Below are 72,089 nucleotides of genomic sequence, written 5' to 3'. Positions count from 1 at the left end.
TCCAGTCATCAACAGTCCAATGTTGGTGCTGACCGGCCCAGGCAAGGCACAAAGCTTTGTGTCGTGCTGTCATCAAGTGCACACAAGTGAGCCTTTAGCTCCGAAAGCCTATATCAATGACATTTCATTGAACCGCTTGCATGCTGACACTTGTTGATGGCCCGGCACTGAGATCTGCTGCAATTTGTGGAAGGGTTGCACTTCTGTTATGTTGAACAATTCTCTTCAGCTGTCATTGGTCCCATTCTTGCAGGATTGTTTTATGGCCATAGTGATGTCGGAGATTTGCTGTTTTGCCAGATTCCTGATATTCATGGTACATTCATGAAATGGTTGTACAGGAAAATCCCCACTTCATCACTACGCTGTGTCCCATGGCTCGTGCGGCAACTGTAACACCATGTTTAAACTCTCTTAAATCTTGATTACCTGCCATTTACCAAGCATATGTGAGTGAGGATGCATGGCAAGATAAAGCACATAGACTGTTCACTTAGAGTGTACATAAGGAAAGGAAAGGCCATCAGTAGAAAATAGGTGTGAAACTGTGGAACAATAATGCATGGAAATACTTGTATGATGGTATATTTATTCCTCATTCTCTTAGCAGGGTTGCCTTGTTTCCAAGTGGTTCCAACTGGCTTTTTTAGGGTTACTGTAACCTGTGCTAATGCTAAGAAATGTTTTGATTTACAGCTTTTAAATGGTGCACTTTTCCTACTTAAAAAAAAAAAGTTCTCATTTTACTTTTGCATTTGTCTATGATCTTTAAAAATCACTCACTCCAACATAATTTCACAACATACACATATTTGCATTGCTATTTATGAGGTCACTCTGGAAATTCTGAGAATGACTGGGTACTGATCCATCGTTGCCCTTCCAGAAAAGGGCTCACCTAGCTACATCCACTGTTGAAAGTCTTAATATGTCCAGAAACTCCTCTGCATTTCCTAGGAAAATGACATTATTTTAGGCATCCAGCAACATACACTACCAAAGAAGTCACATCTTAAATTGACAGAATGATTATAAGGGATTTCCAGTACACTGACTAACATGTTCAGTATAACATACAACTTTTAGATTTTACATGACGACTCTCAATGTCAGGAAGATATGAAATCGTTGGATACGATATGGTTTAAACCAGAAAAAGAAACACCTGCATTTTAATAGATGAATTACAGGTTCCATTCTGGTGGAATTATATATATACCTTAGGGGGAAAAAAGGACGGGTATACACTCGCACACAATCCGCTCCCGGGATTGGAATGACTCCTTACCTTCTCCCTTAAAACCCACTTACTTTAGTCTTTCCCTCTCCTTCCCTCTTTCCTGACGAAGCAACCATTTGTTGCAAAAGCTAGAATTTTGTGTGTATGTTTGTGTGTCTATCGACCTGCCAGCGCTTTCGTTCGGTAAGTCGCATCATCTTTATTTTTAGATATATTTTTCCCACGTGGAATGTTTCCCTCTATTATATTGATATCATTAATTTGAACCCAACAATTACGTTTGTTATTGTCACTGTTGCATTTCGAAATCTTTTCTGTCGTCTTATTTTCTCTTTCTGTTTTGCCAGTAGTTTCACTTTGTATTCACCTTCTCCTTTTTAAATCCACTCCCGGGATTGGAATGACTCCTTACCCTCTCCCTTAAAACCCACTTCCTTTAGTCTTTCCCTCTCCTTCCCTCTTTCCTGACGAAGCAACCGTTTGTTGCGAAAGCTAGAATTTTGTGTGTATGGAATGTCCCCCCCCCCCCTCTCTCTCTCTCTCTCTATGTCACACATGCAGATTTTCCTAATGATTATTGTCCAACAAAAGAGGATAAGTATTATGATGAAATACGAACAATAAAGGGGACCACTTTTTTAACTGCAGTTACAGTTGAAGAAAGGAAAACACAGTCACAGCCTGGTATGCTGGAGTATGTCACCTTCATTTTTTCAGAAGAACCTTGGAGAATCAACTGATGTCAGGACCTTGCAAATTTTCCCCCACAACATTGTGTCACCACTCAGAGCAGGAAATGTATAGGATGTTTCAGAATTACTATTACAAGCTTCGAATAGTTGTACAGGTGACTTAGCAGATAAAGCTTGGTTAAGGAGCCCATGTCTGAAAATGTACTGTTTGGATTTAAAATAATTTTGAAGAATGGATCACTTTCAAATCTCGTGATTCACAGTACGCACACAAATTGAGAGGAGGGTGTTGTCGACAGTCCCATTCATACATCATTTTCGTCCAACTAGCTATAAGAAACTGGTAGGTTTGGAACTAGGAGGATTGGTTGTGGTGCTACATCGACGCACTGCATTCTCGGCTTTGAAGACGACGTGTTTGATCACAATGAAGAGAACTTGATGACGAGTGCTCAAAACAATGCCCACACCATGGGTTTGGGTGATGCGCACAGGTCAGAGTTCATTGTCTCACTTGTGTTTATGCTGTGACATGGGAGATGTGCAAGTAATCTAAATTTCCAAACTTATTTTACATACAAATGGTACATTTCTGGACATGGTTTCCTATCAAAATTTTGTCTACTAATTCACTTGTATAGCCCCTAGAAGCCTGTAACAAAAATTGTATATCACCTTGCATATCTGTATATGTATTTCTTTAACTAACTTGAATCTGTTGAATCTGGTCATCTCCCCCACCCCACACACCTTATTTCTTTTTTTTCTACTTCTTCTTCCCACAAACAAAATACGCCATTCATGGGCACCATTTGGTGTCCTCAAAGCATCTGTGCCTGCCTATGAAGCTATTCTGGTACCTCCCCAAGGATGCATATTATGCAGTTATGTGGACTGAGAAGATGCACCAATGTACACAGCTTGAAGGATTGTGCAATTTATACAGGAGATCTGTGAAGGTAACATCATTCCTGTACCCAGAATTTCATAGTGACTCTCACATACAGTGAAATACAAAACATCAGCCTAAAGAACTGACATTACTTGAAAAATCCACAAAAACAGTACTTCTAAAACTTAGCCACAGAAAATATTTACTATAATATCTCAAGGAGAAAAAATACCTGTCAGTATTCACATACAGGATGCGAAATTCTTAATACTGCTGGCAGATACACACAAAGTACAAAAAATTATACAAGTTTCTGAAACTGTTACGTTTTTTCCTCAGGAAGGAAAGAGGCTTTTCCTCACATCAGGTGGAGGCCTCTAAACCTGGGGTCTTAGTGATCTTCCTTTCTAATCTCTGCAAAGTTGGGAAAGTTGCTTCTAATTTTACATGTGTTTATTGGCAGTACTACAAATTGTGCCTAATGAAAGTAGGAATTTGCCAGTCATTCTGTCTTCTTGAAATTTTGTAGTTTTTTATAAGTGAATTTTCCTTTTGATACAATAATGTCTCATCCACAAGTCAATATGTCAGTCTTAATGGTGAGAAACTGTCAGATGTGAAAGGAGCTTTGGTCACATCGCACGCAAGTGTTACTATTTGCAACATGTATAAATTACCTGGTGGATAATATCAGAAGGTTCATTAGGCTGGTCATGACTGATGCTGTAATATGTAAGGAAGCTTCAATGCCAGAAAACAGTAGTATAATGTGTGGGAGACATGCAGAAGTTTAATTGTTAACACAGGGACTGGAAGATGGCTAGCTATACAAATGTGCTATATAGCACATAAATAGGTAGAAAGCCTAATTATAGTTTAATTACACAATTGGTAACAATGACTAGAAACAGTCACACTTATTAAATAACTATAGGTATGCACCCAAATCAATTTTGATGTCAAACAACCACCCATAATTACAGTCACAGACAAATCACTGCCTCTCTCAAACAGTATTTGCATGTGGAACAGGAAAGGAGGGAAATGGTAGCAGTAGTCAAAATCCTCTTCACAACAGAACATAAAGGGCTAGTCGAGTGCATATGGCGATAATATAGTAACACTTACATTGTTTTCATACTGTGGTGTTAGTGGTGGTGCTTTATCATTGTTTTACATGGATCAATCTGTAACACCACAAAGTCTATTCCTCTTAGAAAATTCTGAGGACAGCCACAAATTTGAAGTCCTGTTGTGCAAATGGGTTGCTAAAGGCAAGTGTACTTGCCTTCATGCCACAAAACACTTCTGAGAGGTTGAGAATTTAATGTAGAACACTCAGGTTCAGCTTTGTGGTCAGGGCTTCAAGTACATCATCTCTTCTCACCACTTAAGCAAGCAAGTGGTTACAAAGGCATAAATACATGAATGCTGGTGTTGAGAATTTATTTCATCGCTGAGAATCAAAGCTATTCTCTCTAGGTCAAGTATAACTGCTATTCGGTATTAAAGACATGGTATAACATATCTTTTTTTATAAGATGTGTTATAAGATGTGTAATAAGATGTTCACAGTGCTTCTGTAAGAAAATATTAATCTCAATTTAAATATACAATAAGGAAAAGACAGTCAGTTGGAGAGATTAAACTTTGTGGAAACTACACAAATTTAATATTTTTTGTGTATTCTCACAGTGATGTTAATACAGACATTCCTTACTTTTATGCAAATACTTTCAGAATGATCTGACACATATGTTAGCAGAAAGCATAATGTAAGTGTGCTTTATATATTGTAAAAACTATTTTTTAAATAAAACATTTGTTGAATTTTTGTATCTACAGTATATTAAAAAGTTAAACATTATCTTCGCTCTAAGACTGAATGTTCGTGTATTGCTTAAAAGTTGCTTTCAGGAATGAAATAGGTACTAAAAAATACTGCATCACTACAAAATCTCTAAAAACATACACAATACTTGTAGTATTAATACAAATCAAGAACTGTGTAAAATACACAGAGAAACAAAATGCACAAAGGAAAAAGAAAAATCTGCAAGATAACACGAATAGAAGGAACTTATCGTCTCACGACGCCAATCTGATATGTATGTGTACAAAATCTACATAAAAACAGAACTGTCATGCTGTAATACCACTATTGTCATAAGCTGCATTTGTGTGTGCACCATTTCTTCTAACATACCGCATATCTTATATTTACATTATCACTAAAAGCAGCTACAGTAATAAAACTTATTGTACATGTTGCACTCCAAAGTCAAATATAACACTAAATACTAAGTAGTCTATACATTAAAGTGTATACTGTAGCTGTATTCAGACAATAGGTATCCGTAATACTACAATTTCATCACAATTTACTGGGTGGGCAATTCACAGTCATTTCCCTACTTCTGCACTAGTTCTCATGGAAATGAAAACTACAAGAAAATTTAGTATAATTACTTCATACATTATTGAGATTTATCATTCTTTTCAGATTTTCTATTTAGTTAATTAAACATAACTGGTATACAACTTTGCCGTAAACTTTCAGAGGGCACACAAATTTGTTACATTTTCAACTCAGACACCCACAGAATACTTTGTACTATTATTTATTAAGATCATTTTTAAAGGAACTAATGACTGAAAAACAGTTCCCTTTCTCTTTCTGGAATGAGATACAATGAGATATATTCAAATAGTCAGCAGAGTACCCAGACTTAACCATTTTCTGAAACAAATGGTTTTAGTCTTCTCTATGCACCAGTTTCCAAAGTTTAAGAGACATGTCAACACATACAATTATTATACAAAATGTAATGATTTAGAATGGAAACTGTTCACTTTTGTATTTCTGTACCCCCCCCCCCCCCCCCCCCCCCACACACACACACAAAAAGAGCTTCACTTCTTCTTTCTCTCTTTTCCTTTCCTCTTCCTACAACATATTTTTCATGTATTAAATGCTAATGCATTCCTTCACTACAACAATTTAATAAAACACCCCATTAAATTCACTAACATGTCAGATAAGCAAACAAAATGTACAGTGAAACTTGCACTTTCGTCACTGTCATCCTCATCTGTGCCAACACTTCTGTGTTCCTCTGGTTTATATCAACCCTCATCAAGTTAAATCAGAAATATTTGTCATTAATACATTCATGGTGAAACGGTGATAAAAATGTCCCATTATAATGCATTATTACTCAGTAATACTGCGGTGTAATTCAATTACAGTTGCTGAAATATTTACAGCATTATCCTTAATGCCCATATATCTCATAAAATGACTGCTCACAGAGTTGCTGCCAGGTTGAAGATGAAGAAGCAACAGGGTGCCTTGTTATCATTATTACTAGATACAAGTAAATAACAGAATAAATTTAATGAATATTAAATTTCAGCCTTGCCAATGGAAAGCTCATATATCGAAACAGTCACAAAGAATTCTTCTGTCACAAAGCAATCATATATATGATATAGAAAATGAATCATTCAAAGCCTACAAATCAAAAAACTTCTGAAGATATGGCTGAAAGAGAGTAAAGAACACAGAAATTGTAGATGAAACACTATTGCATTTGTCAATCTGACTATTTGTTCCTCTGCTAACAAATTATCAACACAGTAAAGACGATTACTGGGACACATGGAAAGTGACGAGGTTACAATGCTATTTCAGTTTTCAAAGGAAACTGATGAACAATATCACAAAGAAATTAAAACATGAAATGACAGCTACATGGTTTCAGATAGTTCAAGCATTCCTTCACCAAGTTTCTCAATTCAAAGAACAGCAGATTCAAAACCATTTCTTATGTTCAGGGGTGTCTTCATGAAAAGGCATCAAATTATTTTTTTGTTTAACTCTCATATACATTCTGAAGTCCTTTTAGACTTGATGTATGGTGAAGAATTAGTATGTAAAATATGAAGTGGAAAATAGCAGTGCACTCAACTCACAATATCAGAAATTCAGTTAACGAATAATGTGGTCAAAATATTGCATATAGTAAGCTTAACTTCCTTTTCAAAGTAGATATAAACTCACTCTCCTCCCCATCAATCCCCTAAACTACATTACGCACAAACATGAAAGAGAAACAAAAGTACCTTAGAAAAATAAAAGAAATTATGAAAATATGTATGAATGTTCTGGTAGAATGTAAATAATTCAGGAGTACAGAAGACAGCTCACAGAACAGCAGAAGCTTTTGAGTCATCAACAGGCACACACAAAAGAGAAAGAAAACTCGCTAGCATCAAAATCAATCCTTTGAGACAAGCTGGAGTACAAGTACATACATAAAACACACACAAACACTGCCAACCGGCAATCACGGCATCTGTGTGTGTGTGTGTGTGTAGTATTGATTCCAAATGCTAGCAAGTTTTCTCTCTCTTTCGTGTGTGCCTGTTGATGACTCAACATTCCTGCTATTTGGTGAGTGGTGTCTTTACTCCTAAATCATTTATATTACAAAAACAGATACTTGAGAAAATATATGCTGTAATATGTGTGAACATTTCTGATCATTTATGTCTTGATTTAATACTATGTATTTATACTATTTACATAATAATTGAACAATTTTGCTCTCTTCCTGGTGTTTGTACAACAAAACAAACATTATCATGAATATTATTAATGGATGTCTAAAAACTTGTCACTTAACTGAATTAGAAGCAGATGAATAAGCTTTTCCAATCATAACACAACACATGAAATATTATACACCTGAATTTTATGATTTTCCACAAAACTAAAAAATATAATTTGACTACAATACTGATGAAGTTGCATTTAATATATGGAGAGAGATTCAATTAAACAAGAGGGAAAACATTAAAAATACATTCAATTTTGATTATTAAGTTATGCCAATAGGCTATGATTATTGCATCAATAAACTTTCTGCCATCTCATTTATGTTACTTTGATTTAGGAAAGTCCACTGATGGAACACTCTCTCTTCTAACATTATTAGTGGCCATTCATGAGATAATGCTTCTAATTTTAAGAGCTATGTGATAAACAGGTGAATGCTGAAGAAAGCCATGACTATTACTGTCAGCATGAAATTCTAAACTGACTAGCACTTGGATCCTCCCTTCAATATCTCTCTGTTCATTCCAAAACCTATACTTCAGTCCTAGAAGTTCCACATTAGGCAGGTTTCCTGCTGTAGCTCATCACAGTTATCTAATAAATGACAACATATTATGTGCAAAAATACAGCTCATTTTGTGGCTATATGGATCCATAGTAAACAGTAAAGGTCAACCAAGAGTACTACATGAACAATGAGATAATGCGATCCCGTTGCATTATTTTGTAATTTTAGTAACACATACCACTCAGTCATGCCAATGCATTTACACAATTCACTCACATAATTCATAACTTCACATACATACATACAACAAAGTTAAGTTTCTAACCTTCCCATTTGCTTCTAATACAGAAAACATCCACATACATAAAAAAAATTAAAAAAGACAATATCTGCATTTTCTAATCTACTGGTTCTCTGGCATCTTTAATGGACACAATCTTAAAGTGATGAATAGAATAAGCACAACATTTAACATTGAGTACAAAAAGTCAAATAAAATGTAAGTTCCAACCAGAAAAATGAAAAAGGTGTACTCAGAAAAACAGGGAACAGTAGCTGTCACTGATAACGAAAAATAATAAGAAAGTTAAAGCCTTAAGGCAATTTCTACATCAAGAGTTAAGACATCTGAGGGAAGCGTTCAAGCTTCACCTTTGGCTTTCAGATTCAAGCCGAAAGTGAGGCTTGAATGCTTGAGATATCTTATAGATTATTTTATGTCACTTCCATGACAGCCTGGAAAATGCAACTTTTTCAATTTTTCGTTATTAATCACACTGTAAAGTCAGTGCATGAACCCAAAAGAAAATGCTTAACAATAATTTACTGACCTCATCTTTGCAAAACCTAACCAACTCATTTGGGGTAACTGCAGCATACATTTACTCAAAAATTTCATATAAAAGTAATCATGAAGACATTCCTAAAGTATTCAAATCAGAACAGCTAAAATTCTGTGCATCTACAACAAAAGAATAATATTACGGATAAGGTTTATATTCCTGTAATACATTTCAAATAATTGGAAATATAAGAACATTCCAGCTTATTAATAGTAATATCTGCACATCACATGCAACAGTTCCGGAGTTATATAATTACATGCCGATATAGTATTGTAAAGACAAGTAGAAATTTTCATAAGCCATTAACTGTGAATCATTTACACAAATGGTTATATTTTGATATGAAATGAATGGGTTTCATCTGTGTATTACTTGCCTGAAAAATTGTTGTACAGGGTTTTCAAAAAGAATTTTTTTTCTTTTTGTTGCAAGTCTGGTTCTCACTTAACTGAGGAAGAAATGGTTCATTTGTTACAGAAGGAAGTATTCATCAGTACCCAGTACATTAGATGTGCAAAAATACGGAATGCCTTCACAAAAAAGGTTGATGAGGAGCCACTAACAAGGCTACCATTAAACAGCTATATGACAAGTTCTAGTAGATAGCAAACATAGCAGATGCTGCCAAAATAAGTAAACTGTTAGTGCTAACACTACAAAATTTGATCAACATACCATCTGCATGTTATATGAATACTGAGAAGTTTGTGTGATGCCTATCCAGCCAGTTTGCTCTCTCCACAACGCACTGTGCAAGCGTTTAAAGATGCATTTGTATAGTAATTTAAAGCCATATTGACACATGTTGTTCATGAGTTGTTACATGAAGATATTGGAAAATATGTAGTTTTCTAGTCAGTGGTTCATGTCATCTGCAATGCCACATGGAAAAGAACTCAATGGTGAGTATTGGTCTGACTAGGCACAATTCCCCTTTGAAAGATATATGAACGCATAAAATTTCAAGTTGCAGACAGGCATGATTAAAAGACACTCACATACAGCTGTTGGCCACAGCCTCCGTTGGTAAAGAGAGAGACACACACAACTTTTACATGCACACACACAAGCCAGCACAAGTCACGCACACACGACAGCCAATTCCAGCATCTCGGCCAGCTAAATGAGAGTGTCTATTAATCATGCCTGTCTGCAATTTGACATGTCTTCTTTATGGTAAGTAACAATCTGTCTTTCCTACATTGTTGATATTCCTACCTGGAGTTCCCATTGTTTGAATGAAAAAAAAAAAAAAAACATTCATTTGGGCTACTGAATATCTACATTAACACTACAGACCATACAGTGAAGAGAAAAGCCTTGACACTTACAGTAGACTTTGCATGTCTGCCACAACCAATTACATAACAAACTTTTGTTTACATATCTACAGTTGTATATGTCTGTTGCTTCAAGCTAGTCATGACAGCAGCCTTTTGCACTTTGTACTTAAAAGCCGACAAAAGTAATGCCAGCTATCAAGCCTCTGTGCCCCTCCTGATACACAGAGTTGGTCATCTCTACACGTGGGAGTTTGATGTGTAGTGTAAACTAGGTGAATCATCATCACCACCATCATGTTCTTCATTGCACAGTGAACAATCTGCACTACATATATAGAGCACAATAATTTGTAAACACTTCAGCTGAAGACCAGGTATGTCATAAGTGATATGAACAGGACAAGCTACTGCTCAGACAGCTGACAACAAAAGATCAATATTTTCATGGACAAGTGATATCAAAGGGATTGTGATTGCCTCGGCCTCCTGGTTTATCTCCAAATAACTTTTTCCTGTGGGATTACCTTACGGAATGCTTCCTACAAGACTCATTTTAACACCATTCTCAAATTTTAGAAAGAACTTGAATGTGTTGCTGCAGTTTCTCAACAAACAGTACAGCATGTGCTTAAGAACATGCAACATCATATTCACTTATGTGAATTATATAATAGAAGCTACTTTCAACAATGGTTGCAATTCAGATATTTTGCCATTAAGCTAGTTACTTTTTGGACACCTTCTACATGGCAGTAACAATAGCTAACAACACTGGGCAGCATGTACTGCAGGGCTTAGTATGACACATCTGAATTTATTATTCACTAGAAGACTTTCATTTACTTCAGAATTTTGGCTGTGTGTGGTGTTTGTACAGAAAGATTACTCACAAACATAAACTGCTCGTATGGACTTAACAAAAACAAAACATAAGAAATTCTGATGTCAACAAATACCAGTGCCTGACTGTTCAAGTATGAAAGTTTTTTCATGATTGTACTGGGTGTAACAAAGGGTGTACCAATTCAAGCATAACAGAGAAAGGAAAGTCAGATAATGTATGTCACCAGGAAGTAACACAGCAATTTAGCTTGATTACTGCATCAGTGACTCGTCCCTGGAGTAAGATTAACTTAATCAAAAATTCTGAAAGTATATGACAGTACATGGAAGTGAACGAACATAAACAGTTGATTGGAAAGAATATAACAGATAAACCAAGCTTCAACAGAGAAACTGTGGTGTTTTTTGAAGATACAAATCAAACTTAAGCCAGTTCCTTAGTATGCTTAGGGTTTTAGAATAGATATGTTTAGATTTAGGTCATCAGTTCCATCAATACAATGATATAAAAGAGGTACTCTCTATTTTAAATGATTAACAAAATTTCAAGAACAAGTATTTGAACAATATTCTACAGAGCAATGGAAGGATAATAAGACATGAAGCTGACTAAATCTCACCTCAGTCATCCATTCATTTTTCTTTGTGAGTTTTGCCACAGAAGGGGTGATACGATGAAGATCAGGAGTAAAGTCTGTGTGGAGACATATATCCGAACATTTCACCTCCCTCTATGTGTTAATGGAACTAAATGACACATACAGTGAGTGTCTTTTGTCACTGCTGAATAGAAGCTTATGGAGTGTAAAAGCAGCATTAAATATATCCTTGCTAAAAGCACCTAACACTTTAGCCAGAAGTATGATGACAGTATTAAGACGTATTATCAGATCACTGTACTTTTTATTTCACACTAAGTTACATCTTTCTCATACACTAATTTCTGTTTAAGACAGTGCACAGGAACTGTACCAGGAACATGCCTAGTGTATCTATGGTGTTCGAATCAATCTTTGGTAAATGACTCCTTTACTGCCATAACTGCATTTCAATTATGGTCTTCATGTAAGTGATTATATGTAGTAATAATGTAAACTATAAACAGAAAACAAACCAAAATATCAGATCTTGGATCATATTTTTTTTCTGATATAGAAACTTTTGAATTAGGAGTAATTTATTACAGCTTTAACTATTCCAGCAGAGTATGTAGGAGAATTTCTGTGAAATGCAGAAAGTAAGAGAAAGATAGTAGAATAACTGAAATTGTGAGAGTGGGCTCAGAGTTATGGGTGAATAGTTGGTTGGTTAGACACAACAGTTAGGGGTAGCATCTCTGGCTCGTAATCGAAACATCATGGGACTTTTGTTCAATCCCAGCCACTGCTTAAACTTGGAATACAAAAATATCAGCAATCAAACAATGGAAAATCCAGGATGGAATGTAACAATACGAGAGAAGGAAAGTTGCTACTCGCCATATAGCAGAGATGCTGCAGTGTAGTTTCAGCTCTCTGAGACTGCAGACATGTGTGCAAGTTGCGCGTGCTGCTGACAAAGGCCTTAATGGCCGAAAGCTATGATTGTGTGAATCTTTTTATTGTGCCTATCGCGACTCAGCATCTCAGCTATATGGTGAGTAGCAACTTTACTTCTCTCGTAAAATATCAGCAATGGCGGCCATTTGGCAAAAGTAGTCACCCTCGTTCTGCCAACGGTCTTTTCAAGGAGGGCAGAGGAGTGGTAAAACACTCAGGGAACTCTCCTGCCCTTCACCTGAGAAACTGCCCATAAAACATGGAAGAATCAGTAATGATCATCATGAGGATGCAGATGGTACAGGAAGTCACTGCATTAAAAACACACAATGCATATCCATAGGACACATGCCTATAATTGAAAAAGTGTCATAATGCTCTCTCCATTGACAAAAGGCTCCATGTAAATCCATCATTCTGATCTCCACAAGGGGACTGCTAAGGGCGGTCATGAGAAAAAGACTGAATAATGAACGAGAGGGCAAAATTTTATGAATGTCAGAAGTTTGAATGTGATAGGGAAGCTAGAAAAGCAAAATGCAAAGGCTCAATCTAAATATAGTGGGTATTTGTGAAGTGAAATGAGAAGAAGATAAGGATTTCTGGTCAGACGAATATAGGGTAATTTCCACAGCAGCAGAAAATGGTACAGTTGGAGTAGGTAGGATTCATTATGAATAGGAAGGTAGACCAGATAGTGAGTTACTTCAAACAATTAAGTGATAGGATTATTCTGATCAGAACTGACAGCAAATCAATGCCAAGAATGACAGTTCAGGTATACTCATCGAAATCTCAAGCAGATGACAAAGAGAAAGTATATGAGGATACTGAAAATGTAGATCAGTATGTAAAGGGAGAAGCAATCTAATAACCAGTAGATGAAATCTAATAATCATGAGTGTCTGGAATGCAGTAGTAGGGGAAGGAGTAGAAGGCAAGATTACGGCAGAATACTGGCTTGGTAGTAGGAACAAGAAAGGAGAATGACTAATAGAGCTCTGCAATTATCTTCAACTGGTAATAGCAAATACTCTGTTCAAAACTCACAAGAGGAAAATGCCTGGAGGTGCAGAAAGATTCCATCCGGATTACATCATAGTCCGACCAAGATTCTGAAATCAGATATTGGATTGTGAGGCATGCACAGGAGTAGGTATAGACTCAGATCACAATCGATGAGAAGGCTGAAGTTTAAGATGATCAGAGAAAGAACCAATGAGGAAAGAAGTGAAATACTGACATACAGAGGAATGGTGGTGTATGTTTGTAGTTTTTTGAGGCTTCAGATACTGCAATAATGAATACCAAAGAAGGCATTTCAGTTGAAGAGGAATGGACAGCTCTGAAAAAAGGGCAATCACAGAAGTTGGACAGACAAATATATGTGCAAAGAAGGTAACTGCAAGGAAACCTAGGGTAACAAAAGAAATACTTCAGCAGATTCATGAAACAAAGAAGAACAAGAACGTTCAAGAAATGACAGGAATATAGCAATGTATACAGCATACAGAAAAGCCAAAACAACCTCAAGTGAAATTAAAAGTAAAGGAATCAACATTAGTTGTACACGAAGAATTCTGCTGTTAAATTCATTCAGAACTTTGAAATCATTGGGGGAAGTGGCAACCAAATAAATATTCAAGTTGGTGTGTAGAATATGTGAGGCTAGAGACGTGCCATCCAACTTTTGGAAAAATGTCACCCACATAATTTTAAAGACAGCAAGGGTGCATAGATATGAAAACTATCCTACAATCTGGTCAACAGTTCATGCATCAAAGTTGCTAACAAGAATAACATATGATCTGTTTGGCTTTAGGAAAGATAAAGGCACCAGAGAAGCACTTTGGACATTGCCTCTGATAATGGAAGCAAGACTTAAGAAAAATCAGGACACTTTCATAGGATCTGTTGACCTAAAAGAAAGGTTTGACAATGTATAATGGTGCAAGATGTTCAAAACTTCCAGGAAAATAGGTGTAGGCTACAGGGAAAGAAGGGAAATATACAATGTGTATGAGAACCATGATAGAACAAGAACAGAAGACCGAGAACTAATTGCTTGGATTTAGAAAGATGTAAGACAAGGATGCACCATTCTCTCCCCTACTGTTCAATCTGTACATCAATGAAGCAATGACAAAAATAAATGATAAGTTTAAGAGTTGGATTAAAACTCAGGGTGAAAAAATATCAAAGATAAGATTCACCAATGACATTGCTGTCATCAGCAGAAGGGACAGATGAAGTGAAAGAATTCTGCTACCTTGGAAGCAAAATGGCCCATAATGGACAAAGCAAAGAGGACATAAAAAGCAGGCTAGGAAAAGAGAGCATTCCTGGCCAGTATGAAACACTGGTCTTAATTTGAGAAAGACATTTTTGACAATGCGTGTCTAGAGTACAGCATTGTATGGAAATGAATCATGAACTGTGAGAAAAGTTGAGAAGAAAAGGATGAAACATTTGAGATGTTGTGCTACAGACATATGATGAACACTAGGTGGACTGACAAGAAACAAGGAGGTTCTTCATAGAATCGTGATGATACAAATACATGGAAAACGTTGACAAAAGAAGGGACAGGATGGTAGGACATTTATTAAAAGGTTCAGAGATCAGGAAATAACTTTCATGGTATCTACATCTACATCCATACTCCGCAAACCACCTGACGGTGTGTGGCGGTACTACAGTGAGCTGTAAAAACTATAAGTTAAGACTGAGATTGAAATATATCGAACAAATAATTGAGAGTGTTGGGTGTAAGCACTACTCTGAGATGAAGAGCTTGGCACAAGCGAGATCTCCATGGTAGGCCATGTCAAATCAGTCAGATGACTGAGGAGAGGGAAGAAAAGGAGGGGGAAAGTCACTCAGAAAGAACATTACCCGTGAAAGGCAATTTTCAAGTCCCAATGCAGCCCGCAGCTAAAATCTGTTGGTAAAGTTCAAAGAAGTTCATATTGCACTACATAGTGGAAGATTCATTCTAGAAGCTTTAGTATCAGTTACAATACAATCTTCACCATACCACAAGTAGTTTGCTTCACTTCTCTTGTCATTCTCAAATTGGGTTACCTACAACATTCTATTTTGAATACTGCCAAACAGTTACTGGAATATGCTGCTCTTCTGTAACAGACTAACATACTTTGGAAGGAACATGACACTGATAATTCAACAATAGCTTAAAGTGGAAAGGACAGTTAACAGTTTACTATCCATCACTGTTAATGTTGTTGGAAATGACGCTCTAGCTCTACTGAAGGCAAATAGGAAGTTCTCAAAAGAACCAATGTAAAATTTGCTTGAAGTAATTTTTGGAATTCAAGTAAACCTAAATCTGGTTGGTTTCAGATGCTGGATGTCCACTGCAAGTGATGTCACAGAAAATACCAGCAAAAGTATTATACACATAATAAACCTGTTAGTAAATAAGGACTAAATAATTAGCTAAGAGATGTTCCAACAATAATTTGCAATAAGTTAATTTTTATTTAAAACTGACAATTTTAAGTACTAGAAACCTGCTGATCAGTTTAGAACTGTGACAGCTGAGAAAATTTGTTTGTATGAAATATAATGTTGGCAATTGTTATTGCAGGCCAACTATCAGCTAAAGAGCTCATTCAGTTCTTTTGCTTTCATGACAATCAAGTGTTACAATCAGTCAGAAGGTTTTCTGATGGAAAAAAATGCAATTTAATACAATCACAATGCTTTTTGCAATTCAAACAAATGTTTTGACAAAAAATTCAGAACTTTTAAAATTAAATTGCCAGCTGCACTAGAAAAAAGTTTATCAAACTGAGTGTAATACTAATATACTTCTTTTAACTGATGTCGACCATCAACGAATGTATGATCTGTCTTCTAAAACTTGTGAATGGGAATGTCACATGATGTATACTACCAAAAACTTTTAAGTTTCTGACCCAATTGATCTAAAAATATTTCCAATATTCACATTTCATCAATAAAATTAATTTACTCTCCACAAAACAATCACACACGTCACAGACATGAATTAAACAACTGGGACACAAACTCTGTAAAATGGCTGCCTGCTATCAAGCAAAGATTATATTTCACATGCATGATTCATGAAATTGCTGCCTTATAAAAGAAGAGCGATAAAAACAGCTAATAAGCTGTCTGTTACAGACAAAATGGCAGTGGACCGGCAAGTGACTAACATGTATGAACTGCTCAACACTAACTGTAGTAGGTATGAAACCCTACATCTACAAAATCTAAAAAAAATCAGCCTTACTTCCAGCAGTGTTATTCTCCAGGAGCTGGCATGAGGCTCTCAAAAGGTTTTACCTCCCGAGGAGGTCCTTGGGCATCAGGTTGTGCAGGCACAAGAACTTCATATGATTTGTTTGCAACTGCAGCAGCTGCTGCTGCGGCGGCCGCAGCAGCAGCTGCCGCTGCTGCTGCTGATGTGGAAGGCTGGGTTTGGGTTTGCTGCTGCTGATGTTGCTGCTGCTGGTGTTGCTGCTGCTGGTGTTGATGCTGCTGTTGCTGTTGTTGATGCTGTTGCTGCTGATGTTGTTGCTGCTGCTGCTGATGTTGCTGCTGCTGCTGTTGTTGTTGTTGTTGCCTTTGCTGCTGCTGTTGTTGCTGTTGCTGTGGATCCATATGCTGACGGGAGTGTAGAGCTAGATGATTTTTTTGATAGAATGCTTTGCCACATTTCTCACATATATGCCGCTTAATGTCACAGGATCCACCACTATGGCGACGATTATGTTGTGCTAGGCCATGCTTTTGAGTGAAGCACTTACCACAGTCAGGGCAAACATGAGGTTTAGGCTTTGGATAGCCATGACCAGCCACAGCTGGTGGTGTATGTGTGTGAGGAACAGGTGAAGCTTTGCTGACAGGAGGATGTGGAGGTGGTGGAGGGGGGAGAGGCTGTGGACATAGGAAATGAGCTGGCTGCTGCTGCAGAGCTGATGCCAAGCCGCAGAGATCTGCCACCACATTACGGTCTCCTGCGTGCAGCCGGTAGTGGAGTGCGAGGCCCTCCCGGCTCGAGAAGCAGTTCCCACATTCTCTGCAGATATCAGGCCAAAGAACTTCAGTAATTATAAATCTCAAAATTATTTGAAACATTTAAGTTTATTCATTTATAATAAAGGGAAATGAAATGTAAATGAATAAACATTTTAAACACTAATATAACAAAGGGTAAGGACTTATCAAGCTGAACTTTGCTATAATAGAGAAAAAGTCTGGAAGTGTTATGTGATTGTCATATTTTTTTTTTTAACTCTCACAATTAACAAGTATAGAAGTTTAACTTTAATATCACTTTCAATTTGTAAGCTAGATTTATCAGGGGTCAGACACCCTAACAACGTGGCAAAACCACATATTAGAAAAAACCGGCAAGTTGCCTAGCAGAGGCACACATCTGAAAACATGTCCAATGCAGAATTTGTTTAAATGGCACTTGCAACTGCACTATGAACTTTTATTTCTCACACTGGACATGTTGGGCAACAAAATCCATTTTCAACCCTGTCCTAGAGAAATGAAAACGCAATACCAGCACAAGCAAGATAAAAGAAAGTAAACAGGTACAAATAACAGCACCAGTGCCAAAAACATTATATAAAATAAAACAACGGAAAATCCAAGATGGAACTATGACAATATCATGGAGACAGATAGTTGCTACTCACTATATAGTGGAGATGTTGAGTCGCAGATAGCCACAACAAAATCACTTGTCAAACAAAGCTTTCAGCCAAACAGGCCTTCATCACAATAGACAAAACACACACACACACACACACACACACACACACACACACACACACACACACACACAAATGCAACTCACACACATATGACCACAGTCTCTGACTGCCAAGGCCAGGCTCTGAGACTGGCAGCCAGACAGTGTGTGTGTGTGTGTGTGTGTGTGTGTGTGTGTGGTCCTCATACCTTTACTTTATTTGTAATTGTGTAATCCTATTATCAAGCTTATTTTCACATTGTGTTTTAATTTATCTTTGATGGAACAACTGGTGAAAAATTATGTTGGTCTGAAATATGTATATGAAATAAATGTTTAAGTGCAGCCATAGTTGTTTAGCAGTGGTGTCACTTAAACTATTTCTATTCACTACAAGGGATGCATGCTAAAGCAACTAATGGAAACTATAAGAAAGCCAAGGATTGTGAAACAAGGGTGCAAAACATAGTACTGCTTGTATAGATTACTGGCGATTAACATTTGAGCACCAGGAAGGATAGAAAACAACAAAATTTTACTAGCAGAAAGCATATGTTATTTAATTTTTAGGTAATTTGGTGCCATCAGCATGTGAAATTTAATACTTGGTGCTGCCACCTCTGGTACCGACAATGTCTCTTAACTCAGCTGGGCATCAAGTCGAACTGAGTTTTGTTGACAGATACAGGTACAGTTATTTCACATTGCTTTGACTCTATGCCAAAGTTAATAAATCCTCGTGGCAGGTGATAGGTGGTGCTGCTCCTGTGTGTAGTTTGTCACTGGGTCCACCACTGGTAGCACAATTCCCTCTGCTTCCACATAATGGAAAGCCCCATCAATGGTCACTGTGCCGACAGCTCCAATTGTTGTACTACCTCAGTGGATACTTGTGTTTCAGCAAACAAGTCCATTCCCTGACTTAAAGGATATGACGTTGCTGTACTTTCTTAAACTGCTGAGTAAACAATAAATCTTTCATGTCAGGTGCTAATCACATGGGGATACTGACATCTTGCATGGAAATCATTATTGCCCTCGGGACTCATTGATTCCATGTTCACGTGACAGTCGTGGTTCCGGTCAATGAAGAAGCATATCACAGTCTCAATAGCACATAATCCTGCTGTTGTGATGATAAGACCTTTTACCTTCTTATGTGAAGCACAGCACAATCTTATCACAAACAAACAACATACAAATGTGATGCCTGAATAAGAAAATCCTTATACACAAATTTTAGATGACCTTATTCCTATCTACTTCGTGCAGCTGTGACGAAATCCTTATCTGAAAATGCTTTTCAGAGACTGCTACTAGTCACAGCTTTTTGTTGACTTACTTAAAACAGCAACCAAAATGGCCTTGCTGTGCTGGTACTGCGAACGACTGAAAGCAAGGGGAAACTATAGCCGTAATTTTTCCCGAGGGCATGCAGCTTTACTGTATGGTTAAATGATGATGGCATCCTCTTGGGTAAAATATTCCGGAGGTAAAATAGTCCCCCATTCGTATCTCCGGGCGGGGACTACTCAAGTGGACGTTGTTATCAGGAGAAAGAAAACTAGCATTCTACGGATCGGAGTGTGGAATGACAGATCTCTTAATCGGGCAGGTAGGTTAGAAAATTTAAAAAGAGAAATGGATAGGTTAAAGTTAGATATAGCGGGAATTAGTGACGTTCAGTGGAAGGAGGAACAAGACTCTTGATCAGGTGAATACAGGATTATAAATACAAAATCAAATAAGGATAATGCAGGAGCAGGTTTAATAATGAATAGAAAAATAGGAGTGCAGGTAAGCTACTACAAACAGCATAGTGAACGCATTATAGTGGCCAAGATAGACACGAAGCCCACGTCTACTACCATAGTACAAGTTTATATGCAAACTAGCTCTGCAGATGATGAAATGTATGATGAGATAAAAGAAATTATTCAGGTAGTGAAGGGAGACAAAAATTTAATAGTCATGGGTGACTGGAATGCAAGAGTAGGAAAAGGGAGAGAAGGAAATATAGTAGATGAATATGGATTGGGGGGAAGAAATGAAAGAGGAAGCCGTCTAGTAGAATTGTGCACAGAGCATAACTTTATCATAGCTAACACTTGGTTCAAGAATCATAAAAGAATGTTGTATACATGGAAGAATCCTGGAGATACTAGAAGGTATCAGATAGATTATATGATGGTAAGACAGAGATTTAGGAACCAGGTTTTAAATTGTAAGACATTTCCAGGGGCAGATGTGGACTCTGACCACAATCTATTGGTTATGAACTGTAGATTACAACTGAAGAAACTGCAAAAAGGTGGGAATTTAAGGAGATGGGACCTGGATAAACTGACTAAACCAGTGGTTGTACAGAGTTTCAGGGAGAGCATAAGGGAACAATTGACAGGAATTGGGGAAAGAAATACAGTACAAGAAGAATGGGTAGCTCTGAGAGATGAAGTAGTGAAGGTAGCAGAGGTTCAAGTAGGTAAAAAGACGAGGGCTAGTAGAAATCCTTGGGTAACAGAAGAGATACTGAATTTAATTGATGAAAGGAGAAAATACAATAATGCAGTAAGTGAAGCAGGCAAAAAGGAATACAAACGTCTCAAAAATGAGATTGACAGGAAGTGCAAAATGGCTAAGCAGGGATGGCTAGAGGACAAATGTAAGAATGTAGAGGCTTATCTCACGAGGGGTAAGATAGATACTGCCTACAGGAAAATTAAAGAGACCTTTGGAGAAAAGAGGACCACTTGCATGAATATCAAGAGCTCAGATGGTAACACAGTTCTAATCAAAGAAGGGAAAGCAGAAAGGTGGAAGGAGTATATAGAGGGTCTATACAGGGGCGATGTTCTTGAGGACAATATTATGGAAATGGAAGAGGATGTAGATGAAGATGAAATGGGAGATACGATACTGCGTGAAGAGTTTGACAGAGCACTGAAAGACCTGAGTCGAAACAAGGCCCCGGGAGTAGACAACATTCCTTTAGAACTACTGATGGCCTTGTGAGAGCCAGTCCTGACACAACTCTACCATCTGGTGAGCAAAATGTATGAGACAGGAGAAATTCCCTCAGGCTTCAAGAAGAATATAATAATTCCAATCCCAAAGAAAGCAGGTGTTGACAGATGTGAAAAATTACCGAACTATCAGTTTAATAAGTCACAGCTGCAAAATACTAACAAGAATTTTTTACAGACGAATGGAAAAAGTGGTAGAAGCCGACCTCAGGGAAGATCAGTTTGGATTCCGTAGAAATATTGGAACACGAGAGGCAACACTGACGTTACAACTTATCTTAGAAGAAAGATTAAGGAAAGGCAAACGTACGTTTGTAGCATTTGTAGACTTAGAGAAAGCTATTGACAATGTTGACTGGAATACTCTCTTTCAAATTCTAAAGGTGGCAGGGATAAAATAGAGGGAGCGAAAAGCTATTTACAATTTGTACAGAAACCAGATGCCAGTTATAAGAGTTGAGGGGCATGAAAGGGAAGCAGTGGTTGGGAAGGGAGTGAGACAGTGTTGTAGCCTCTCCCCGATGTTATTCAATGTGTATATTGAGCAAGCAGTAGAGGAAACAAAAGAAAAATTTGGAGTAGGTATTAAAATCCATGGAGAAGAAACAAAAACTTTGACGTTCGCTGATGACATTGTAATTCTGTCAGAGACAGCAAAGGACTTGGAAGAGCAGTTGAATGGAATGGACAGTGTCTTGAAAGGAGGATATAAGATGAACATCAACAAAAGCAAAACAAGGATAATGGAATGTAGTCTAATTAAGTCGGGTGATGCTGAGGGAATTAGATTAGGAAATGAGGCACTTAAAGTAGTAAAGGAGTTTTGCTATTTGGGGAGCAAAATAACTGATGATGGTCGAAGTAGAGAGGATATAAAATGTAGACTGCCAATGGCAAGGAAAGCGTTTCTGAAGAAGAGAAATTTGTTAACATCGAGTATAGATTTAAGTGTCAGGAAGTTATTTCTGAAAGTATTCGTATGGAGTGTAGCCATGTATGGAAGGGAAACATGGACGGTAAATAGTTTGGACAAGAAGAGAATAGAAGCTTTTGAAATGTGGTGCTACAGAAGAATGCTGAAGATTAGATGGGTAGATCACATAACTAATGAGGAAGTATTGAATAGGACTGGGGAGAAGAGAAGTTTGTGGCACAACTTGACCAGAAGAAGGGATCGGTTGGTAGGACATGTTCTGAGGCATCAAGGGATCACCAATTTAGTATTGGAGGGCAGCGTGGAGGGTAAAAATCATAGGGGGAGACCAAGAGATGAATACACTAAGCAGATTCAGAAGGATGTAGGTTGCAGTAGGTACTGGGAGATGAAGGAGCTTGCACAGGATAGATTAGCATGGAGAGCTGCATCAAACCAGTCTCAGGACTGAAGACCACAACAACAACAACTTAAAGTATTTAATATAGTAACACATTTTGAAGTCTAACCCTAATCTTCAGATTGCAGTGGTAATATGAAAAACATTTAACAAAAGTACACATAAATACTGAACTTGTTCTTTACAGTCTTTGCATGCGAAGAAAAAACTAATATATGACAGTAGTATCTGTTCCCGAAAGAACAGTTACCGTAGATGACCATGCAGCTTTGCTAGAAATGAAATGATAATTACATGGACACCCTAGCTGCAAACAGGCATTGATGTACTTCATCAATGCCTGTTAGCAGCTAGGGTGTGCATTTAATTATCATTTCAAAAACTAATATAATCATTTGTTGGTTTGCTGTCCACATAATCCTTTTTTCTAAATAATCACTCACTTTGTTTATATAAAATGGCTGTCTTGTGGTGCATTAAGCTGTATCAATTGTTGTATATTAATAACTTTCATAAACAGTGGTTAACAAGATCCAAGAAGCCACAGCAATAACTGAACACACCACAATAAGACAGCCATTTCATACAAACAAAGTGAGTAATCATTTAAATGGAAAAAGAAGGAGAAGATTATGTGAACAGCAGACCAGTAAATAATCATATTAGGTTTTCCTATTCTTTCTCTGCAGGATGCCTGCAGCACATGCCAACAACTTGAATGTTGTTGTTGTTGTGGTCTTCAGTCCTGAGACTGGTTTGATGCAGCTCTCCATGCTACTCTATCCTGTGCAAGCTCCTTCATCTCCCAGTACCTACTGCAACCTACATCCTTCTGAATCTGCTTAGTGTATTCATCTCCTGGTCTCCCTCTACGATTTTTACCCTCCACGCAGCCCTCCAATACTAAATTGGTGATCCCTTGATGCCTCAGAACATGTCCTACCAACCGATCCCTTCTTCTGGTCAAGTTGTGCCACAAACTTCTCTTCTCCCCAATCCTATTCAATACTTCCTCATTAGTTATGTGATCTACCCATCTAATCTTCAGCATTCTTCTGTAGCACCACATTTCGAAAGCTTCTATTCTCTTCTTGTCCAAACTATTTACCGTCCATGTTTCACTTCCATACATGGCTACACTCCATACGAATACTTTCAGAAATGACTTCCTGACACTTAAATCAATACTGGATGTTAACAAATTTCTCTTCTTCAGAAACGCTTTCCTTGCCATTGCCAGCCTACATTTTATATCCTCTCTACTTCGACCATCATCAGTTATTTTGCTCCCCAAATAGCAAAACTCCTTTGCTACTTTAAGTGCCTCATTTCCTAATCTAATTCCCTCAGCATCACCCGACTTAATTAGACTACATTCCATTATCCTTGTTTTGCTTTTGTTGATGTTCATCTTATATCCTCCTTTCAAGGCACTGTCCATTCCATTCAACTGCTCTTCCAAGTCCTTTGCTGTCTCTGACAGAATTACAATGTCATCGGCGAACCTCAAAGTTTTTATTTCTTCTCCATGAATTTTAATACCTACTCCGAATTTTTCTTTTGTTTCCTTGATATCGATATGTAATTTTGTTTAACTTTTTTGTATTGACGCTGCAGCCTGAAGATGAGGTTTGTACCTTGAAATATGCTGCTAGTTCCTACATAACAAAAGTAAGTCAACAAAAATTACTGACTGACAGTGGTCTCTGGTAAATCTTTCAAAATTTTTGAAAGAGTTATGGTTAATTAATAGTCAACATGGCTTTAAACTGAAATTCTAATCATTTGCATATCCACACACATAGGACAGGTCATGCAAATTTGATGTTTGTTGTGCACCACCTTCATGGTGAGCAACTGTAATATCCAGCAGTGTATACATCACTTTGCTAGTAAATAACTTATCTTTGTTCTTAATTCATTAGCTCTACTTTAGCTCAGATTCCAAGGAATGACTGTGTATGAGGTACAGCCTCCTCCTGTCTACAAAGTTAGCATAACTAATTCACAAAACTTTCATGGAGGTACCACAATGCAGTGAAAGAGCAAAAACTACTGATATATGATAAATTATGTTGACTATTTTTCCCAGTCTGCCCCTTCAACACCGTGTTGTGAAAGATCCATGATTTTATAACAATATGAATTATGGTGGACTACTACTCACCACATAGAGGAGGTGATGAGCAGTGTGCTGGCACATTTAAAAGAAGACTGTTAGATAGCCTGTTGGACAACATCCTTCATCACTTGTAGAGACACAATACAGATTTTCATATACATCTGATTCACACACACATGGTTACCCGTCATCTTCAGGGTGCTGAGGTCCCATTCAACAACTGGAAGTGACAATGGCCATCTGTGTGTGTGTGTTATGCATACATGAAAATGTGTGTGTGTGTGTGTGTGTGTTTGTTTCTTCACCTGATGAACGGCTAAATCTGTTAGCTTATGCAACAACCTACTTTTAAATGTGCTTGTACGCTGCTGAAAGTGTCTTGAATGTGGTGAGCAGCATACTATTCATATGTAGTGATATATTCTGCACAAATCATGATGAGATGTGTACAAGCTGATATTTTGCAGAATGTGTGTAAACAAAAAAGCACAAGTGGTGTGCCTAATAATGCAGTCATCCGGGGGAACATTTCAAGAGTTGCAGTATAGAATGTGACCATTAAACACATGAAATTAGTTTATTTTTAACATAGAGTTATTTATATCAGTCAGTTCAAATAGTACCATGTCTCATGTCTATTTTTTTCACTTTATTATTTTTTGTTTCTTAACATTCAAACAGCCATTTTCACATGAACCTTCTCCAGCAGTGTGGAGAAATGCAACACCAAAAGTAAATGTAAAGAATATTTCCTGAAGTAAACTGAATACTGTGAGTAAAAGAAAGTCATAAAAACAATGTTCACATCTTCATGATAGAGGGCAGTCGTTTTTACAGACATAATTTTTCCATCACTTTGTCTCAACTTTTGCGAGGCAGTCTCACTTTTTAGTGATTTTGAATGAAGGTGGGTTGAATTTTGGAATTTTTTTCACACTGTTTGTAAACTCTTTAAAGAATTCATATGCCAAGTTATTTCAAGTTTCTGATAGATCAGTTTCATCAGTTGTTTGAAAGAAAGAAATTTCAACACTGTCCATAGGACACAGTTACAAAATTCATAGTTGTGCCAATATTAACTGAATTTTTGTTGAAAGTAACACATCATCACAGAGTCTGAAAAGACCTGACAGGGCACATCTTTATATATCTATGCAGTCTGATAATGACCCAAGGAAAATTTCACAAAACTCTCAGAAATACAGTAGAAATACATTTATCAAATAGGAGATAATTAGGTTAAGTTCAAATCATTCCAGTTTTTATGACTTTTCAGGGTGCCTGTTTTTTCTACTATGATCTTGTCAAAATACTCAGAGTAGATGACAAAACTTTACTTTGTAATCTATATTATAGTATCAATGGCATCTCATTTTCAGGGCCAGAGTTTCCTCACCGTAATGGAATACAGAAAAGCACATTAACACAGGCTATGACAAAGGAGCAGGGTAAACTTAGGGTACAGTCAAATAAAATATCGCATCTCACCTGGTTTCCTACCTGGTCTGCTACTGCTTTTGACCCATATAAACATCTTCCAGAGTCATTAAAACACGTTTCAGATGCTATGATGTTTTTTAAAAATAAATGTGCAGTAGCAGTATACTAGTTACAAGCCCAAAACTCAATCATATCACACACAGTATAACTATAGTTTAACATGCTTATGACTGAGTTGTATGCTCTTATAACTGTTTACAGCACTTTCTATCTTAGTCTTACACAAATACATATTATGTAATACCAAACAAATAACAATGACTCACAGATCTTGGAATAAACATGAGTGGGTACTTACTAGGAACCTTTAAGTGCAAAATTAGTTGGCCCCCTTACAGACTAAAAAAATCAACACACTGATCAACTGATAAAACTCTAGCTTATCCAACTTTACAGAAAATGTCCCTCACTTTGTTGGATATAAGATAAAAATTTTAGTCCATTAGAAAATTGTAGTACCGTGTGGTTATAATTAAAGTGCAGCCCCTCACAGAGGTCCATTGTGGGCTATAATGATCATACGGCAGTAAAACTCAGTAGATGTTCTAATGTATTAATGTGGAACTGATAAATGATAGAAAAAAATTAGTTCCAATTTTGGCCACTAGGTGCAAATCTGGCACTCTGAATGTAAGGAGGACATATAGAAATGTCTCCATATGTAATAGATTAGGAACGGGACATGGGCAGAAAAGGTCAAACAATTGAAAAGGCATAATCTAGATTTATTATCAACCACCACTTATACAATTTGTTCAATATGAGCAGCGGAGATGTTGCCAAGAAGCTGTACAGTGTCAGATTTTCACCAGTTGGCCAAAACTGGATCAAAGTTTTTTCCCAGCATAAATCAGTTCTGTATTAACACATTGGCAAATATACCAGGTTTCGTTGCCATACGATAATTACAGCCCACACTGGACCTGCAATTTAATTATAACCACCTGGTATCTTTCATACCACTTACGATGAATTTCTTTCAGGAGATTCTTCTAAGACTTTGAAGTTTTTATACATGCCTGTTAATAACTTATTCTGTAACATTATATGTGGCCTTTAATGAAAGCATCTCAAATGCACTGTGAGAAAGACACTACTTGATGAAAAGTATCTGTACAGTTATTAAAGGATGTCAATATGGGGTGTGTCCATCATTTGCCTTTATGACAGCTTGAAATCTACTGTGGATATGTTCAATGAAGTATGTGGAGGAATGTCTGTGGAGGAATGACATACCATTCTTCCTCAAGAGTCAAAATACAGATGTTGGATGCTGGTGCCTGAAGCAAAGTCGACTGTTTTAACTCAGCTCAAAGGTGATCCATTGGGTTCAGGATGAGACTGTGGGCAGGCCAATCAATGTCAAGAATGTTATTGTCCACAAGCCACTGCCACAGATACTTTATGGTCTATTGTCATACTGATACAAACAATCACTGCCTCGGAAATTTTTCTCTGTTGTATGCAGTACACCATGCTATAAATTGTGTTCATATCCTTCCACATTCAGTATTTTGTTAAGAGGAATAAGGAGACTACACCTTAAACACAAAAAACACCTTCATACTTAACACAACCACCTTTGTACTTCCCTGTTGATACTCAAATGACGACAGGTAACATTCTCCAGGAATTCATTAAATCCAATCCCACCCTCATCAGGTTGTCACTGGGTATATAGTGATTCATCATTCCAAATCACTTGTTTTCAGTCACCCACTGTCCAGTGGTGTCACTCTTTACACCACCTCCAGCATCACTTAGCACAGGCTACAGAAATATTCTGCTTATGAGGTGATGTTCAAGCATTGTGCTCCATTTTTTATAACGTCCTACCCACAGTCACTGTGGTAGTTGGTCATCTGGCAGAACTTTGGAACTCAAGAATGGTTCGTTCTGCTGATTTCATGTGATTTTTTTACAACTACCCTCTACAACGCTTTTTGGTTCCTGTCTGTCAGTACATGAGGTCTGCCTAGTCTTGGTTTAGCCATGGTTGCTCCTTCACATTTCCATGTCACAATCACATTGCCAACAGTTGTCTTATGGGGCTTTAGTAGGTTTGAAATGTTACTGATAGATTTGTTACTCAGATGACATTCAATGGTTAGTCTGTGTTTGCTGTCTCTGAGCTGTCCTGACTGACCCACTCTGCTGTATCTGCTCCTCTACTGACAACATAACACTCCCATCTCCCTTTATATACCACTCCCACCTCCCTTTATACTGGTATGTTCACCTTTCGTGACATCTGGTGGCCAATTCTGCATTATATAAGGGTATCCAGGTACTTTTGATCAGATAGTGTATGACCAAAATATGACATATAAAAAATAATGCTGTTGCTGTTGTTGTAGCTGTTGTGGTCTTCTGTCCAAAGACTGGTTTGATGCAGTTCTCCATGCTACTCTATCCTGCACAAGCTTCTTCCTCTCTGAGTAACTACTGCAACCTACATCATCTTGAATCTGTTTAGTGTATTCATCTGTTGGTCTCCCTCCATGATTTTTATCCTCCACACTTCCCTCCAATACTAAACTGGTGATTCCTTGATGCCTCAGAATGTGTCCTACCAACTAATCCCTTCTTCTAGTCAAGTTGTGCCACAAATTCCTCTTCTCCTCAATTCTATCCAGTACCTCTTCATTAGTTATGTGATCTACCCATCTAATCTTCAGTATTCTTCTGTAGCATCACATTTGAAAGCTTCTATTCTCTTTTTGTCTACACTGTTTATCGTCCGTGTTTCACTTCCATACATGGCTACATTCCAAACAAATACTTTCAGAAAGGACTTCCTGACATTTGAATCTAAACTTGATGTTAACAAATTTCCCTTCTTCAGAAATGGTTTCCTTGCCATTGCCAGTCTAAATTTTATATCCTCCCTACTTCAACCATCATCAGTTATTTTGCTACCCAAATAGTAAAACTCATCTACTACTTTAAGCGTCTCATTTCCTAATCGAATTCCCTCAGCATCAGCTGATTTAATTCAATTGCATTCCATTATCCTCGTTTTGCTTTTGTTGATGTTCATCTTATATACTCCTCTCAAGACACTGTCCATTTCGTTCAACTATTCTTCCGAGCCCTTTGCTGTCATCGGCAAACCTCCAGGTTTTTATTTCTTCCCCCTTGATTTTTCTTCCTAAGGCATTTTTTTTCTTTTGTTTCCTTTACTACTTGCTCAATATACAGATTGAATAACATCGGGGATAGGCTATAGGCCTGTCTCACTTCCTTCTCAATCACTGCTTCCTTTTCAGGGCCCTCTACTCTTATAACTGCCATCTGATTTCTGTACAAATGCGGAGCTAGTTGGCATAAAAATTTGTAGTACTGTAGTAGGCATGGGCTTCATGTCTATCTTGGCTATACTATGCATTTCGTAGTAGCTTATAGGTATTCCTCTTTTTGTATTTATTATTAAAGCTACTCCTGCGTTACCCATATTTTGTTTTGCAATAATAAACCTGTACTCACTTGACCAGAAGTCCTGTTTCTCATGCCACTGAACTTCACTCATTACCACTATATCTAACTTCAACCTGTCCATTTCCCTTTTTAAATTTTCTAACCTACCTCCCCAATTAAGGGATCTGAATATTCCATGCTCTGGTCCACATTACGCCAATTTTGTTTCTCCTGATAATGTCGTAGTCCTGAGTAGTCCCTGCATGGAGATACAAATGGGGGATTATTTTAACTCTGGAATATTTTACCCAATATGAAGCCTTCATCATTTAAGCATACAGTAATGCTGCATGCTCTTGGGAAGATTGTGGCTGTAGTTTCCCTTTGTTTTCATCCATTCACAGTACCAGCATAGCGATGATGTTTTGGTTGATGTTACAAGGTCAGTTGAATCAATCATCCAGACAGTTGACCCTGCAATTACTGAAAAGGCTGCTGCCACTCTTCAGGAACCACACATCTGTCTGGCCTCTCGACAGATACCCCTCCATTGTGGTTGAACCTATGGTACAGCTATCTCATCACTGAGGTATGCAAGCCTCCCCACTAATGGCAAGGTCCATGGTTCAATTTGTCTGTGTGCTTCTGAATACACCAAATGCAACCACAACCTTGGTATCATTTTATTTTATTTAATCAGATAATCAGTTTCGTCATTACACCCATCAACAGATCTACAAGAAGAAAATAAAAATACGGGTATTCCAGAAATTGTGAAACATGAGCATGAACCTTTTACGGATACACTGAAACACGTAACCTTCCTATCTTACAAGGCAGTTACACATAGGCACGAACCAATAATAATATACAATAGACTCAGTTAACAACCACACACCCTATGAATGTATACATATAATATCAGTTAATGATTAAGTGTCTTCTGGGTCAAATGCTTTATAAAGAAATACGCTTATTTTTTCAACTGTATTTAATAGGTTTTTCCTTGTATTTCACAAATTCAGAAATACTTTTATTTTTATTTTCCTCTTACAAATGTGATGGTGACCATAAAGCCAAACCTGGTTATCTGCTTAAATAAAATGGGACCAGGACTAGGAGTTCTACTATTTATTTAGACATAAATGTCACCAGTCTCCTCTAAAGATCAAAGGGATCTCATTTCATACATGCATCTCTGTTTACTTGGGATATGACGTTCTGTATTGTCAAGCTAACATTTTCAAAAGTTGCCCACAGTTGCTAAGGTAGTTTGCTAGGAAACTCCAAAATTGCAGTAACAAATTAAGAGTTTATCTCAGGGATCGCTTATTCAAATTATATGATTTCTGTATTTGGCAAAACCTCATTAACACTGTAAAGAACAGTGTACACTGTAACTAAGTATCTACTTCATGACATTAAACTGCATTCAAAAGGGACAGGGCTAAAATCTCCATTAACTTAAGGTATGTGTGTTCACTAAAATTAAATAACAAGGAAACACAGATCGATACAACAATACACCACATGGTATGTTTATTGTCATCTGCAAACAGTCTCCGCAATCACATCACAAGCTTTCCAAAATGTCTACCACTTGCAGTAGACAGATGGAACAAATGAACAGTGTAATTTGCCATCACATCTCGTACTGTCTCAATGGAAATAGAGTCAGTTGTCACACAGATAGACGATTCAAGCTCGTTCTGTGTGATGGGATAATTCTGGTGCCATACAAAAAGAAGTCATAAGGAGTAAAGGCTGAGTGAACATGGAGACCAACCATCATTGTGCCAGTAAGTTTGGAATAATTCAGCTCTAATGATTATTCCCCAGGTATAAATCAAGAAACTGGATTCAGTATGGTGTGGGTTGGTCCCATCTTGAATGAGGCACTTGATGCCTGGTCAAACGTCCAACGCTTGCTGTGTGATGGAAAATTGTTCCAAATATAATGTAACTTTCGCTAGTTAGCAATTCTTACATAGAAAGAAGCACTAATGTCACTGTTGCATACAACAGCCATATGGTAACTTTGGGAGACTGCAATGATTTTGGTTCCAACAAAAGAGGATTTTTAGAACCCCAAAAACCTTCAGTTTTATTTATTCATGAATCCACTAATGTGGAAATGTGTGTCACCTGTGAACAAGATTCAGCCAACATCAAAGCCTTCATTATCAATCATTATGAGAATCTGGTTCACAAAGTCATGCCTTTGACAAACAGCTGGTACAGGTATGATCTGGTGACTGAATGGAAACATGCGTAGACATGTCTCAGTATTGTAAGAAATAATGATAAGAGAATTGTCAGTTTGAGTAGAAATCGTTTTAGCAATATGTGATGTTACTGATTTTGGAAATTATTTTTATTACATACTTCGGCTGAGTAAATATTTTATTTCCTTGAGCTCCCTGGTCCCAGAAGATAATTCCACAAACCAAAAGAGAATGGAAGTAAGCAAAATAAGCTAATACCCTAGTGTTTAGGCCTACACAATGACGGATATTTCTACAGACCAAAAGGGAGTGAAAGTACACAAAATAAGCTAATATTCTAGTCTTTAGGTCAACATAATGAGGGATATTTCTAAGCGCTTAGCAAGTCAAAATCATATTCTTGATTACTTTTTTCTATGTTTTGACTCAAGTTTTGTTCACTATCTAGCTAAAACCCAGGGAACACACACACAGTATTTCACTTTATGTATGATCATTAATGCCTATTTCTGGAACTGGCAGGTAAATTCAGTTTGTTTTAAATTGCATAATATGAGTCTTTGTGTAATTAATTCTATAACTGTTCCTGTAAACCATTTGCAGCGATGTTTAGGTATCATTTGGGCTTTATCTGGTCCTTCATTAGCAATCATTACAGTTTCTCAACAGTTCTTTAAAGTCACTGGAATGTCACTCTTATAGGTAAGGAACAAGAGTGGCCTGAATATCTGACTACATACTTATCATTCCCCCATTCTGAGTTTAGCTTTAGTATTGCTGCACTATTTGTTAACTGACACTTTCCTTCCTGTTATTAATATAAGCCCCAATGCATGCAAGAGCGATACAGTAAAGCCACAAAATTTTAGTTTCCTACAAAATCAAATGCCATGGCAAGTCACATGAGGTACCATGAGAATAGTTCTTGTTGTTTAGCTCTTCCAGTAATTCATTTATAGTTTCATGTATCAATATTGGGTAATGAAAACCTCGTAACTCTATCTGTTTGTGAAAACTTGTAATTCCAGTAATCAGTAACTCTATAATTAGAGATCTGTATGTGTGTGGGTTTCTCTTTTATGTCAATAACTAGGCTTCTACTATACAGTTACACACGTAGCAACTTTCTGTATCACTTTATATTATTTTTAAGAAACCATTTTTGCTTCACCTGTAAAATTTAACAAATGGAATTATGAGGTTTTCATTGCCTACCACTAATGTGGATGTCTCTAAGAATTCTTTGTGACATATTAAGAGGCAAGCAGCTAGTTACGCTGTACAAAACGAGTCAGTATTCCACTGTAGGACATGTATTCCAAAAGTTTAGAGCAGGCTGCTTGGGGAGAAATGGGCCTGTAGTAAGAGATGGTTTGTCTGCCCCTTTTTATAGATGGAAGTCACTATTAGTAAGCTATGAGAGGCATACCATAAGTAAAATAACACTTCTTTTCTTAAATCAGGTTGGTTTTATTCAGGTTTCACATATACCATATTAACCCCCACTGTTTTGGCTACAAAACCCTATTTTTCAACATACTCCATTCAATGCGGCAACCTCACGCTACCTTACTGGGTGGGTCTGTATGCCGACATTGTACCACTCTGCTGGTTGATGTTGGAGCCAATGCTTTGCTGCACCACTAACCTCCCTGTCATCCATGTACTGTTTCCCCTGGATTGCATCCTTCATTGGGCCAAACATATGGAAGTCAAAAGGTGTGAGAACTTCTGTTAGGCTGTGATGAAACTAGTGAGCTCACACCTTTGAGTACCCCAACTGGTGGACAAGTGTGTCAGCACTACCAACAGAGATGTCCAGTTGTTCATCAAGGAGATTGTTTGTGATCTGTTGAGCACCTCAGATGAGTGTGTCTAGGGTTTCCAACACTGCAGGTGTCACAGCTGTGTGTAGCCAGCTGACATGTGGGAGATCAGACAGGTCTGTTTGACCTTGATGCGAAGATGACAGATGCCTTGCCCAATGACTCACTATACTTTTGTTCACTGCCGCGTCTCCACAGACATTCTCCTAGCACTTAGATGCTCTGGTTTTCTGCCAAAAGAAACAAAATGGCACCTCTCTGGTTGGAATGCATCTCCATTACAGACACAATTTTGAAGGCTATGTATAGCAGTGCCAACTATGAGAACAACATGAAGCTATAGGGTCTGAAGCAAGCGTATTCCGTGATGTCGCACCAAGAATTCTGCATTTTTTCAACCAAAACTGGCCAAGAAAATAAATTTGTTGCATTACTTATTACATATACTCTATCAGAAGACATCGCTTCAGTCAAGAACTGATACAAAAGATAGCTCAGTCAAGGTCTTATCAAATCAGTGAAGCATTTTATATCTGAAATAAAATAACTGTGGCACTGATTGCACTGGTGGGGTGCAGAGTTGCCACTGGACAGCCACTTTAGACAAGGCTCTGCATGTAGCTATAAGACAGGCAACACAGTGAGTACATGGCACTCAAAAGAGAACTAAGATTGGGCAGTATCCTGCTCCTACCACCAAGCTTATTTTAATTGAAATATAATACTATGCTAGAAATATTATTACTACCAGAGGAATTAGCATTTTCAATGTACCTTTTTTTATTTTATAGTGCTAGAAGTCAACCTAGTTCTTTTATATGCTTTTGATACCTTTAGTAATAAATTTATCTCAGACAAACTGGATACATTAGGAAATAAGCAAAAAGTGTAGTTTAAATTACATATACAAAACAGAATACCGTGTTTGGAACTCACATTTTCTCGTAAGATCAAATTCATATCATATGTGAAGGAAAAGAAAATAGGGGTACGACAACGGATCATACTAGATTCCATAGTATTCCTCATTTGCATAAATGGCATACAAAACTTTTCTCCGTTTTATTAATGAATTCCTATTTCATTGTACATGTATTTCTAACTGTGTGCATTTCTGATTGGTAGGATTGACACAATCTTCACGTTCATGACTGGAGAATTGTAACAATGAACAGTATAATATTACTGATTAAGTTCTTGAAGTGCATATACTCACGCTTCAGTGCAGAGTCACTTAATGCAAACCCTTATTAAAAAAAAGTTTTATGTAGACTACTTACATGACCTTGCCTCTACAAATGAAAGTGGGCATCGAAGATTTGGGGCCAATCTGGAGATTTTCAAACTTACTGTGACTATGGAATTGCTGTAGGACCCTCCATGAAAAATGAGTAGGAAAAAAATTGAAATTCGAAGATATGTGAGCTACATTGGAATCCTCCTCCATAATTCACTGCCAGCATAAACCACAAGCCCAGTAATGGAAGGGAAATTACAGCAGAATTATAAACATTTCTATTTGATAATCATTTTTACAATTTAAACAAATATTTTGGCTCATAGCTGCACTCACTATTTGGGTGTGTTTTCACACAGACAGTATGCATTTACAGATGAAAGCTTTTGCTCTTGTTTTTTTTTTGCTCAGTGTGTATAGTTTCTCTCTTTCCTTTCAGGTACAGGAATTCAGTGATGGGCTAAAGCACATTTGCAGAATTGGCAGCTCTTGCATTGTGCGCAGATAATGGAAATTCATGGACATTGGTCCAACTAGATATTATAATAGTATAAAGTAGCCAACGACAATCGCTGATTCTCACGATTTCTTTCAGCAGAAGATGCAAATTGATTACATTTGTTTTTGATACAGAGAATGCCAGAACAACTTTTATTGATCTATTTATTACGAATTTCAAGCTTGTGTAATGATTTTCATATTTCTTTGGTGATTGGAAAAAGCAAGATGTGCTAATAGACTAACCTGTAACGTAGTCTGACACCTTGGTTACTCATGAGTTGACGAAGCCAATGAATGTGAAAGCAAAAACCTGGTTGTGGTGACTTACTAATCTGTAGCTTACCCCGAAGTCTAGATTAGGATGGAATATGTGAATTTGATTGTCAGCTGGCGAAGACAACAAATCTCAACATGAAAATAAGCTTTCCATAATGAACTAATATTTAGCATAACCTAAAACATACATTCGTCACTTCAGCAATGTACTTCAATGTCTTCTTTCTGATATTGCCAAAAAATTCAATGATGTGATTAAATTTTAACCTTATACAACTAAATACCAGCAATTCATTTACATACCATAGAAAATTACACTCAAGAATTTCATTGGCTACCTACATCTCACTCACATTGGTCCATAAATGCACTTTTACTTGATGATGTGAGTCTCACAGAGGAATAATAGTGAAGTTTTAAGAAAAAAAGGTTCGGGTTTTCCATCATCTGCCTGTATCAGTTAAAGTGAATGCCGTGATGCTTCTGCTCGAAAAGCCCCATTTTTAATCCAATCCGAGCTTAACTTCTTTCCCGGCGTGAACTTCTTTCCTGGCATGTGTATGTGTAAATATTTCTGTAATGTATCTGTCATGTCCTACACTTTTGTGCAGAATTATTATAAGACAAATAAATAAATGAAACTAAACAAATAATGTAAAATTTTTATTTATTTTATTCTTCCAGTGTTTTATGCATAATAGGCTAAGCATGTTTTGCTGTTTCTATCAGACAGGAGGATTTCCCAATAGTCATTGTGAGTTAGTTTTAAGACTTTCTTACTCCTTGTCTGTAGAATTAGGTAAAGATTTCTCTTATTGGTGTAGCATACCTAAATCTTATGTTAGCCATCCCTCAACACTGCTTGTTTAATTTTATCCATATTTGTTACAATGAAAACCCAGGACTCAAATTGCTCAAGGAATGTGTTTAACAAAGAATTAAATTGTTCATTAATGCACTCCAGTAATGTGTTTAACAAAGAATTAAATTGTTCATTAACCCTGTTTATGTATTATACATCTTTTCCCTTATGTTTTTCCCATTGGTTTACTTCAAACAGTGACCAAGACATCAGTACACTTCTGTTATACACATTTTTTTCTGTTTTGATGTGAATGTACATTATTGGCATGTCTTACTGTTAACATCTTATCACCATGAAACAATAAGCTAGTTACTATCACTTTTAATTACACTCTGTAAGGCAAAATATACATATCGGTACCTTTCCAGTAAAAGTTGTTTAATGGACGACCTTATATTTTCCATAGTTTATGTACATAATACACATTAAAATACTTAAAAGACTTGTTCTTTATCTAATATTGATCTTCTGAACTTAGGAAAGAAGCATCCGATCCCACCCGTCTGCTTTGATCCATGACGTCACAAATATGGCGGAAACAAACACAAACACACACACTTTCCACAAGAAGCCTAATGACACTAACGGGACAAGTGCAGGAAATGGGGTGTTTTGGGTGGGGGGCAAACTAAATACAAACAAATTTAGATGCCTTGCGTAGCTACAACGTGTAAGTGAAGACAGCCATGCATGAATACCCACCCACCTCCCCAGGGGTCGTAACCCCTGCAACCCATAGAAGATAAAGATGCTTCAGTAGCTGATTAGTGTTTTTTGTCTTTTTTTAAAAAAAAAATCTCACGGGATAGAACGAACAGATCAGAAAGATAAATATAATAAACTAAAACAGAAATTTGAGGAAACAGATAATTAAAATAAGTAATAAGTGTTTTTAAATTTAAAAAAAAAAACTCTCACGAGATAGAACGAACAGATCAGAAAAGTAAATAATATAAGATAACACAGAAATGGAGACAGCCACACTCAAACCAAACTCCGCGCAGTCATGACGTCACACATGACAACACCCTTACGTCACGGGTCAAAGCCGATGCGTTGGATCGGACGCTTCTGTCGACCCTGAACTTATCTTGAAATTTTAGTTTTTGTAACAAAGTGCATAAAATGTGGCAAAGTATGTTGAAACTGATGCGAACATATACAACAAGTTATGGTACAGGTCAATCTGTTCCCCTGATCTTTATTTCATTTTCACATTCATAGGCTTTGGCACCTCACAACCAAATAAACAGCTGCCTATCAATCCTAGACCGCAGGTTATGCTGTTCTCAATATCTATAACCAAGATTTTAGGTAGGGGGCAGGGGCACACTAGCCAGCTTTCCCTTCTTCTAAGTTGATCCACACTGCCACTAAAACATACTTTTAACATGTGAAGTAGGCATTTTAAGATATGAAGTCATTTTAAAGGAATTCAAAAGCCTTAAAACCAATGGTGCTTTCAGTTTCTCTCCATTCCCTTTTCCCTGTTAAAAAGGAAACTATGTTGACAAAAATTAATTTTTGGTAAATAGCTGGGGAATAAATTTTATGCTGTTGCGTTGTGTGTAATACAGGAAGAGAATGACTTTTTAAAAAAAAAAAAAAAAAAACACGAGTCCAGTAAACTCAGTGCTGCATTACTAAGACTGAATTCTGTTTCACATTTCTTAAGACTTAGAAAATGCAGATCAATAGAATATTTAAGTATTCAATTTTGTATGGTGATACTTACCTGCACACAAATGGTTTGTCTCCCGTATGTATTTTGGAATGCTCAACAAGCTCTGGTTTACGTGAAAATGCCTCCCCACAATGCTGGCAAACAAAGGGTCTGTCATCTCCAGTATGCAACCTTGTGTGTGCTAGAAGTGTTCTTTTCTGCAAGAATTCCTTCCCACAGACTTCACAAGAGTGAGGAACTCTCCCATGAAGCCGTCCATGATTCACCAATTCAAACTTGCGTGTGAATGTACTGCCACAGTCTGGACACACATAAGGATGCAAACCACCATGGAACCGGGAATGAATCACAAGATGATCCTTCTGAGAAAATGATTCACCACATTCATCACAAACAAACGGCCGTTCTCCAGAATGAAACTTTGAGTGTGTTACAAGATGTCTTTTCTGTGGAAATGTTCTTCCACATTCCTGGCATATGAATGGCCGGTCCCTGCTGTGCACACGAGCATGTGTAACTAGATGGTGCTTTAATGTAAATGACTTTTTACATTCCAAACATTTATATGGACGTTCACTGCTGTGTAGTAGAAGATGTGTGCTGAGACAGTGTTTATGGGCAAAACTTTTTCCACATTCAGGGCATACATGTGGGCGTTCACCAGTGTGAACCCTAGCATGTGTGACAAGGTGATGCTTGAGAAGAAATGATTTACCACATTCTGGACATGAGAACGGTCGTTCTTTATCCAACCTATATCTATGACCACCACTTAAGTTATGGCCAGTAGTTATGGTTAATTTGCCGTTGCTGTTGTTTGATGACTGTGTGTCATCAGTTGCTTCTCCCTCCAATGGTCTGCCTTTTATATGTGTAACACCGGTGGTATTGGTGTTACCTGCACTGACTGGTTGTTGTCCTATGTTAGCAGTATCTGGTCCTAGTAAGTTGGAAGTAACTGATGCTTTCTTCAGAAGGAATTCACCACACTCTTGGGCTGTTAGCTGAAGAGGACCACATGGTGTCATGAAGTGCTTGGCCCCAACATGCTTGTCAGCACCAAACATCAGGCTATTACCTGCACGAAATAAAGAATTTGTGCTGTCACAATTACACCCTTTTTCACACGCTATATTAAATATATCGTGTTTCTTTGCATTTAAATGTGACTGGTGTGTGCTGTTTTGTTGGAGGCACTCATTCATTAAAAACATAGTTGTGGACATAAAACTATTATTCATATTTCTGTTAGAGGTACTAGGTGCTCTATTACCATGTCTATTTAATGCATTATCCGCAAGTTCATTCGATTCATTAGTCGTTTGTACTTTGGTGGATACACCATTGGTAGCTGTAGCAATTCCATTCACACTGCACTGATTTGTAATGCCCCAGGAGTTGAAGGACACAGCGTTAAGTGCTGCTGCTGAATACATTGGACTGCCTGGAGCATTCTGCGACGAATCGCGAAATATTGTATCTTCCAGCTTGATTCTTTCCACTAAATGTTCAGGAACAATTTTCAAAGAATCAAAGTGCATAGGTGATGGGTGGGTTGCCCATCCCATAGGTATGTGGTGCCTGTAATGGAGTAAAGCGCAAGACTTTATTAGCGAAATCTAAAATTTTAATCCCGGATGCAAAATCTCGCTGATCAATAATAGAACTAAAAAGTTTCGGCTGGGATGTTTACGCGAATACAGATTACACTTCAGAGATATCTTTCACCTGGAGCTTCAGACACTTACCATTAATTTGACATAATCCGCGAATATTTATAAACTGCTAGTAACAACGCACAACAGAAAAAGGTAATTGACATTTAATCAAGAGAATTTGAAAGAAACTAACAACTTTCTGTCAGACTGCCATTTTAACCAAACACACGCACACATTGCCAACATAACGGAGTACAGTATAAAATGTCCCTAACGTAATCTATGACAGACGCTTGCGTTTGTAATATGCTTCGACGATGCAATAGGTTTAGTTTGACGGAAAAAGCAAGTTAAAATCATCGAGCAGCCTAATGACTGTGTAAGTCAGAAAGAAAAAGTGCTGTGGCAGAGGCCAAGTTAGCTAAAGTAAGCTCTGCAAAAAGAGCCTGCAGCTTGTCTTTTCGCGGCGTATATTGTAGGTTTCGATCTGTTTTCAGACGATTAAGCGAATTTGTGATAAACATAGCTAACAAGTAGAAGCCAGCAATGTTAAATTTTGTATTCCGTGACTTCCGATCAAATGTACTTTTCTTCGTTCAGTTCTCTACTCCTCTCCCTATCTATCCCGTGATCACGTCTTATAATTACGCAAATCCCTGCAGATTTTAGGGATAAGACGTAGCTATCACGAAATACTGACATGAAAAGCAGAAAATGAATTAGTCAGTCCGGAGTTCAGCTAATTGCTATTGTTACTCCTTTAACGGCAATGTTAGCTACGGCATAGCGTCTTCACTGAAACAATAAAAGGGCAGTCCTTTTGTCTTACAGAACTTAACACTGTCTGAAGTTTCAGAAGTTTACTTCTGTTAATTGAGGCAGATTACGTCGAAATGATTGAATTGTCCTTCCACTGAAAAAACCAAGAATCTAAAGTTTGCAGGCAATGAGATAGCAAGTTTTATTGTACATACACTCATAAGCATATATCTCATATTTTAGGAATTTTGACGCAGTATTAAGTGTACGGTATCTACTGTTTCATGAGATGTGTTGTTGATGAATTAGTATACCCATAGAAACGTTGTTCATTCGTATTTGTTTCCTTCTAGGTCTCAGTTAAGGGGAAAAATGTTCGAGTTCTGGAATTCATTTAGCAATGTATTAAGGACCAGAAGCAGTTATAATAAACTTTGCCCAGGCAATAACTAATAACGTTTAGTACTGTTGTTATACTTATGTCTAGTTAATCAGTGGTGTTCTCTTTAACCTGCTTGCACATAAAGTTTATTTAGAAATGAATTTTTGATATTCACGTGTAGTGTACCCTGTAGTGATAAAATTAAGATCAGTGGAAAGACAAATGTCATTAAGAATATAATTTTCTTTACACAATCCAGATATGAAGATGAAATATAGGAAGTATGCACCCAATTTCCTTTGAAATTCAAAAGATTCCCAAGTTTGTATTACATGCCTGCTATCAACTTTAAACAGAAACTCACTCCAGAATAGAGAAACCAAACAATCTGATGCGGCTAAAACAGTGGAGATATATTGGATATGTGTTTGTTTTGATGGCCTCTATAAATAAATGAATGCTCATTTTGGCTTGGTTCCTTTCACAATGCTTATGTTGACTTCTATTTCTACAACCCACCAACTGAGATGTTGTTCTGTGTCAGTTTCACTTAATTTCTATTTGTTTCTTAGATTATGTTAATGCAATGTTTGTACATATGATGTGCGATTTGTATTGATAATGAATTAATGGTGTATGAAATAACTGAACACTGAAATTTTAGTAGCCATGAGATATAATTTTATACAGTACATTTATGAACTGTATCAATCTATTCAAAGAAGTTTCAGGCTTGCTGCCAGTCATCAACTGGGCACCTGCCAACTGTCTTCTACACATGCATAAATACTGCACAAGTCACAGTACAGTGTGTGACAGATGGCTCCCTTTACTATGATTAGTCCTTTCCTTCCCTGTCCCACTCAAAAATAGAATTAGTGAAAAACATCTGCCTGTATGCCTTTATATGAGCCCTAATTTCTAGTATCATATCTTCATGGCCTTTAAGTAAAACGTATGTTAGCAGCAAAAGAATCTTCTGCAATCAGCCTCAAATGCCCGGTCCTCTAAATTTTCTCAGTAGTCCAGAATGAGATTTTCACTCTGCAGTGGAGTGTGCGCTGATATGAAACTTCCTGGCAGATTAAAACTGTGTGCCGGACCGAGACTCGAACTCGGGACCTTTGCCTTTTGCGGGCAAGTGCTCTACCAACTGAGCTACCCGTGCATGACTCACGCCCCGTCCTCACAGCTTTACTTCTGCCAGTACCTTGTCTCCTACCTTCCAAACTTTACAGAAGCTCTCCTGCGAACCATGCAGAACTGGCACTCCTGAAAGAAAGGAGAGCTTCTGTAAAGTTTGGAGGGTAGGAGACGAGATACTGGCAGAAGTGAAGCTGTGAGGACGGGGCGTGAGTCGTGCACAGGTAGCTCAGTTGGTAGAGCACTTTCCCATGAAAGGCAAAGGTCCCGAGTTCGAGTCTCAGTCCGGCACATAGTTTTAATCTGCCAGGAAGTTTCTCAGTAGTGTTCCTTGGAAAAAGTGTCGCCTCCCCTCCAGCTATTGCTATTATAGTTCCAGAACCTGCAGGTGAACCATCAAAGACTGAAGATGATTTCTCTCATCTCACAATTTATTAGCGTGCTGTCTGCATCTCATCCTGTATTAAGATAGTGGTTGCAGAATGACTACACTACCCTATAGCAGGTCCCTCAGCAATGCGGTTTCAGAAATCAGCTGTCCTCAGGATTGTTACTCTCCGTGGCATCAAATACACTCTGTTTTCTCTGTAGGGAACCAATTGCAGAAATGATGGGGTTCCATGCATTATCCAACTGGTAGCCCGTAAACAGTTCATCAGATTTGCCACCCAGCATATTTTCATGGATTCTTTAATAATAACGAAATCCCAAACTTATGTTACTGTGCTCAAAGTTTATATTTTATCATACCCATTAAATATCTGGTGGTGAACTGAATGTTTGGCAGTGGCAGCCTTCATTGGTTGTGTAAAATGAGTGGAGTGTTCTTCCATGGTGCATGTCATGTGGCCTATGTAAGCCATATGACGTTTGCACCGTATTTCCAGATTTTGGCCTTCCCCAATAACAAATCATCCTTCACTGATCCCAGGAGTTTGAAGTTTTAGATGGTGTATGGAAAACCACTTTACCCTGAAATTTATGGAGATTCTGGATATCTTGAATGAAATGTTGCCAATAAAAGTAAGAAAAGGTAGGGATTTTGCCAGACTGCTATCCTCTTCACCCAATTGCTGGTTTCTGAATTTAACTGGCAATGTCTTGTTAATCTTGCAGCTAGAATATCCATTTCCTCCAGACATTATCTTAAGGTGGGTGAGTTCTTTAGGCAAACTATTTGGATATGACACAATGTAAGCTCTGTATGCAAGTATTTTAAGTGCACTTACAGGTCATGCCAGATGCTGACAACTTGACGATTGCAAATGTGAGTTAATATGAGAAGGCTATGATAAACTGAATATCCCAGAGAGCCACTATTCTTCCATCTGACAAAAAAATCCAGATCCAGGGAAGTTAGACAACCATCATTCTCCATTTCCATAGTGAACTGAATGCTCTTATAAATGGGTTTGAAATGATGTAAAAACTTCATTCATTTATGTTCTTCATGAGGCCACAAGCTTGTTTCCTTAATGTTACTTCTTGTGTGAAATTACTAAATATTCCAGATCAGTGTTTATTTTCTCATGGCTCAAGAATAGAATAGGATAGAATAAGACAGAATAGAAACTTTATTAAAATCAGTAGAGATGTTTATACCATTAATATGGGAAAACTCAGTACAATGTACAAATTGTAAAATACAACACTGTAACAAACAAATTTTCTGGTTGTGTATTGAACTAAACAGGATAAATATTACTTACAGCATATTGATGTTACTGAGAGATACTAATATTAAGTTCTCACTCTCAATCGTAGACAAGAATGCAAACCTTATTCTTCAAAATGTATGTGCTCTTATGTGAAATGTGTTTGTAATGAACTGTTATAAAAACATCCTGGTAAGAGAAACAATGTATTTGTGTGTCTTCTGGAATCATCTCCAGCTGATGGTACTCACTCCTCGGATCCACCGTCAAGAAACACTGGTACTGCTCAAGATTATCTACTGTTTCCATGATGAAACTTACTGGCAGATTAAAACTATGTGCCGGACTGAGACATGAACTCGGGACCTTTGCCTTTCATAGGCAAGTACTATCGGAATTAAAGCTCTGAGGACAGGTTGTGAGTCATGCTTGGGTAGCTCAGTCAATAGAGCACTTGCCCATGAAAGGCAAAGGTCCTGAGTTCGAGTCTTGGTTCAGCACACAGTTTTAATCTGCCATGAAGTTTCATATCAGTGCACACTCCACTGCAGACTGAAAATTTCATTCTGTTTCCATGATGTTCAGAATGTGGTATGCATCTGTGGGCATCTTACTGTTCAGATAGTGATAGTCTCAGAAAAATTGATACTTTCTTGAATTGTCCACAGATTTTTTTGAGTACAGTTACAATTACTGTCCATTATGGGCTACTATTTTGGTTGGTTGGTTGGTTGGTTGGTTTGTGGGATTGAAGGGACAAGACTGCTATGGTCATCGGTCCCACTACTACTTTATTCTGTATCCCATTGACTAGCTGCTGATTGATAAATTATTCTAAAATCAGTAGCATGGTATTCTGTACAGTTTCCAGTACACTGGTGCTTCATTCCCAGTAGGAATCCCATGTTGAGTCACAGGTGTTGAAACTCCAACAAAAGTTCTTCCATATATGCTCTCCCTGTTTCTTTTACATGCTTAACCTTCTCACTCATTACAATCGTAGCAGCATCCTGTGCCTGTTCATATCTCACACCTCCTGTGCAGCGTTCTTGACAGAAATGTTCCCTTCAGAATGATCCAAATTGATGGATATTACCTTACCACCATCCTTTTCTTGTAAGTGTATAACACTTTGTCTTACTAAGCAAGACCCTGCCTCTAAGCCACTACCCTCCAGCTGTCCCACTATACACAAATCACCAAATAGGAAGTCAGGTTCCACACTCACCCACAGCCCCTTCCCAGTACCACTCAGCACATGATCATGTGCATTAGGCCTTAATGTCATTGCTTGTGGTTTAACTGGACTGCCGATTGTGATAGATGCTCCTTGCGACAGATCAGCATAGATGACAGCTACCCCTAGCTAGAATGTATTCCCATTACATCACACCACGTGTCATCAAAGATCAGTTTAGTTATGGCATGATGCTGATACAAATGCTTCTACACACTGCCTAATTTGATTGCCTCCAGTTTAAAATTCACCATTACCAACCCCAGCAGCTGTATATCATTACCCTCCAACTTACACAAATTATAACATTGTAGGTCCTATTGCCTTCTATGTACTGAATCCCTCAAGGCCACAGACACATGCACACCTGTGACCAACAATCTTATACCTTCGTCAACCTGCTGTACATTGGCACATTCCACCTGTGCCTTCGTATTTTCTGCATTAGTTTTTATTTGGAACACCTTTTGGCATTTCTCGGGTTCCCTTTTGAGTTTACTGGGTGCTTGTTACCACTCTGACCACCCCTATTGTCATTCTTATAATACCACTGATGGTTCATACCACTCCTGTTCTTTCATGGCTCATACCACTGCCTCTGAACATGCCCCATACATCCACAATTAAAACATTTTACATTAGGCACAAACACACTTCACCTCTCTCTCACCCTGTTGCAACATCAATTTCTTCAAATTCCATTGCCACCTTCACAGCTTCGTGGAGATCCAAGTGCACACCTCCTAGACGTTTCTGGTGCCAAACTCCTTAGGAATATATCGAGTGCCATTTATTCAGCTTCCTGTAACAACTCCTTGTTTGCCTCATGACTCTGTGTTAATTCATAATTTTCTTAATTATTTATTAATTTTCTTAATTATGGCTCATTAGACCTTTTAGCAATAACATTTAGCTGTTCATGAAAAAAAACTGTGCACTATCCTGCTTCTTTTGCCTTTACAATAATCATTATTTTGGCTGTTCAAAAGTTTTTGTCCTGTTTAGTGCTTCTGTGCATTGTACAAAGGACTTTGCTTCTCCTGATAGGTGCAATCTCACTACTTGCAGCAACTGCTCATCCGACCAGCCCTCTCAGCAGATGATGAGACCCTCGACAATTGACAACACGTCCTCAGATGCCCCAACAGGAAAAGGAGTAACAAGGTTCACAACAGCCGTATCTAATCCTAGACTCTGTGATCTTAATAATCCCAACTCCTCAGTCCTCACTGTCAGCTCATAATTTCTGCTCTTAATCATGCTACTTCATTAACTAATGATTGCACAGCTTTCTGACCAGTGACACCTTATGTCTCTGATTCTGGCATTGCACTACCTTTACTCATGTTTTAAAAACATAATAATAACAGCAAAAGAATGCTCCTTAATGAGCAACTTTAAAATACTCATATCATGAACCACCTGGACACCACGCATTGTCTCACCCTATTGCCAACTGATGATACATAAAATGGAAAAACTGCCACAGGCTTGTGCAAGGGGTGGAATTCCCAAGCAAATTACACTATGTCCATCTCGCCGGCTCTAACCACTGATCCTTACAATTACCCTTACAATTACCCCTGGACTGAGAAACACCCACCAGTTTTTCTGTCCTCACAAAGGTAATTCTGAAGCTGTGATGACCCCTAGTTCTTGACCCCCATGTCTGTCACAAAACACAAACAACAGTTTCACTCAATACACAATGAGGATACTGTTGGCTGCAGCTCGGAAGTCACACTACTGGGATTGGCACACCCTCCACGGTTCAGTGGCAGTGACATCAGTTCTTCTGACACCACTCTGAGTTATGGGCTGTGTGGAGCCCAGTGACAGACTGGTGGTTGAGAAAATGCTTTATTGCTTTTTGTTAAAACATTTCTGCATCATTAATGAGAGGCAGTCACTTCGACATAGAATGTGTCAGTGGCTGACTGCCCCCCCCCCCCCCTCCCACTCCAGTTGGGCGTTACTTGTATCAGTACGCAGTGATGCTAACATCAGACCTGGGAAGTGAGCTGATGGCTCATCAGTAGGCCAAGGCTCTGACGGCAGCTGTGTGCTCCTTTTCTTGCTGCATCGGCCTTGTGAAGTTGAATGCAAATGCCCAGAAATGGCTCACATCTTTTGTGATGGTAAGGGATGACTGTCATGCAGAGGGTACTACCCGCTGCCCTTCCTGGCAGAAGTTTGGCGTCAGCTGGTGTCAATGGCAGATCTGCCATGCTGTAGCACGAAGTCCCCCAGGTGGACTTAGTACCAGAGTCTGCTACCCTGTCCCAGTCTTCAGCCCATGGCTGCAGCTGGTGGCTACCAGTTGTATTGTCCTCTAGTATATATAGCCTTGAAGTTATGGTAGTACTGCTAGGCTCCCAATGCCACAATCTCAAAATTCATAGTTGTATACTGCCCCAGGGTGCATTTTTTGCACTATTGTCTGGCTCCTTGTCATGTAGTTCATAACATAGTTCTAGCACTGGTATGGTAACACTGTCCTGCCCACTTTGACTATTACTACTGTACAGTACAGGTTTCCCAGAGCACAGGTAGCCCATCTCACAATCCTTTTGTGTACATGTTGCTATAACTTATATCTTGCCGCCCCATGCTTATTAGCCAGTGGTAGCTAATGCAACATTCCACACGTTCCACAGCAGCTTCTTGCAAATTTCACCTAAGACTTGGTAGAAGCGCTACAAATTTCACTTTTATTAACAAGTCAGCCTCATTTTCTCGTTTGCTGTCTTTATTCATTACACACATACTGTTATATATCTTCACGGATTCAATCTCTGCATCTTCCTTAAGCAAATTACTAAATAATTAAAATAATTAAAATTCAATATTCTTCCTGAAGTGGACTGACAAGGCAGCCAGTCCACAGTGACGGGTAGCCGAAAGAAAGGCACGCGTACACACACACGCCGACGGGCGTCAAGTACTGGAACAGGCTACGTAATTAATGCTATGAAGAAAAGTACGTAGCTGGATTAATACTTATCTTTAATCAATCATTGTGGTACATCGCTCTTGACTATACACAGGAGACTTTAATTACAATCACTGTAAGGCTAATGGCGCCTTGCTAGTTTGTAGCCATTAACTTAGCTGAAGGCTATTCTGTCTCTCGGCTAATGAGAGTGAAAGGCTTCGTACATCTAGTCGCTAGCTAGGTCGTCCGTCCAACTGGGGCGAGTGCTTGTTCGTATCACGAGACCTGCCTTGTGGTGGCGCTAGGTCTGTGATCACACAGTGGCGACACACGGGTCCGATATGTACTAAATGGACCGCGGCCGATTTAAACTACCACCTAGCAAGTGTGGTGTCTGGCGGTGACACCACACTTCCCTCTACTCAAGTCCTCCAGCTTACTGACAACTTTAAATATCAAATAATCTGATTCCTCAGAACCTAACAATTTATGCATTTCCCATAAGATACCAGATCATTAATGCTGTTTTCTCCTTTCTCCTTTCCCTTCCATTCACTACTAATATCCAATTCAGAACCACATGGTTTTCCTCCACAAGAACAAGTGTCTCAGCTTGTTTTTCAGGACAGACCTCATTAATATCATTTCCATAATTGCAGCTCATTCCTATTTCACTTACCAACTTATCTTTACTACTGTTAGTATTATCATATACACCCACTCGTATGCACAAATCATTAACAAATACACAGACTGTCATAAAGAAGGCAGTAGCCAGAAGGACAAGGTAGGTTGCAATCATTATTAGCAGGCAGGTAGGTAGATGGTACCATACAATGAAATGATTATGCTTTCAACTTTGAAAGACCAACATTTATTGCCTTACATGGCCATAAAATGTGCCTGCTGGTATGGCGTCAAGCCCTCGTGGTTGTGAATACGTGCATCCAGATGTTGTGGCATGGAATTTTATGGGTCTCATGTGTAGTCCTGTGATATTTCATTCCATGTTGCTTGCACCTGAGTGCACAGTTCCCATCGATTGAAGGGTGGAGGTGGAGTCTTGATGACATGCTCCATGGCATCCCACACATTCTCGATTGGGGAGAGATCACAGGATGTGGCTCACCACAGCAGAGTATCCATAGCTTGAAGGCATGCTCGGGAGATGGCAGCAGTATGAGGACAAGTGTTGTCCTGTTGAAGTAGGGCACGGACTTGGACATTCATGAATGGCAGCACCAACAGTTGCACTACCTCCTCCATTTACAGTGTAGCTGTATGGATCCCATTAGGGACACTAACGGTGAACGGTCACCACAGATCTCAGATCCCAAACCATCACATGAGGCCAGTGGGATGTGCGATGGGACAGCACAAACTGCTCTATGAGGCACACTCCACTGCACCTCCAAACATGGTCCTAGTGTTTATCACTTCCAAGACTAAAGATGACACACTGCAGTGTCTGTAGGCCCCCATGTCTGTCACTGCCAACAACTGACAAGTAAGGTGTGACACTACATGGTTGTGAGTGCTAGGTGTTGTAACTGTCAGTGTGTGGCAAGCGCTGCATCATGTAACTTGTTGCGACTGATATTAGCACTTATGAGATGTTGTTTTGGAGGCAAAACAGCCTGCTGAGCAGCCCCTATCTTTGCTGTTACATTTGTTCTCATGTGACAGACCATCTGTCAGTCCTCCTTTATAGTAGTGCTTGTTGGACGTCTAGATACTACATGTAATGCACAAATGCTTTCCTTATCTTCTGCTGACAACAATGGGCAATGGTGGAGACCATATGGTCAGTGTGGCACGCAATAAGATGATAGGACAATCAAGCCTGCTGCAGTCTGCAGTCCAGTCCCTATTGAACTCATCCAGCTGGACAGCCTGCTATTAAACATCTTGCCAGGGTGTACTGCATATTCAGGTAACACTCTAGTGAAGCTATCTGCTGTTGTCAGCCAGCACAGCTGCATGGGTCTTTCTTGTATCAACTGATGGGCACAATCTCACAGCCCCACTCACACTTCTAAGGTACATGGCTAACTGTCCAAGAGCAATCATAGGCATAGGTGATGGTGTACCACAGACCCACCCAGTTTGCAGTGGATTGGTCAGGTCCTTCTGAGAGCAGTTCTTTTTATGATGATAAGTGTACATCATTACCCACATCATAGTTGCTACGAACATTGATAATCAATGCATGCTTCATTCCGAACATGCTCCCATACAATATTTGGTGACTTCCCCTTATGATTCATTCTTACATCAACACATACTACCTCCTTACAATTAAATTCATTGTTGTTAATTACATTGCCCCTCAGTTCCATATTAACATCTGTTTCCATTTCTAGCATAAGCACTGCCTCTGTCTCAGTGACATTTAATGAAGTTGCTTCCATTGTATTCCTATCTTCTAGTTCACCCACTTCATGGCTGTCAAATAACTCCCCAATAAAATAACTGGTGTACTTATTGTCATTACTAATTTTAATAAATTTCTCTACTCTTTCCCCCTTAGGTCTTCTGCACTAGTCATTATGACTTCCCCACATCCATGTATTACCGAAGACAGTTTACATATTATATGTAACACTTTCCTTGCACTCTTTTCTATAGTCACTGTTCACCACATTGGAATCCTGTCTGGTCCTATTTATTGCATTGTCACTAGCCTCCCTGCAGATCTTGAAGAGTTCTCAGTTAGTTTTCCCGCTGCCTATCATGATAACTGGTACCGACTTTCTTTTATATACTTTTCCATCTTATCTTTTGTTCTGTGATCGAAGTTCTCTCTCCTCTCCCCATAATTTCTTCTATTTTCCTGCTGTCTGTTTCTCCAGTTTCTGTCTTCATTACAGTGCCCATTCCATTCCTCTTGTCTGTGCATCTGTTGCCATTGTTTCCATTAAAATTATTATTGTGTTCCCTATCATGATTCCTCAGATGGAAACCCAGTTCTAAGCAAAGAAGGGAAAGCAGAAAGGTGGAAGGAGTATATAGAGGGTCTATACAAGGGTGATGTACTTGAGGACAATATTACGGAAATAGAAGAGGATGTAGATGAAGATGAAATGGGAGATATGATACTGTGTGAAGAGTTTGACAGAGCACTGAAAGACCTAAGTCGAAACAAGGCCCTGGGAGTAGACAATATTCCATTAGAACTACTAATGGCCTTGGGAGAGCCAGTCCTGACAAAACTCTACCATCTGGTGAGCAGATGTATGAGACAGTTGAAATACCCTTGGACTTCAAGAAGAATATAATAATTCCAATCCCAAAGAAAGCAAGTGTTGACAGATGTGAAAATTACCAAACTATCAGTTTAATAAGTCACAGCTGCAAAATACTAACGCGAATTATTTACAGACGAATGGAAAAACTGGTAGAAGCCGACCTCGGGGAAGATCAGTTTGGATTCTGTAGAAATGTTGGAACACGTGAGGCAATACTGACCTTATGACTTATCTTAGAAGAAAGATTAAGGAAAGGCAAACCTACATTTATAGCATTTGTAGACTTAAAGAAGGCTTTTGACAATGTTGACTGGAATACTCTCTTTCAAATTCTGAAGGTGGCAGGGGTAAAATACACGGAGCGAAAGGCTATTTACAATTTGTACAGAAACCAGATGGCAGTTATGAGAGTCGAGGGGCATGAAAGGGAAGCAGTGGTGGGGAAGGGAGTGAGACAGGTTTGTAGCCTCTCCCCGATGTTATTCAATCTGTATATTGAGCAAGCAGTAAAGGAAACAAAAGAAAAATTTAGAGTAGGTATTAAAATCCAGGGAGAAGAAATAAAAACTTAGAGGTTGGCCGATGACATTGTAATTCTGTCAGAGACAGCAAAGGACTTAGAAGAGCAGTTGAACGGAATGGACAGTGTCTTGAAAGGAGGGTATGAGATGAACTTCAACAAAAGAAAAATGAGGATAATGGAATGTAGTCGAATTAAGTCAGGTGATGCAGAGGAAATTAGATTAGGAAATGAGACACTTAAAGTAGTAAAGGAGTTTTGCTATTTGTGGAGCAAAATAACTGATGATGGTCGAAGTAGAGAGGATATAAAATGTAGACTGGCAATGGGAAGGAAAGCGATTCTGAAGAAGAGAAACTTGTTAACATTGAGTATAGATTTAAGTGTCAGGAAGTCGTTTCTGAAAGTATTTGTATGGAGTGTAGCCATGTATGGAAGTGAAACATGGATGATAAATAGTTTAGATAAGAAGAGAATAGAAGCTTTCGAAATGTGGTGCTACAGAAGAATGCTGAAGATTAGATGGGTAGATCACATAACTAATGAGGAGGTGTTGAATAGGATTGGCGAGAAGAGAAGTTTGTGGCACAACTTGACTAGAAGAAGGGATCGGTTGGTAGGACATGTTCTGAGGCATCAAGGGATCACCAATTTAGTATTGGAGGGCAGCGTGGAGGGTAAAAATCGTAGAGGGAGACCAAGAGATGAATACACTAAGCAGATTCAGAAGGATGTAGGCTGCAGTAGGTACTGGGAGATGAAGGAGCTTGCACAGGATAGAGTAGCATGGAGAGCTGCATCAAACCAGTCTCAGGACTGAAGACCACAACAACAACAACACTGTAAAATTCATTGAAATTGTGTATGAAATTAAGCAAACTTTTCCAAGTTGAATATCAGAACATGTAGAGAAAAATATGGTCCATATTTTAATGTAAGTAACTAAAATCATCTCATGCCTTTGACTTGTTATTTTGTAAATCTGACATTTAACAATGTGTTTGAGTGTTTAGTTTTATATAAAAGGAAGGGAAGTGGTGTATGAGCCATGATGTGAGACTGCATTATTGTCTTTCAGAATCTGTCTGTGTGAAAGTCCTTTGGATGCTATCAGACGGCCAGTGTATATTCCACCAATGAACATGATAAACATTCACAATATATGACAAGAAGAGTGATATACTCTGTGTTTTACTTTAAAAATTAGTACAATAGTAATGCCGAATTTTGGGACTTTCTTAAGCAACAATCCCCGATGATATCAGAGTTGAGTATCTCATCATATGGAGCAGCTAAGTTATTATGTGAACTTTCATTAACTGTGATTGAAATTTTCTAGTTTTCACTTGCCTTCGTACTTGTGAATGGTGGAGGCTGAAATTGTTAAGTTTCTCCAATGGTATGACTGAGAATTCACTATTACTACTGTCCAGCTATAGACAGAACTAGAGAAACTCTATGTTTTTTCTCACTCAGCATCAGTAGTAATTAAAATGCTTCCCTTCTCTCTCACATTTTACAGTCACACATATGCATCAAATTTTCTTTGATTTAGGGGACTAATGGATGCCCACTGCAGGGTCATCAATGACTTCATCTCAGCCCACCTTGAACAACTTGTGATTTGACAAGCAATCAGTCCCAATGGTCTACTGAATTAATGGAAATGTTTCAGTGGTGAACTTTCCAGAATTAATGCAAAATTTGACTGTGTGATGTTGCTCCACAGAATGATCCATTGGACCATGTTAAGTAACTTCAAAATGGGGTTTGCTGAAATACATATCCTGACTCTCTAGCAGCTCATAGGTGATCGACATGGGTCTACTTCTAAAGCTAACATCCACTTCACATAGTCCAGCTGGTTGGAAAGCACTGCAGCATATTGTCATGATGGGAAAAAAATTGGTTGTGTTACTTATGGAACACACCTTACAAAGGTGAAGAACTTAACTCCACTTTTGTAAACTGGTGTTACTAATTCATACTTCAGCATTTCAGCACACACACCTTGTAAATAAATTAACTCATTAAAAAGGCAGCTGAAGGGTGCAACTGCCAAGCCTGTACAAGACTTAAGTACTTTGCTCGAGATAGTCAGAAATATTACTCCTCTTTAGTGACATGTTTTTTGTAATAGTTCTAACAGATGAGTTGGCAAAACTGATGGTTGGTGATGATGTATGCATCACCTTTCTAAGTAAATTTATTGGATCTACTTTCAATTGACAATTTCTTGATTTTGAAGCTGCTGTTAGGAAGACATCATTGAATTTAGTAGCCAATGATTCAAATGTCATATCAGTTATCTTGCTGCTAATGTCATCAAGAAGTTCAGTATCATTTGCCTTGCTGAGTTTATTCATTTAAAACTCATTAATGTTCCAATTTATCCTTGCCTTGGACTTGGATTTTAGTCTGTTGTACATGGTTTATATATTTTGTTTATTTTTTGTGACACACTGAAGAATTTTTCACTACAATATTTTTTATTCCAAATGTCAGCCAACCTATTTCTTGGCTTCAACAGTAAATGTCCTTGATTTGTTGTGAAGGAAAATTGGATTCATAATGATGTAAGAAAATTTTTAAGAAAGAATTAAATTTCTCATCTACTGTGTGTCCTTGGTAAATCACTTCCCATTTTTTATCTTTTAAACTCTCTCTAAATACTGTAACTGAGTCAGCATTTACAGTTCTATGAATTTTTTTGCTTTCCTTTATTTGTTTTACGTGATTCATGGGGGATGCTTTATTGCTGACACTTGTCTCCATACTTGAATGATTCATTTATCATGGGGCTCACATCTATTTCATTACAGACATTGAGATTTATAAATAAATTATCAATCATTGTTGTACTATGACCTCCTATCTTCTTGGGGAAGTTCCTCAATGGGTCAGATCCAAACTAGAAATATATAACTCAAAGTGCCTTCAAACAGGACTATCCATAATGAAATCTGTATTGGAATCTCAACATACAATCACTTCTCAGTTATTTGCACTAAGTATTATTAGCACTTACTCTAATTCCTTAGTGAAGTTTAAAATATTTTCTGTTGTTGGCTATAGACCAGTGGTCATCAAACTACAGCCTACAGGGCACATATGACCATGGTCAAGATTTGTATGGCCCCCAGTTGTCAGCTGTATTTTGTAATAATATGCAATGAGCAACTAACAGTTGAATCCAAAAACATCAACTAACATTAACAGTGTAAATTTTACAGCTCTACAAAAAACAAATACACTTACAGAAACAGTAATATTTTCAGATGTGCTTAATTTTAATTGAGCTGTGCATAAAATAAGGGAATGGTAACCAGTCACCTATAACAGATTGATGTGTGGAGTACAGTAACGCATAACACAGAATAGCATTCACACTAGCTGTCAAGACCAGCTCTTTCTCCTGCAAAAGTACACACATTTGTGAACACAACCACACTTACACCCAAACACACACTCCATTGACCACAGAGTCTTGCTGTGGACATTGGAATAGGCATTTGGGGGTCTGTGTGGTTGAGTGTGCAAATGTGTGTACTATTACTGGAAAAGGAGCTAGTGCTTGAGAGCCAACATAAATGCTGTTTTCAATTATATGTTACTGTGCTCCACACATTGATCTGCTTTAGGTGAGATATTGCCTTTCTGTTATTTTACATATTGTTCTATCCAGAAATCTCCATTATTGTTAATTTAAATAAGTGGCTAACTTTACTTAGCTCATAGCTAAATTCATCAGAATTTAGCTATGAGCTAAGTAAAGTTAGCCACTTATTTCAGTGGCAGAAGGTAAGTAGTGTGGTCACTGTAGAGTTAGAGGACGTGAGAGGGTATGTTTTATTGTTTGTCTTTCAGTACTGACATATTCCTAATGTGCATGACTCATACTAGACAGCTGCTATGGTATAAATTTTGATTCTGAAGTAATGTGGATTTATGAAAGTGCATTATATTCAAATGTTGTACCTTTTGAAGTAACAAATATGAAACTGAATTAAGGCTGATGTAACACAATGCAGTGACCAAAAGATAATTTTAAACTAGGGCAGCTACATCTAAAGTGGTTATACATAATAGATTGACCATTCATGCAGTATAACACAGGTTCTTAAATATCAAACAATGTTAAAACTTTTAAAATATAAACCAAAATGGAAAGTTCAATACACCGCATTAGTTGTACATACTGAAACTGATTAGAGAGACACACAGCTGATTTCACAACGATTAAGTTGTATCTTCTGGTGTACATCTATACAGAAATTTTAATAAATCAAGTCCTTAATAATGGGAAAATGAAGTTGTCTGAGACATTTTCAAAGTACTGAGTTAATAGGTTTAAATAAGGATGAAAAATATGCATCTGGTTAGGAAACTAGGAGGGGATCACATACATCCCATAAAGAATGGGTCTACTCAAATATAATAATTAAGATTTGCAATTTCATACCAAAATATGGTGAATGTCCAGTTTATAAAAATGAAGGAATGGAATTAGGAATCAGAAACTGATCCTTAACTAAAAAAAATAGTGAAGCAGTAACTAAAATAAAAAATAGATGGGGATAGTTCCATGTAACATGGAGCAACTGACAAGAATGGGAGTGACCTGTGTTAAAATCATGATGAACTGTCATCACTTGACCAATTAAAATATGATCCAGTGGGCCTATGTGAAATAGTAGACAGTGCCCCTCATAAATGCCAATGACCTTGGCACAGTGGTAGCACCTGTTCCCATCAGATCACCTAAGTTAAACACTGTCGGGCTGGGCTAGCACTTGCACGGGTGACTACCCGGTCTGCCGAGCGCTGTTGGCAAGTGGGGTACACTCAGCCCCTGTGAGGCAAACTGAGGAGCTACTTGATTGAGAAATAGAAGCTCTGGTCTTGTAAACTGACATACAACCAGGAGAGCGGTGTGCTGTCCGCATGCCCCTCCATATCCACATCCAGTGACACTTGTGGGCTGAGGATGACACAGTGACTGGTCGGTACCATTGGGCCTTCCAAGGCTTGTTCCGACAGTTTTCTTAGCCCCCTCATAAATGTTAACTAGGAAAATATTGGGTCCTGGAGTGACTGAAGAATAAAAATAAATGAAGTTAATGATGAAAATTAATAAAAGTAATCTATAAAAATACAGTGAATAAAATTATTTTTAACACATTTTGAGGGCTATCAGTGATTCAAAGGAGAAAGGATATGCTGCAGTTCAGCTTACTGCAAGCTGACACACTTATGTGTGTTTGTCACCAACATAATAGTAATATAGTGGCTGACAACACAAGCTACTAGGTGTCTGACAAAACATATGTGGTGGCTGCCATCTGGGTACTGATACAGTTAAGAAAGTCGGACTAAAACGGGCAACATAGAAGAGAGCCAAAGTGTGCTGCTAGTGCACTGCTGAAGAACTGTGGCCACAACATCATCCATTAGACTCAACTATCCGTGTACATAAGAACAGAACATGGCTGATAAAAAATGTAATAATGTTTCTAAGGTGAAAAAATTTAATCTTGCTACTTATTTCTGTATCATAAAAACAGTGTATGCAACAAATGAATCAGTATGACCTAAACATGGGCTGACAGTGGGAGTAAACTCAAACATTAATGTAAATAAAAAACCTGTAATAAGCTATCCAACTAGTTAGATGCTGAGACCGCTTACTTAAAAAATTCAAACAGTCAAAATTGGTCAATAAAACTCTGTGTATTAATCCTGTTTCTTTGTTGAGAGTATTGTCAGAGGACTGCCTTCTGGACTTTTATTACACATATATACAAGTCCTCAAACATATTTAAAATACCACCCTTGGTCTCTTTATGTAGTATCTCCAAGTTATTGTGGAGATCTGAAATAGAATGTTGATTATCAACTGACATGTTAGTGTGGATTTTGAACTGTAGAGATGGAAATGTTCTTTAAAGTGAATGTCAAAACCTCTACCAGTTTGCCCAAAAATTCTGTGAACAGTCATTACAGGAAATTGAATAAACCTGTATATTCTTATATGGGTTACTAAGTGACTGTTCACTTTGTCTATATTTGGCACCTATATTATGCAGGATAAAAAATGCAACATATATACATCATTCTTTTTTAAATGTTTACTGATTCTTTCTAAAAAGGGACCATTGTAAGGAATATGGTGGTAGTTCTTATGGTTATTGTCCTGACTAACCAGTGAAAAAATAGAATAGACTGTAGTGTTTGGTGGAAGAAATTGCCTCCTTCAATCATTCTTTATTAATAGTGAGAAAGGCAATTTCTTCCACCAAACACTCCACATTTTCTTCCAATTTTATTAATTTTTGTCAGTAACTTTATTTTTATTCTTCAATTATTCCAGGACCCAATATTTTCTGGGGTAACATTTACGAGGGGCACTGTCCAATACTTCACATAGGCCCACAGGAACGTAGTTTAATTGGTCAAGTGATGGAAGTTCGTCATGGTTTTATCACAGGTCACCCCCAGTTTTGTCAGTTTTTCTATGTTACAAGGGACTATATCCATATCTTTTTTTTATTTTAGTTACTGCTTCACTATTTTGTAGTTAAAGATCAGTTTCTGATCCATAATTCTGTTCCTTTACTTTTATAAACTGAACATTCATCACTGATGATTGTTTTACCAATTGAAGAAGGCTGAGAACTTTGCAACTGTTACTCTGTGGCATTCTGTAAAAGCTACCTACATCGTATGACATGGCATTATAAGTAACGATCTTTTGGTATGAAATTACAAATCTTATATACTACAGATGCACATTTTTTCTTCCTTATTTAAACACATTCACTCACTACTTTGAAAATATCTCAGATAATTTCATTTCACTATTATCAAAGAATTAATCCATAAAAATTTTTGCACAGATGTACACCAGAAGATGCAACTTGAGAAACTGGTTGTGTGAGTCTCAAACTCAGTTTAATAAGTACAGATAATGTGGTGTATTGGACTTTGCATTCCAGTTTATAGTTTAAAAGGTTTAACACTTGTATTTAAGCAACTGTGCTACGCTGTACGAATGGTTAATCAATTATATACACAGGGTGTCCCAGCTATCTTGTCCACCCAAAATATCTCTGGAACAATAACAGCTATTGGAAAACGAGTTTCACTGGGGCCCATGAATGTACATATTTGGAGACATTCTAAAACAAAATCATATGTGTTTTTAACACAAACTTATGTTTTTAAATGGACCTCCTATATTTTTTCTTCAGCAATCCATAGCATGACAAAGCAAATACACAATGGCATTGATTGAATCGCAATATTCCCATTACATCCCGAGATATTAAGACGCGAAGTTGACACTTGAAACACCCGACATGCGCTGCTAGCGCACGTGCTGAGGCTCAGGCATGAACCTCATGCTGCCCGTAATCGCGATGATTGACATGCGTAATCACACTTCCATACTTATCAAGAGGTCCGAAATGAATAATACGGTCTGCTGCCATCCTGCATTAACGTCGTACATTCCAGCAGGTATTTATCCCATAGGCTAGGGGTGATGCGGTTCTGTAACATATCTGTGTACCGCAACGTTAGTCACAAAGTTAACTTCGCTTATCGTTAATCCGTTACTAAAAAGGTAATGCTGTTCAATGTTAAAACTTTACTTTACTGTAGATCCAGCGCAAGTGACAGTTAACCATTCACTCGTAATAGTAAAATTCATGTTGATGGTTTTAGTGAAATGAGCAAGTGGACTAAAAGTTTTACTGTTGTTTAGGTAAAAATGTTTTGATTTGGGAAGTTCAGGTAGGACATAGAAGATGAATGTAAACATGTTTAACCAATTAGTTTTATTATCACATAATTATCAATGTTATGTTAAATCTAATGTGTTAAATGACAAATTGTTGCAAACAAATGTTTCTTAACATCACTGGGTAAAATGGCCCTTTGTAGAAACTTCCACTGTGATACCAGCACTACATACTAAACATAGCGTTCACATCTCATGCTCAAAGTGATGCCCATTGGCTTGCATACATAAGGTCACTCTGCGGATGAAGGATGCCCTACTTGGTGCTACTGTTTCCTCTTTGATGGCTGTACAAGCATCAATAATGCGTTGCTTCATGTCCTCTGGTGTTGTTGGTTCATGTTGGTAAACAGCATCCTTCACTGCTCCCCAAAGAAAATAATCCAGCGGTGTAAGGTCCGGAGATAGGGCAGGCCACCTAACTGGGCCACCTCGTCCAATCCACCTACCAGTGAACTTACAGTTCAGAAGTCGTCGTGCTCGTAAAGCGTTATGTGCAGGGCATCCGTCATGCTGATACCACATGACCATTCTCCGGTTCAGAGGTACGGTGTCCAAGAGAACAGGAAGATTGTGTCGTATACATATGGAGTATTGTCTGCCATTTTGGATGCCATTTATAAAGAAAGGTCCGATAATGGTATCTCCAATAATCCCACACCAAACATTAACTTTCCACAGACGTTGATGCTCTACCTGACGGAGCCATTTCGTATTGTCTGCGGACCAATAATGCATATTCCTCATATTGACAATTCCTTTGTTGGAGAATGATGCCTTGTCGATAAAGAGAACATCTGCAAAAAAATTTGGATTAATCAGAAGTTTTTGCTGAGCCCACTGACAAAATGTTAGCCTATTGCAGAAGTCATTTCCATGAAGATCCTGGTGTAAATGAACATGGTAAGGATGAAATTTATGACGTTTAAGAATATGCTGTGCACTTGATTTTGACACACCAACTTCACATTCAATTTGACGTGTGCTGATTTGAGGATTCACAGCTATGGTAGCGAGCACAGCAACTTCCGCACGTTCATCTGTGCATGTTCTAGGATGATGTCGACGTTTTGGATTTCAGCTTCCCATTTCACATAGATGAGATGTGAGTTGACCAAACATCCAGCGTGAAGGCGATGGCTTGTCAGGGAATCGTCTTCTGTACAGTCGTTCTGCCTGAACAGCATTTCGTCCACCTACAACAGGGTACAGTACAGGTATGTAGAGTAGGGTAGAAAACAGACATATTAACTTAATAATCATAATTTTCGCTAACAGTACTATCAACAAACAAGCAATCTCATAAGGTATTTTCCATCAACATACATTCTCCATAGATCAGCAGCATTTCTACCATATCTTCATGTGTGTACATTATACAGTAGAGTATAAGTTCCACAACACAATGTTTATTCACAATGTGTACTACCTCCATGCCGTCACTAGATTACTCTACTCTACTCGACTACACTGGCAAGCGGTGTACTGCACGCCAAAGCAACAACAAATTGGATGCTCGGAGTGTGGTGGAGTACAGGAGTTTGCATGGGTCGCAAATCATAAACAAGGCGAAGTGGTAACTGTGGCAGTAGTGGGAACTACATTGGACACTTGACTAGGTAGAGCCAGGCCCTGCGCGACAGGCACAATGGGTCATATAATGCATTAGATAAACCTTATTTTGGGTGTGCAGGATAAATAAGACAACCTGACAGGTGTACACCGATCGGTACTGGTTCATATTGTGTACGTAGATACGTAAAACGTGCAAGAGGGAAACCATTATGTGCTTATGAGAGTTGATGGCAGCACCGTATTATTTGTTTCAGACCTCTTGATAAGTATGGAAGTGTGATTACACATGTCAATCATATCGCGATTACGGGCTGCATGGGGTTCACGCCTGAGCCTCAGGACGTGCGCTAGCAACGCATGTCGGGTGTTTCAAGCGTCAACTTCGCGTCTCAATATCTCGGGATGTAATGGGAATATTGTGATGCAATCAATGCCATTGTGCATGTGCTTTGTTATGCTATGGATTGCTGAAGAAAAAATATAGGAAGGTCCATTTAAAAAAACATAAGTTTGTGTTAAAAAACACATGTGCTTTCATTTTAGAATGTTTCGAAATATGTACATTCATGGGGCCTAGCCCTACATTGATACCGGTGAAAGTCGTTTTCCAATAGCTGTTATTGTTCCAGAGATATTTTGGGTGGACAAGATAGCTGGGACACCCTGTATAACGAGCAGAAGAAGAATGACATTCAAAACATTTAGTAAGCATTTGTAATCATGTCTTAGATTGCATAATGCAGTTAAATATAAGCACAGTTTCTGTTATTATCAGTTAATTGTCCTCTTGCTTACGAAGACAACACAACAATGCTTCATCAGGCAGTTACAGTTCAGAACTTTGGGGTCGCTGAGGGCGGTAGCAACCTGAAACAGAGAACAGCTGACATGAAGTTGTAACCAAACCTGCTGATTTCACATGAGACCAATTCTTTTAAATTCTGAAGTACACTAATTGGATGTAGTCACATTCTGAAATGTCTTTGTAATTGGGAAAGAATTTCTTTTGAACTAGAAAATAACAATTATTAGGGAATATGTTCATTTTGTTCACTTTAAAAGATATTAAAGTTGGTACAGATTATGATATTTAGCTACGGGAAATCCAGTGTTTCGACAATTACATGCTACATAAAAACAGGCTGCTGTATCATTCTTTTTCATAACTGAATAGTGTGCAAACCAGTCACTACCTTGCACAACCACAATAAATCATTTAACATAACACCTGATCTCTTCTTAGAAAAAACTGATTCCTTTTGTCACTCAGTTGGTCATTGGCATTTATTCTGCTCTTTAATTAAAACTGTTGTTATTCTGCTTGGAATCGAGATGGATGTGAGATTAATGTGCAGCTCAATTGCTACCATATTTAAAATTTGCAGTTATGAATTGCTGTAGTGAAAATTAAATAACTCACAAAATTTGAATTTAGTCTCAAGACCAATATCAGTAACGAAATTAGCAATGCAAGCAATAAACTCCAGAGAAATACAAATAGATTTAAAACTGTCATTTCTATCAAAACTAACATTAATCAAAATAACAAAAATCTGCCATTGTCATGATATTTGAAAATTAATATGATCTCTTGTCCATTTATCTTTACTCAAAATTATAAAAAAGCAGTGACAAGGAAACAGGATAATGTTTATGAACATAGGGCAATTAATTTAAGAAATAATTTTAAATAATAGAATCCATTCCAAAATAGGGTATGAAGTTTGGACTGCAATATTCAATACAGTTCTATCCACTTGGATTTCAAAAAAGTTCTTACATTGTTTTTGTAGTAGCTGTTTTACTGCTGTAGTCAACAAAGTGATAACTGGATAGGCTCTTCATATCTTCTTCTAGGTGGAAATAATTTAATATGACCAAGCTGCTTGCAGGATGTAATGTTGGCTCAAACTTCGATCATAGATCAATGTTGACTAATCTTGTCTTCCAAAATCTGTAATTTCTGAAGGAATTTACACAGTTTTAGCTCTTATAAAACATTAACATTGCCAGATGTGACACAGTTGTGTCCACACACAAGGCTGCCATTCCTGCAAATGTCAACTCTCAGTGCCAAGGTCATCCACATAAAATGGACTGAAAACCCATAGTGGATCCCCATCTTCCTTATCAGCCTACTCAATAGTTTAAGACATTTCCAAATAACCTCTGAATATTACAGTCATTATAACTACTATAAAAATTCATTACTATGCTTTTAGTTTCTTTAACAAATAATTATTCTACTGACCTGATAGAATTACAGTTTTCTCAAGACATTGTAATTTTTATTCATTTCTTCAATTTCTATCATTAGTGAAGATAAAATTGAGACTCATGTGGTTTGAGGAAATAGTAATTCCATCAGATCAATAGATCACATACACCTGAGGAACAGGCAGGACTTCCCCATTACATACAAAGCTGGGGTGCTATTCCAGCACTGGAGAGGCTTGGCAAAAATACTGATGATTTAAGACAATATAGCTGTATTAGTGGTGCTGCTGCAGTGGTAGAATGGCTAGCTAATAAGCAGGAGACCTGGGTTCAAGTCCTGTCCACAGTACAAAATTTAATTGATTTCCTTAGGTTCTGTCATTATCAAAATTAATTATTTGTCCATTTCTAACGATGGACTCCAGGTGTGAATATCAACAATGTAAGAAAAGACAGATAGCTACTTACCATAAAGAAGGCATGTCAAGCTGCAGACAGGCACAATTAAAAGACACTTAGATAAAGCTTCCAGCCACAGGCTTTATCAGTAAAAGAGAGACACACACCATTCACACAACGAGCAAGCACACCTTATGCACACACACACAAACCAATTCCAGCATCTCAGACTGAGATGCTGGAAATGGCAGTCATGTGTGTGCGTGGGGTGTGCTTGCTTGTGTATGCGAATGGTGTGGGTCTCTCTTTTAATGTTGACAGCTGTGGCCGAAAGCTTTATGTAAGTTTCTTTTAATTTTACCTGTCTGCAACTTTAAGTGTATTCATTTATTTCCTTTTAATTGGTAGTCAAAGACATTTAACATTGTTTGTATGATTGATATCACAATATTGATTTTTATGGTTACAGTTTAAGCAAAAAATTTTAATAAATTGTTAGTCAAATTTAAGCTGCAACATTGCAAAGCGTTTTGAATGGTGCCAACTTTTAATTTTCTGTCGTGGCCTCATAAAATACTAATTTATGCAGTTTGGCTATGAAAAGTAAGGCTAATACACATGCAGCCTTTGAATTTTTTAGAGGGAGGTGAAGACACATGCTTCATGACCCCGGATGTCTTCAGTGTAAGTACTGGTTCTTGAGCAACGAAGTTTACTGACTGCTGCTATAGACTATCAGAACTACTGTCTCGTATGTTTCCAAGTGGATTACTGAAGTACAGCATTCAAATAACTGTTCATTGCAGAATTCACTGAGGTCTATATCTTGGAACCTTAATTCACTTTTTGTGTATATAACTACTGTCTCTTCTTGTTATGTCTACATTTTAATCTGATGCTAACTTTTATCTATCTGTGTGCAACTGTCCAATTTCTGTTATTTTCAGATAATGTTCAGTTATGCATAATAAATCTCTAGAAATGCCTTTCTATTTTTCAGTATCCTTTATTGAAATGAGTAACTCATTTTTCTTACTGACCAAATTTCTTACGTTTTGATGGAAAAGTCCGATGATGTAGTGGTTGTTAATCTTAATACTGGCCAAGATGCTGTTTTATATTTTTGCATTTGTTGTTTCAACTGTGTCTATAGTTAATCAGCAGCTCTGTCTTTGGGAAACATTTAACCTAAAAAGGCTGAATGAAATTATTGGAAATCACAGGAATTGGACAGACAGTGTTCTGAAAACTAGATGTGCAAGTAACTTCTTACCAGAAACATTCAGATGTAGACCACTCCCTGTGTGGTGCTACCATGTGATCAGTCACCTTGACGTATGAGGGGTGTTAAAAAGAAAAAGTATGAAACAACACTGTGGGTATAATTGAATGTTTATCCAAAAGTAATCACCAGGAGCTGGAGCACAATTATCCCACTGTTTCATGAGCTGAAGGATTCCCTGATCCCCTAATTCCTGTGGCTATGACAGGAGCATGTTTCCCACTGTGTCCTTCAGTTCACCATCTGAGTTGAAACACTTCCCTCTGAGATGTTTCTAGCATACCAAACATGCGGAAGTTGCAGGGTGGCATGTCTGGGTTGTAGGGTGAATGCTCAAGCTGCTTCCACTTGAACTTCGCTGTGACACTGTGTGACCTTGGAGACTTGTGGACACACATTATCATGGAGTAGAATCACTCCCTATGTGAGCAGCCCAGGCCATTTGCTTCTGATGGACTTTCATATCCTATGGAATATTATTGTTAAGGATTTTTCTATGCTCAAGGAATTCAATGGGTACTGGACTGTGGACACTGAAAAAGACAGTGAGCATCACCATACCTATTGAGGGCAAAGCTTTGAATTTTTTAGAGGGAGGTGAAGACACATGCTTCATGACCCTGGATGTCTCACTACATTATCCCAAAGTGGCATATGAAAATTTCAACAGATTTGGTTGTTACAAAGTTTTACACCTTTTCATTTGAAAATATTTTATATCATCAACCAAATATGCTGAGTGACTCATGAATTTCTGCATGTACGGATTCAATGGAATGCTGCATCTAGGGCCCATCATATTGCTGATAGAGTCACACAGTCTTCACATACCATCTGCCATGCATCTCATGATGGTTTGCAGACTATAGATGTAGAGGTAGATAAGTCTTAAGAGCATTCGCAGTGATGTCTCCAATATCGTCTTCAATTGCATAATCAAGGTTATGGTCTAAACAGTTCCCAGCATCCCCCCCCCCCCCCCAAATAATTACAACATGAATGTCTGTACAAAGATTTTTCTCCAGAGTGTGTAATCCCAGTTAACATTGCAGAGCCCTGCACTTGGCATGAAACTACTAGTTACCTGATAATCACTACCAAGCAAGTTCTGTACTACTTCAGACATTTTCCTCCCATGACTAATCCTTAACAGAAGGGCTTTGTCAATCTTTAGAACCATCTGTCTACTTCTGACATTAGTTTGAACTTTTCCCATCTTGTCAGTTTTCCAGAACTCCTTGGTTTGTCAACATACTTTTGAGTACAGTCTCCATAGCAGTGAAGCTGCTGGAGACATCTAGACTAGAGATAGCACAGTTGCATTATCTCTTGAACATCTTGTGTGATCTAACAGTCTTGATCACAGTCCAATCATCTACCCAGTCCTAACTCCATAGATGCCAACTGCAATTCTCAACTGTTTTACTACTACCTGTGGCACTGGCAAACTGTCTTTGAGTTTTAAGATTATCTGCTTTGTGATGTACCTTTTGCATTTCTTACTTTTATATTTTCGTTTGTAAAGGCAAAGAGAAAAACTGAAACGGTAGTCCAGCATAGAGTCTGCACCTACCATAATGTATTTTTGATTTTCAAATGTTAAAAAACATACGATGTTTTTCCTGTTCCTTGGTAAGAGGAAGGACTCACTTTCTGCTAATGAAAGAAGGTAGACGCACATTATTTTAGAGTGTAATCAGAAGTAGCCATTTTAGTTATGTGAATAAGTGAAAAGTCTGTAATTTTTATGTGCATCAAAGAAAAGAATATAGTATTACTTACTAATTGAAAGACTGTATGATTCATTATTCCAAGTAGTAATGTAATAAGAAGAACTTAAGCCCACCTGTGTACTTCGGAGTATTCATGGAGACCCAATTAACGCAACATGGACACGGCCAAGCTTTTGTAGGTGGATATGGTGATCGGACATTGGTAAGCACAAAAATACAGAAAGAAAAAGAATATTTCATTCATGGAGAACTAGTATGAACGAATCCACTTACAGGCATAACTAGACTTAGTGTGCTTGTCTGAGTGCCGAAAAATTAATCTCATTTACTCCATATACCCAAACAATTTTTTTAAAATATTTTTTGATTAGACTATAAAGTGGCAACAAGTGACAGACATGATACATAGTGGGCAAAACGGAGTACTAGTATCATTAAGAGACTGAATATACATGTATGTTAATAATTCCTTTATGTTCGTTGTACGCTGATGACATGATGGAGATGATGATGTAACACTAGAAAAATACTAACTGAAAGAAAAAGAAATAATAAAAAATTAGAAGGAAGAAGACAACAATACCAAGAGTGGACAACAAAGCACAATAGAGGGAGTACCAGTCACAAGACAACTATAAGGTAGGACCGTGCAATGCATGTAGAAAATGCGTTCCTAGTAGACCTATTAGAAAATCGAAGTACCTGTTTCCTAAAATCCAGAACCTAAAGCTTCAGAGGTTAACGCAACTGCAATCAAGTAGAGAGAATGACATTTCTTTATCAGTACGAAAAGTGTATTGAGTGAACAACAATTGAGACTACAATTACATATAGCTGTATATGCATTCTTTGATATGGTTATAATAGAGGGAAACATTCCACGTAGGAAATATATATCTAAAAACAAAGATGATGTGACTTACCAAATGAAAGTGCTGGCAGGTCGACAGACACACAAACAAACACAAACATACACACAAAATTCAAGCTTTCGCAACAAACTGTTGCCTCATCAGGAAAGAGGGAAGGAGAGGGAAAGACATAAGGATGTGGGTTTTAAGGGAGAGGGTAAGGAGTCATTCCAATCCCGGGAGCGGAAAGACTTACCTTAGGGGGAAAAAAGGACGGGTATACACTCGCGCACACACACATATATCCATCCACACATATACAGACACAAGCAGACATTGTGTCTGTATATGTATGGATGGATATGTGTGTGTGTGCGCGAGTGTATACCCGTCCTTTTTTCCCCCTAAGGTAAGTCTTTCCGCTCCCGGGATTGGAAGGACTCCTTACCCTCTCCCTTAAAACCCACATCCTTACGTCTTTCCCTCTCCCTCTTTCCTGATGAGGCAACAGTTTGTTGCGAAAGCTTGAATTTTGTGTGTATGTTTGTGTTTGTTTGTGTGTCTGTCGACCTGCCAGCACTTTCATTTGGTAAGTCACATCATCTTTGTTTTTAGATATGTATATGCATTCTGTCACACGAGAAATAGTGTGGAAGTAAAAATCCAAACAGAGAAAATATTAATTTTGGTAACTGCAGAGGCACAAGGATTTCTATAATATATGGACAAAACAATAAGGAAATGACATTCTAAATTTGAAATGCCATTGCAGTTGCCTTGCATTTGCAAAACACAACAAAGAGTCATTTGGAACCATCAGGTGATGATTATTTGGATGCTGGGTGCAACATACCATTGTTGCATTCGATGCCCGTGAATACGGAACATTTCATTACAAGTAATATGTTGATTACAGTAGATGAAATTAATGACACCTCAAGATTCAAATGGTTCAAATGGCTCTGAGCACTATGGGACTTAACTGCAGTGGTCATCAGTCCCCTAGAACTTAGAACTACTTAAACCTAACTAACCTAAGGACATCACACACATCCGTGCCCGAGGCAGAATTTGAACCTGCAACTGTAGTAGTTATGCGGTTCCAGACTGTAGCGCCCAGAACCGCTCAGCCACTCTGGCCCGCTACACCTCAAGGCAAAGGAATATTTAAAATGAAAGTAGTATGTGTAGTACAGACACAGATACTGACAGGCATAGGCCAGAAGTGACTAGGCAAGATATGCAAGCCTTATTTCGAGCCTTAACAGACATCAACACAATCAATTCAAAGATGGCGAGTTTAGACACAATACAGACAGACATCAATAAAATGAAAGCAGACATGATCACAGTAAAGTCTGAGGTTGGGAAGGTAAATACAAACATGACACACATTTCAGACGAGGTAAGAAATTTGTGCACAGAACTCAATAATCTGGATACGAAGCTCACACAGCAGATTTCGCAAATCTCCACTGAAATGGATAGGAAAATTAACGAACAAGTCCAAACTTCAGTTCACGATATGAGTGAAAAATTTGAAACACTCACATGCACATATGGACAGGAGCTATCCGGAATCAGAGAAACTCAGGATAATTTACAGGTAATGCAAAAGAATACACAGACTAACATAGATAATGAACAATCAGAAGTAGCAAAGCTGCATTCTTTCTGTGACAACTTACCAGAAAATGTAGAGAAAATCGCAATGGAGGTAGGATTACTTAAGTTAGAACAGAAGAGAATCAACTCAGACATTGTGCAACTTTATGAAACAGTAAAGGGTAATGGAAAAGATGAAACACAACATTCGCGGAAAAATGCATACATGAACAGCGTACTTATGTGGAAGTGGTAAAGGAAGTAATGGGGGACAAGGAAGAAGAAATTTTAAAATGCGTAGAACATGATATCAAACAGGTAGAACATAGGTTAATGGATGAAATACTTAACAAACAAACTATGGTTATATTACCATTGGGGGTGGTAAGCGGAGCTATAAGCAGCCATTAGCCGGTGAGAGAAATCAGTGGTGCAGACAACAATGCCCAACCCAAGCTGCGTGACTGCATGCCGACGGGCATACAACGGGCAAAACTTTTGTGAAACAGATATGTCATCGAAGCATGTAAATGCTGCTCCATCCTGTATTTTCAAATGAAACAAAGTTAACACACCTAGCAGTGTTTGTCCGAGCCTCTGTATATTGCCTGAGACTTGGACAGAAGCTCAAAAGATCAAATATGTGGTAGGATGCACAGAAGGTGACACCCTTTTGTGGGCTGCAGAGATGTTGGAACTCTGTGAGACATATTATCACTTTGATAATGCGTTTTTAGATAAATACTGGTCAACGGCTATCCAGGAGAGATTAAGACGGGAGGTATTTAACCCAGTATCATATCATCCAAAATTTGGGGGGCTAAGAAACTATTTTGAAACATATCTAAACAAGACCCACTACTGGAATAATCTGATATCTCACGTCAATGTATTGAAAATCTTAAGGAACAACTTGCCTGCAAATGTTAGGGAAAAATTAGTAACCATTCCCGAATATGATCTTGAGTATTTTCTCTCAGTGCTCGACTCAATAGATCTAATTCATGAAGATGGGCAAGCCATGCCTAGTTATCTTAATGGCAATGAACACAACCCAAATGGGAAGAACAGCTATGGCAATGCCTTTGGAAACTATAATGGTTGTGTGCGTATGAATGAATGGCATCCTTATGCACCACAGCACCACAATGGAAGTCTGTACAATAAGTTTACCTATAACCACAGGGTGACCGAAGGTATGAAAATAAAAATCAGCCTCATAGGTACCGCAGCTCGTGGTCTCGCAGTAGTGTTCTCGTTTCCCGAGCATGGGGTCCTGGGTTTGATTCCTGGCGGGGTCAGGGATTTTCACTTGCCTAGAGATGACTGGGTGTTGTTGTGTCGTCCTCATTGTCATCATTCATCCCCATTACGGTTGGAGGAAGGCAATGGCAAACCACCTACGCTAGGACCTTGCCTAGTACGGCAGTGCGGGTCTCCCACATCGTTCCCTACGCTCCGTCAAGGAGTATGGGACCACATCATCATCATCATCATCATCATCATCATCATCATCATCATCATCATCAGGTATGGCAATGGCCAAGATAGGAGAAATCTGAGAGAAAACTTTGATACTAGGTGATAAGGAAATGCAAATTAACAGGATCGGAATGTGTAACACAGGAATCTGAGAGAGAATCAGCAGCCTGTACAGTCAAACTGAATCAACTGGGACACGAATTGGCGAGCACATGAACATATGGTGAACATAGAAGAAGCAACAGCAGAAAATGAAACAATACCTTTACCACCCCCAGGAAATAGTAATCGAGCATGACTAAAGGAAGAAGGTAATGAACTGTCAGTGTGCCACAGTAATAATATTAGCAACATAAACCCTAACATAAACAGAAATAGAAAGGAGGAAGTAGACACTGAAACAAACTTACACATACAGTATATCCGTAATCTATTTTTAAGGTATGATAACGAAGCAGAAATGAAAGAAGATTTGTTCACTGAAAAGAAAGAGACAACACGCAAGGTAAGTGAAATTATTCAAGCAACAATAAAGGTAAAGGTGGGAAACATAGATGTACCACTTGTTTTGGATACTGGTATGTCAACAAGCATGGTGTCAACCAGCTTGTTTAAAGAGAGAGTGTGGGAAGTAAATGTACCCACGCTACCCATAGAGAACTGTAAGATCGTAACGACAACGGGAAGTAAATACAAAAGTTATAAAATTACAGGCCAGCATACCCATTAGTATATGTGGTGTAATTTTGCAGTGTACTTTCTTGTTTGTAGACAAACTTATAGCGAACTGTATACTTGGTATGGAAGTGTTAAGAAGAGGTGGGGTAAAAATAGTCGTTGGCAGTGGGGAATGTCAATTTCATGTAGGTGAGTGCACACTGACAGTGGACTTAATAAGAACTTCAATGACAAATTAGACTAGGCAGATACCTGACATTCATGTTAAACTTATCTACCCTCAAATATTAATGGCAAATGAAATGGAACTTGATGATGCTGGTGGGGAGATCCTCGATGAGCAAACAGTAAACAGTAAAATAAGTAAATCCACTTGTCTTAACAATGAACAGTGAAGTGAACTGACAAAATTACTCTTTAAGTATCATACCATTTTTTGTAAACAACCGAGTGTTATTAAGGGATATGAATATAAAATGAAAGTGTACCCGCATGAAACCTATTGTAGAATGTCATACAGCATTCCTTGGGCAAAGAAAGAAGCAGTAAGACAAGAAATAGAGCGTATGATCACACTCACCTTACTGCAGTCCGATTCTTGCAGTTGGTAAAACTGATGGAATGGTGCAGTTGGTGTTAGACATGAGAGAAATAAACAAAATCATCATTCCTATAAGAACAAGGCCAGAGAATTTAGAAGAG

At 38.1% G+C, this 72,089-nt stretch overlaps 1 protein-coding gene and 1 non-coding gene across 2 annotated transcripts; both read right to left on the bottom strand.

Moving 5' to 3' along the window:
* Window positions 1-16,469: 16,469 nt before the first annotated feature.
* On the bottom strand, window positions 16,470-40,106 carry LOC126456979 (zinc finger protein 260-like). The gene is made up of 4 exons (XM_050092931.1): window positions 39,976-40,106; window positions 39,501-39,808; window positions 38,279-39,305; window positions 16,470-17,530 (listed from the first exon to the last, which is right to left on the bottom strand). The coding sequence occupies exons 2-4, from the start codon at window positions 39,793-39,795 to the stop codon at window positions 16,753-16,755; spliced, it is 2,100 nt and encodes a 699-aa protein (XP_049948888.1). The 5' UTR covers window positions 39,796-39,808; window positions 39,976-40,106; the 3' UTR covers window positions 16,470-16,752.
* A 2,014-nt stretch (window positions 40,107-42,120) lies between these two features.
* Window positions 42,121-42,195, bottom strand: Trnal-caa (transfer RNA leucine (anticodon CAA)). Its single transcript has one exon. It is a non-coding gene; the product is annotated as a tRNA-Leu (tRNA).
* Between the last annotated feature and the right edge of the window lie 29,894 nt (window positions 42,196-72,089).

This window comes from Schistocerca serialis, chromosome 1 (genome assembly GCF_023864345.2).
Source record: "Schistocerca serialis cubense isolate TAMUIC-IGC-003099 chromosome 1, iqSchSeri2.2, whole genome shotgun sequence".
NCBI lineage: Eukaryota > Metazoa > Arthropoda > Insecta > Orthoptera > Acrididae > Schistocerca > Schistocerca serialis.
The sequence above is the reverse complement of the archived record's forward strand: the minus strand, read 5'-3'. Positions and strand labels throughout refer to the sequence as shown.

Excerpts from the sequence above, each read along its gene's own strand:
- LOC126456979 (XM_050092931.1), bottom strand. The coding sequence starts at position 39,795 with ATGGGATGGGCAACCCACCCATCACCTATGCACTTTGATTCTTTGAAA. Across the intron at positions 39,306-39,500 it reads TAATGCATTAAATAGACATG|GTAATAGCCTGATGTTTGGT; the intron begins GTAATAGAGCAC and ends TATTTCGTGCAG. Across the intron at positions 17,531-38,278 it reads GACAAACCATTTGTGTGCAG|AGAATGTGGGAACTGCTTCT; the intron begins GTAAGTATCACC and ends TGATATCTGCAG.